Consider the following 72,089-nt stretch of genomic DNA (forward strand, 5'->3'; position numbering starts at 1 on the left):
TCCCACAAGAGGGGTAAGCATACTGGATGTGATAATCAGCAACATGTGTACTGGATGGCAAGATGAGAAGTGTACCCCTCACTGGTAAGACTGGACCATAGAGTAATCACACTGGATATACACACCCTGACCCCAGTCCCTGGCCAGAATACCACAGTGAAAAACATGTGTAAAGTATAGGTTGCAGCCCTCAAAACCGATGTTGAATCCAGAAAAGGCCCTGTGCCAGTGCAGAATATGGGACACACCACAGAACATGTTATACAGGCATTCCATGAACACAACCAGGAATGCTTGGAGTATGCAATCACAAATAACAACAACACACAATGCCATACACGCAGGCATCTGGCATGCTGGCCTCCAGCCATTACCAAATCATGCAAGAGAATGAAGAAGTTACCACATGATAGAGCAAACATAAAAAGGGAAGTAATCACTGACCAGTAGTATGGCAACAACATATGTCCACACATGCAATCCACTAAGTCCAGCCACAACAAGTATAATCTATGAATCCAGAGGCAATGTGATGCCAGTACCAAGTACACAGACAACCACAACACCCCCCAATAAATACAAACATATGTGATAGATGCATCCATGTATCCAAACCAGAGGTTGAGCTCCAACAACTCAGTACTGTCAACACTAGTCAGGAGGAGAAGGTAACCACATACACCACAAACCCAGTCCCACATAGACCTACCACAACTGTAAACCAAACACATAAACACAGACAAATATTCCCGGAGGCCTTAATTACAAACACACCACACCAACAGAAGCCTCCAAAGTAGATCACAAGCAACCACAACCTTCAAACATAGCACATGCAACGAATAGTACGCAAAGCTGGTGTGCCAAACAGTCACAGGCCCGAAGGAGAAACAACATGCCTGATACAGTCGTAATAGGTGTCTGTATAGGCAGACACACAGCTGTCCCACTCACCAGACTGAACAAGGGAAAGGGTAGAGTAAGCTGCTTGTAGGTTGCCACAAAGTGCCACTTAACACAAGTACGCAGGTCACCCCAAAGCAAGCAGAAATATGATGCACTCAATGTCCATGCTGGTGTGAATTACCTGAGATGTACCTCCCTGGTCAACATCAAATGAGATATGGATGGTCCCTCCAAGTATGTACCCCAGGGCGGGATGACACTGGCTGTGTGCAGCATCCAACCCTCACCAAGAATGATGCCACAGTACAAACACAGAATGCTCATGTTTAACAGCTGGCACAGTCACAGCTGTCAGTCCAAGAGGGTGTGTCTGCTTGAGATGTCAAGCATGACAAGCCATGCTGCTGTTACAGGGATGGCTGTCAGCTGTTACCCGTGTGCGTCTGGATACTGGATAAGGCCTTTGCCGCCTCCATAGAGCCGTATGTAGGTGAGGCCAAAAAGACTACCCACCACCCTAGAAAACATAAGTGGTAGGAAACATAAGGGTAATGCTGTCCAATGCCAGATGTGTAAACTGCAATATGCATGCCCCTGAGGCACTTCCCATTATGGAGAACATTGATGCCTGTCCAGTGACAGAAGCCTGCTGCAGGCCTAGTGATAGCACACCAGCACTACTAGGTTATACCACATACCATGTGTTATGGCCCCAACACCTGCACCAAGACATCAAAGGAGGGGGGGTATCCATATGCAGCACAGACACCCATATAGCCAGGTAACTGACAATGCACAAAGCAGCGGACACCACCCATGTGCACATAACTGTAGTCAAAACTGCTGTACAGTCTGTAGCATGCGACAGACCACACTCTCACATACAAGAACCCCACCCAGACATCCGAAGACACTGGACAGTATGAATGTCCCACCAAATACCAGACAAGGTACACAAAGTACCACATAGGTGTCAAACCATTATGTATGCAAGGAGTCATCAGGGACCTAGGGACACGGGTCAACATTAATCTGTCATGTGACAGCCACAATGCCAATGTGGCTATGAAGACTGTTGATACTGGACACCGTATCATGAAAGGATTCACATCAACATCAACAGAGGTCACTGTGCCGCTGTACTGTTCCCTTATCAGACCCATAATCTAGTACAATGACTCATATGGGATGTACCATACGTGACACCTACAGCGGTTTGGAAGACCTCATAGTTACCCCACCAACAGGATAAAGGGTGTGAAATATATGTCATATGCTGCCTGGCTGTAGACACCCCAGCTGACTGCAGTCACACACTGCCTACACAGAGGCATTGTATGTCTGTTGTACCAGGCCATGTCCAACACAGGAGTAATGGACATGCTACACCACAGGAAATCAAAGCCATTGGAGCTGTGAGAGTCACAGATGTCAACCTCAACACATAATGAAATAAGATGTGCTGGAGGGACAGATACATAACCCATAGGCTCCCCACACCCAGAAACAGGATTCCAATCCATGGTAGGCAGAGCCCCTCACTGACACGCCTCAACAGGAATATTGCCAAGTGGATGGATGACCGTACATGTATACTGGGGGTCCCCACTGTATCACAACCAGACAGAGGCACAGTGAAGAACCTCATAAATGGCCATAATTGAACATAGCAAGGGGTGGCGAAAGACACACACACTCTAGCTAGGCTTACTAATGGCCTAGGGTGTCTAGCCTACTATGAACCCATGAACCTATGAAGATACAAAATGTACAGGACACTAAGGATAATCACAAGGCATACCCAACTGATGGTAGGAACCATGTTGGGTATCCACAGATATGCTCCAAATCACACAGATATTACAAACAGCATACCAAACACACAAACATATTGCTAACATACAACCTGTCAGGTGCAGTGTAAACACCCCCCCCCCCCGAGTGCAAAATACCTATCCCAGCAGATGGTCCCCTGACATTGCAGATGCTGAGGTAACAGCCATCATCTGCAAAGCAGAACACACAGCAGCAAAGGTATGTGATGGTGCCCTGTGCTGAGGCCAACATGGACCCCAAGAGTAATGGAATGCAAAATCACACTACTGGCCAATGTCAGCCTTACCACAGGATATGTACCCAAAGAGCAGTGTACAACAACAGTGGTCCATCACAACAAAGGTGTTGCCTGAATGGATACTCCAAACTACCACCCCAGGATCCTGACAAGCTTGTTCTGCACAGCTATGGAAAGGATCAGTATGTACCGCAGACAGAAGGCTAATGTGGACCTACTGATACTGGACCCTACATACTGTGGCTGTTGTAACTGCAGAACCAGCCCCTAAACATGTCTGACCCATTTGAAGCAGTCATTAAGGTCAATGATGAGGGCTACGTTGTCCACACAGCGTAGCTGGACCGTGCACATGCTTCTAGACAATACCATATGTGTTCAGTATGGATATGTTCACCAGCTTAAATATACACCCCTATGTCAGTAGAAGGATTGCAAAGCAGACCAAGGACAGAACTGACATGGTCAGACATGCCGCATCCATGTCAAACTACAATGTGGATATGAGTGGCATCCCACAAGGCCTGGTCTTGCCCCCCCCACCCCCATTCTGTATACATGTCCCATAGGTATAGGCCAACATGGAAGGACTGTGACTGAGCATGTATGCAGAGGAGTACAAACAGCCCACCATATCCGCCCCCAGCTGACACAAGCAACCCACAAAAGGGCCACCTACAAACAGACAACTGTAGCCATAGCCATGTCAGCAAGCTAATCGCAGAACTGTGTATAGACAACCACCGTGGATATACTGTAAGTGCCCACAAATTACCACACAGGTGTTAACTCATGAGGTACCTAACATGTAATGTGAGACCTGGGTACAAAAGGTGATAAATATCCTGCACTGGACAAACATGTGTCTGTAGTGTTCAGAAACATGTACCATATACCCACCCAAACATGAAGGCTGGCAGATGTAGATAAGGGGAACTCACTCTGGCTCTGCAGCCATCCTCCATCAGCATCACAACTGACTACAATAGCCCCTGTGGGATATACCGCAGCAGACACCTCCATCAACTGTAAAGTCCACAACAGTACCCCACCAGGGTAGCAAAGACATGAACAGATGCCATGTGTTGCCTGAGTAAACAAACTGCAGCCCCACACACCGCCATCCTTCCCAGCTACAGGAAAGCTGTGCCTGATGTATGAAGCCATGTCCAACCTGGAATGAATGAACATGTTGCACCTTGTACAATCTGAATGGCAGTGAGCTATGCACATGAGAGACCTGAACCCCAGCACTGACAGACATAGGACAAGCTGTACAGAATGATTCATAACACAGAAGGCACCCTCACACTTCAGTAAACTCCTGGTACAGGTCAGCCAGAGTGCCACATATCGACACCCCTCAAGAGGCATCCTGATGAGTGTATGGGAGATGGTAGGCTACCCTGGGTATCACTGTTATGTCAGAGGTAGACAGAGGCACAGAATACCAACCATGACATATGTAATGGCAAACTCCAGTTACAATGTGTGTCGAAGGACAAACACACCCTGTGACTACCATCAGAAATGGCCTAGGGAACATCGCTAGTGTTTGCCAATATCCACCCATGTTGTGGAATACACTAGCAATGTTGGACGAGCCTGGTGTAGGTAGTCCATATCTGAACATATTGCAACATGGTCATATGTGCACAACTGGCCCCTACACAGTCTGTTGTGCTCACTATGAAGATGTCAAGCAGTGATAGGACTAAAGCCCAGGATACTGTCCACCACAGTGAAAGTACCAAACCAGTACACTATACGGTACTACAGTGTTAGGTCATTATGAAAGTATGTTGAGAACTGTCTGCAAAGTATCCCATGCAATTCCTGCAGGCACAGTATAATCCCTGTTGTGGCAGACACGAAGCAGTTGGCCAGTTAGTACACAACATGACACCCAACACACAATCATAAACGTGCGATAATATGTGGTGGACTTCAGAGTGCAACATATGGAAAGCTCACACTGGGCATGCTCGCACACTTTGATAAATGAGGCATATGCCAGACAACATGCCATGGAAAGGCTAAACTGGGCATGCTCACACACTTAGGCCATATCTCCGTGTAGCAGTTGGCCACACATATCTGGTATTTGTACGTGTCAGTCCAGGAACCAACCACAACACAGCAATCAGCCCAGTGCACACAGTAAATGACCACAGAGACATAAGTGATATAGTGGATCACCATCATATGCAAACATCTGCCACAGATACACAAGTTGGTCATAGGAACAGGGAATGCTATGGCAATAAAGACTTGCAAACAGTAGAACAGCACAACAAATATTGTGCATCTGACAATTGAACATATGGGTGTAGAGGTCAATACTAGGCTTCTTGCCCCAGGGAATGACAGCTCAGCCAGAGTGTGCTTGGCATCTGCATCCCCAGGATAGTAGGCTACCGTGCCACTGTAAAGTAGGTCACAGAAGGCAACATGTGAGGCTAGTGAGCTGTGCCTCTGTCAAGCAGGTGCACCGTGGAGGTCTCAGGGATTGAATGTGCTAAGCCACAGCCATGTTGTCGGTGTGTGCTGTGAGAGGGTTGCTGAGGATCTCTGACAGTAGGTGTCCGTCAATAACAGACTGAGGGGAGCCCTATCTGCATTCTCTGGACAATTCCACTGTCAACACTGTGTTGTAATGAGTATGTGTGAATGAAGTGCCGTGCTGGAACTGTCCACAGATGTCCTCCCTCTGCGGGCTACAGCTCTGCAATGTATTAGGTCACTCTGTCTGTTGAACGGCGCATATATGGCCGGTGTACAGCTGACAGGTGCCTCCTTGTGGAGCAGTCATGGCTATATGTGGGATAGCATGACCAATGCAAACTGTATACATGCTCATAGGATGCAATTGTCAAGGATTATGCTGAGTGGCCAGTATAGTCCTCCAGCATGGGTCCTCTGAAGTCATCCACCCAAGTCTACACAAGTGTAGAGTCTGCTTGTGCTAAACACAGTTTGTGTGCAGTGACAACCTTGCCTGGGGGTGGAGATGAGATATGGATGTCCAGGGAAAGGTGGGTATGGTCAGATATCAACAATGGTGGTCTACCTCTGGTGTGGAACAGTGAGTACCCACGTTGCAGATGGACAGGTGCTATATGTATTCACCCATGTGGCTGTGGTGTGTGGTTCTGCCATAGCACATGGTCCCACAAATTGTAGTGGCTGTAGGGTAAAGTGGTAGAGGCCTGAGTAGTTCTTACACACAATATGCCTGTACCTGATGTTAACAACTGGAATGGTGTATGTGAATACCTGCATATCCTGGCACTGTTCCCAGGGAAGCTAAGTGTGTATCCTGGATGTGGGTGTGGTGTTCTGGACTGGTTGTGTTGTGTGTTACAGGTCCTGTGGTCCCAAAGCATGGTATAGAACATAACCTGCCAGTGCAATGTGCATATCTGACCCTGACGTAGGTGGCTGCAAATGCATATATATGCTATCCCCCACCTGACAGGTAGTACTACATCTACATACCTCTGTAGAAATAAAGATGTCAGCACCCTAGAAATACTACAGGTGCAAAACAGATGCCCAGTAATTCGGATAGTGCGCTCTGCTAATGCGTCTCCCTCAAGTGTCATAATGTAGTTAGGTAGGGGTTCGAATACTGCAAATGCTCAGTGTGTGTGTGTGTGTGGATGAGTGGTGTTTGTGTGTGTGAGAGGGAAATGTCCCTTTTGGCAACTGGGAGAACACACTACAGGATGCACACTCCCCTTTCTAAACACAGATGATGTCAGCACCCAATAAGTACAGCAGGAGATGGGAAGCTTCCCAGTAATGCGAATAGCGCACTCTGCTAGTGCATTTGTCTCGAGTGTCATAACATAGCTGGGTAGTGGTTTGAATCCTCCAAATGGCAAGTGTATGTGTTTGGATGAGGGGGGTTACTGTGTGTGTGCAAATTTGTGAGGGAAATGTCCCTTTTGGCAACTGGGAGAACACACTACAGGATGCACACTCCCCTTTCTAAACACAGATGATGTCAGCACCCTATAAGTACAGCAGGAGAAGAAAAGCTTCCCAGTAATGCAAATAGCGCGCTCTGCTAATGTGTCCATCTCGAGTGTCGTAACATAGTTAAGTAGTGGTTTGAATCCTACAAATAACAAGTGTGTGTGTTTGGGTGAGAGTGGTTACTGTCTGTGTGCAAATTGGTGTGAGGGAAATGTCCCTTTTGGCAACTGGGAGAACACACTACAGGATGCAAACTCCCCTTTCTAAACACAGATGATGTCAGCACCCTATAAGTAAAGCAGGAGAAGGGAAGCCTCCCAGTAATGCGAATAACATGCTCTACTAATGCGTCCATCTCGCGTGTCATAACATAGTTAAGTAGTGGTTTGAATCCTGCAAATGGCAAGCGTGTGTGTTTGGATGAGGGGGATGAGGGAAATGCCCCTTTTGGCAACTGGGAGAACACACTACAGGATGCACACTCCCCTTTCTAAACACAGATGATGTCAGCACCCTATAAGTACAGCAGGAGAAGAAAAGCCTCCCAGTAATGCAAATAGCACGCTCTGCTAATGTGTCCATCTCGAGTGTCGTAACATAGTTAGGTAGTGGTTTGAATCCTACAAATGACAAGTGCGTGTGTTTGGGTGAGAGTGGTTACTGTCTGTGTGCAAATTGGTGTGAGGGAAATGTCCCTTTTGGCAACTGGGAGAACACACTACAGGATGCAAACTCCCCTTTCTAAACACAGATGATGTCAGCACCCTATAAGTAAAGCAGGAGAAGGGAAGCCTCCCAGTAATGCGAATAACACGCTCTACTAATGCGTCCATCTCGCGTGTCATAACATAGTTAGGTAGTGGTTTGAATCCTGCAAATGGCAAGCGTGTGTGTTTGGATGAGGGGGATTAGGGTGTGTGAGGGAAATGCCCCTTTTGGCAACTGGGAGAACACACTACAGGATGCACACTCCCCTTTCTAAACACAGATGATGTCAGCACCCTATAAGTGGAGCAGGAGAAGAGAAGCCTCCCAGTAACGCAAATAGCGTGCTCTGTTAATGCGTCTGTCTCGAGTGTCATAACATAGTTAGGCAGTGGTTTGAATCCTGCAAGGGTGTGTGTTTGGATGAAGGTGGTTAGTGTGTGTGAGGAAAATGTCCCTTTTGGCAACTGGGAGAACACACTACAGGATGCACACTCCCCTTTCTAAACACAGATGATGTCAGCACCTTATAAGTACAGCAGGAGAAGAGTAGCTTTCCAGTAATGTGAATAGCGCACTCTGCTAATGCGTTTCTCCCGAGTATCGTAATGTAATTAGGTAGGAGTTTGAAACCTATAAATGGCATATGTGTGTGTTTAGATGTGGGGAGTTTGTGTGTGTGCATTTCCGTATGAAAAACATGTTAGTTTTGGCAATCAGGAGATCACACTACCTGATGCACATTACCCTTTCAAAATACTGATGTTGTCAGCACCCTATAAGTACAGCCAGAGAAGAGGAACTATCGAGTAAACCGAATAGTGCGCTTTGCTAATGTGTCTCTTTCATGTGTCATAACTTTGTTAGGTAGGGGAATGAATCCGGCAAGTGTGCATGTGTGTGGGGGTAGTAGGGTGTGTGTAAATGCAAGTGTGAGCAAAGAGATACTTTTGGCAAATACTACAATACACCAGATGCTGCATACTCCCCCAGTAAACACAGGGGATGTCACCACACTATCAGCACAGCCAAACAGGGCTAGTTGGCTAGTAATGTCAATAGTGTGCTCTGCTACTGTGTCTATTACCATTATCAGAGTACAGATAGGTATGTTTTGGTAACCCACAACTGTCACGTGTGGTTGTCACACAGTATGATCTTGTGTGGGTGTTTGTACATAACAATGCATGCCATTGCCTAAACCAGCAATGGCATTGCACACATGATGTATGTGTGTGACACATACACATAAATACCTGTGACCTGCAGTAGTTACCATGTCTGACACATGCTTCGAGTGGATAAATGGTATTTGCAATGTATACCAATATGACTGTGTCTTACTGTGCAGGGTCCGCACGTGGTATGTCTCTATACAGTGTGGGTGTCTATGGTGAAAGACCTACAGCAGGGGATACACATCTGGTCTGGGCCATATAGTGTACATGTAGTCGATGTACAGGTGCTGCATGTTCCCACCTGTTGTGGTAGTGGTAACATGTCATTCCACTGCAATTCGGTGACCACATGCTGTGAACCCTTCAACTACTGTGTTGTAGCTACAGTAATGCTCACACACAATGTTTGGCTGGATGCAGTCCAGCCATATAAGCACAGTTCTTGAGACTGTCATATTGCCAGTGTTGTTATGGAGGATAGGTGGTCTTCCTGTGTATGGGAGGGTTGTATGTGCCAGGCTATGAACCAGATGGCAGTCCGACACACTGTTAGCTGCACATGAGTAGGCCCTGATGGTTTGTGCTGTGCCAACAACCTGGAGGTGTGTGTATCTGTGTTACCTTGGGATACCACCCCCCTATCCACGTGTGTTACATGTGTAGGGGACGACAGGCATGGTATGGGGCATAACCTGTCAGTGATGGGTAACACCTGTGAGCCATGAATCATGAATCTGGTACTGCACAGACATTGCAGTTCACCGTGCTGAGGGCAGTGTCTGGTGCATGCATCTTCCGGTGTACACTGCTGTTGTTGTGTAGCAGCACTGTTAGTGTCCTAACCTTTGTGATACCCACGGAGGTAGCTATGTAAACCATGTCCTGCAGCATAAGGCAGTATGTGTGTACCAAGGATCTTTGCCATTATACATCGGGCCATGGGTGTCACATGCAAGATGACCCTTGCACATCATTGTGGCTTCCCTAGCATGTAAGCACACGTTGATAGCCAGTGGATACCCTATGAATGACAGTGGAGACTGAGCATAATGTAGACATACAACACCCTTCCCACATATAGTGGTAGAATACCTGGTGAGGGTATGTTGGCAACCAACATCAGGCTCATACTGGCCTATGTTCCCTATCATGTAGTCCAGTGAGGTATGTCTCAGGCAGCCATACTGGCATGGTCAATGAGTGAGTCATATCTGTCCATGCCTCTGACTGACCTGTATGCATGTGTGCTGTGGTGGACCATAGTGCCCCTGAGGCATATCACTGTGACCTTCACCAGATACAGCCTGTTGAGCGTGACCCCAGTGCAGCACACAAGACAGGTACCTGACACGTCTGTAGCAGGTGTGTTGTGTAGCCCTACAGGCTGTGAGTGTGTGGCACAGGGGATGTGCGTGCCATGTGTGGCATGTGCTGTGTTCCGACGGAACATATGCCTGTGTGCCAGCTGCGGAGGTGTGTGATGCCCAGGCAGGCTGCTATTCTGAGTCCCCACATATGCCCCAGTGTGTTCAGCATGCTGTCAGTGCGTGTCAATGTCTGACTGGTATTGTAGTCAATGTAATATATTTTATTGATTTATTTATTTATCCTACATTTGTTGACTGGGATACTCCGACTGGATGCATGTCCATTTCCAGGGGAGGCCCGTGGAGACAAGCTACGAGGGTAGCAGATGCAGCATTACATAATACTAGCATTACATATTAGAAACAGATTATTTACAGAAATTACATAAGTAAGCAAGTCAAACATGTTCCACAGGTTAATGTTAGACCTGAGCACAAGTCAGGATTAAATTAAAATTACACAGTAAAGTGGTTCACAGATTTTACACATTCGAGTTAGCCAGGCTTGATACATTGACATAGCCAGTTAAGTGACAAATGTTGTTTGAGTCTACTGTTAAATTGACCTAAGGTGGACAGTAGGGTAATATCAGCTGGAAGTGAGTTCCAGGATCTACTTACAGGGTTTGCAAAGAGAGAATCACCGGCTGTGTTATTAAACTTGCTAGTCTGAAGTAGTAATTTGTTAGAGGATCGAAGCGGTCTAGGATTGTTATAGGGGGTGATAATATTTGAAGTGCAGGAGTATTGTCTGGATTATAGAGGATTTTATAGGCCATAATCAGTTGGTTATACTGTATTAGGCTGGGTATTGCAAGCCAACCAAGCTGATTTATAGATTGATGCAATGATGTGTCCTAAAAGGCAGCCCAGTGGCAAACCTGGCAATGTGGTTGTAGCAAATTGAGTGTTTGTTAAGGACAGTCTTGTTCATATTCGAGAGTAGAGGGGATGCATACCGAAGGGTTGAAACAAGGTGTGAGCGAGCTATAGCACTTTTAACTGGAGGGGCTAGGAAGGCTTTAATTCTGTAAAGTGACCCTAGTTTTCTATTGATGGCTTTCATAATCTGGTTAACATGTAGGTCACATTTGAGATTATTGTCTATGATGACACCTAATAGTTTCGGAGATGGGTCAGGGGAGATTATTGTGCCATCAGTTGATGTTATGGTAACGGTGAAAGTGGTAGACCTATGTGTTGGTGAAATAACAGCAGTTTAGTTTAATTGGGATTTAGGATCAGACAATGTTCAGAAAGCCAGTTTTGTATTGTATTAAAGGTGGTCTGGGTAGCTGACCATAACTCTACTGGAGATGTGGCTGAGCAGATCAGAGTAGAGTCTTCAGCATATTGGATACAGCTGACTTTTGGGATGACAGTATAAAGGTCGTTAATGAAGATGGAGAACAGCAAGGGCCCTAGTATATAGCCTTGTGGTACTCTGAGGGTGTTAGGTAGAAAGTCAGAGAGTTTGTTCTGCCAGAGGCCAGCCTGCTGTCGACCATGCAGGTAGGATTGAAACCATTGGAAGGCTCCAGTATCTAGACAGTCTTTGCAGGGTGTGGAGTACAAGTTGTTGATCAACCATATCGTATGCCTTGGAAATATCCAAAAAGAGGGCTGCAGATATTATAATTATTGTTGCAAGTATGGCTTATGGTGTTAGTAAAGGCTAGGAGGTCTGAAGTAGTGCTGTGATGAGGACGTAAGCCATGCTGAGTGTCTGCCATAATGCGTGTTTGGATTAGGTGGTGCATGAATTGTCTATGACGAAAGTTTCCATAATCTTTGCAAGTGGAGAGAGTATAGCTATTGGCCTATAACTGGAGACTTCAGTAGAGCTGCCTCCTTTGTGAAGTGGGATTACATATGACATTTTCCAGATGGTGGGAAAGTTAGATTCTAACATGGTTCCTTTGATTACCTTTGAGACGGGGTAAGCAATAGCATCATCTGGTTTTGATAGGTACTCAGCAGGGAGTTGATCAGCAGAAAGTGCAGTAGGTTTCACTGTTTCAATCAAGGTACGGAGAAGTGAAGTGGCGACTGGTTGGCAGCTGGACGCTAGTAGTTTTCTAGGGGTGCTACTTTCAGGACCAGGGGAGCTAGGAGGTAGATGGCTAGCTAGGGCCTGAAATGTCTCAGTAAAGAACTGGTCAAAACTATCAGGAACATCTTCAGGGGTATTATCAATAGTAGCAGCAGGGATTGGGGTTGACGTTTGTCCAGGATGTAGTATATATGACATGCCACCTGACAGGGAATGGCATTACTGGGTTCAGAGAGACCAGTCCCCAGATTGGCTGTGTGGTGGCATCCCACACATGTGTTGTACGTTCCTGGCCAAGGGTGATGGCTGACTGCATACATGTGGCAGATGTGACAGTGACACATGACTCACATAAACCACAACTGGACCATAGAGGCGATTCACAGGTTACCTTTGCACATGCTACCCTAGTAGTGTGATTGCCATGGTGAGTACCAACACATAGGGCCAATGGGGAACAACATACTGAAGGTGTGTATGTGTGGGTGTACCGCTACTGTTTCATAGCACTGACATATATGACTGCACATGTGGGTAAATGCCAGGTAAGACATGTGCAATGTGTCACAGGCAACGTACATGCGTACAGGACAGACAGTGACGTTCTGTCATGTGTAAAGTTGACATACGTATCATACGCTATGCAGATGTCACTAGAAGTCTACAGAAGCACTGTAACTCTGCATTGCAGGTGTAAGCAGTGTTCCAGGGAACCCCAAGCGAACATGCATGCAAACAAAGCTACAGTAAACAGGGCTGGAAGTAGTGCATTATACAACAAAGAAGGGGGTAACAATAACACTAAGTAACAATGCAGATTATGTAGGCACTATCAACATGTACCCAGGAATACGCAGCGCAGATGCCCATGGTAGAACTGATATTATGTCATACTTATTTGTGATTTGGATTACATTGGTACTGCACACATATCTACATTCACCAACATCCACATGGCTTAGTCATTGTGGGTAACCTGACACCATTACTGTACATGTCCACCATTGCATATCACTACTTGAGTTAGCTTCCCCCTGTGCTACCCATGTATGCGGCTATCTGTTGACAACTTTACCACCGGCATGCAATTATGTGCGGCTGTTATACTTTGGTATGTACTATGGGTGCAGATAACAATTCAGGACATTCATACAGTTACTGCAGCAGGCATGCTGGGATAAACTCACAGTCATAGCAGCACACTGTACTGTTACCAACATGATACTACTAATACACTTCTATGTAGTCACCCTGTGCATCAGCAACATGTATACCTGTTCCCGCAATGATGTTGGAGATTGCAGGAGGTGGCACAGTGTCATCATATGCACATGGTGTGGATTAGGTATGCCTGAGTCAGCCACTGATACCACCAATTGACATGTGTGTGTATGTGTGTTGGTGAGGGCCAGCAGTACAGGTTAGGGCAGTGTTGGTGCAGTGTGTGTGCATGTATGTGGTTGCCCTAGGTGTTAACATTTTGCATGTGTGTATGCACGCACACAGTTTCACTTCATGGCTGCCATATACAGGGGTTTGTGGACAGCCACACACTGCACCTGGCAGGCCATACAGATCAGTGTCTGTGTGCACGGACACGGTACCTGTGCCTGGCAGGGGTGCTATGGACCGTATCCAGTACAAAGCCAGACTGGGTACTGTCATCAGAAGCGGGAGTGTGTTGACTGGACACAAGTCCCTGTTGGGACTGTCCAGAGCCACGTGCACGTGGTCTCCTGGGGCGTTCCGATGACAGCACAGACCCAGCATTGCTGTGGCTGCTGCTGGCACTATGGGGGCGTGTGCGAGCCTGTTGTCATCCGCGCCGACTGCCAGCTGCTGCTGCTGCCGGCATACAGCCACGCCGATGCCACAAACGCCCACCATTGCCCTGGCTCATGGACATCTGGTTGTGGAACTGCTGTAATATGTCCCCACAACGTCTGTCTATGACATTGGTGAAGTTACGGATAGCATCTGCAATGTCACGCATACTGTCTGTCATGGCTGTGCAACATGTTCTCAGCTCCCTCAGACCCTGTCTGGTGTACCTTTCCATATGTGACTGTGCCTGCATGACAGTCCAAAACATAGCTGAGGTTGACAGACCTCTTTGGGCACGTCGGCCAGAGGCAGTATGCCCACGGATGCTCCCACGAGTACCCATGGGCAACTGTCTGTGTGGTACCATCAGAGGACCCTGCCCATGGCTGCTGTGTGGGGACGCATGTGCCACAGGTACCACATTACCCTGGTCTATGCCCACTGTATCCTGTCCATCACCTAGGGACAATGGTGACAAAGGATGTACAGGCAGGATGACTGTGCGCAATGATGGGGTTGACAGCTGTGTACTGTCAATTGGCTGACCAATGGCAGACCCTGACACACCTTCCTGTACCATTACACAAATATCATTACCAGTAGCCATGGCACAGGATTCAGGTTCCCTGCTGCAGGTCACCAGAGCAGCCCCAGAACCTGTGGGAGGAAGACAGGAAACACAGTTTACAGTCTCCAGACATTGTTACCAGTGATGCACTTATACACACATGCACACATGGACACATGCACATATGCACACATGGACACAGGCACACATGCACACATGGACACAGGCACACATGCAGACATGCACACGTGGACACATGCACACAGCCACACATACACACATGCAGACATGCACACAGGCACACATGCACACATGCAGACATGCACACATGGACACATGCACACATGCACACGTGGACACATGCACACATGGACACATGCACACATGCACATGTGGTCACATGCACACATGGGCACATGCACACATGCACACATGCACACATACACACATGCACACGTGGACACAGGCACACATGCACAGATGCACACGTGGACACAGGCACACCTGCACACATGCACACATGCGCACATGCACACATGGGCACAGGCACACCTGCACACATGCACACATGCACACCCCGCAGTATACACACAGAGCACTACTGAGTTACACTACTGTTATTAGCATTATCAGGACTATTATAGGTTATGTTAAACACACTCACCAGCATGGATGGCCTGTCTTGCTGTAACCCTGGAGGGACCTGCAGAAATGATGAGAATAATGTCAGTGGGCACAACTGTGCCATTGATATTGCATATGATATAGTGTACAGAACAGTCAAGTGTACATATGGCATATTACCTGCATGCTCCATGTCGTGCTGCTGTGTGGAACCAGCCTCCATCATAATGCAGGTGTACTGCTGTTGGTGTTCCTGGGCTGGAGCCACAACACTTAGGAGTAGCCCCTCCAGTCTGGTGAGGGGGGGATGTGTGGCCACCCCACCTCCTGTGGCGACCTGTTGCCTGTGGATATCTGATGCACGCTGCCAGACACTTCTGATTAAATCACTGCAGTGATGTCGTACCTGCTCATATGTCCTGTTATGCGTGCCAATATCATTTACCCAATGGACAAGGTCTTGCCACAGTGCGGCCCTCTCCTGCTGATTCTGACTGGTGCGGGAAAACAGGATGTCATACTCCCACACCAGGCTCTGGTGGACCTCCTCATCTTCCGCCAAAGAGTAGGCAGTGTTACGCTGTCGCACCATCTCCCTGGAAGAGAACACAAACAGGATATCAGCAGACCATGTCAGCAATATATGGCACACATACTATGCATGATACTCATGTGTAGTGATATACTACTACTCCCATATGTTGCACGTGTGTGTGTCGTGGTGGATACACAGGTACATGGCCAGATATCAGTGCTAAGCCAACACCTGTGCAACAATACCTGCCACATTCCACACAACATAGTAGCATGCCCCATCGGTCAGCACACACTGACAGGTGCAATGCACAACCTCACTCTGGGAGTTCATCCCATGGTACTGTATGCGGGACACCGTCCACTACTGTGATGTGGACAGAAGTTACTCGGACTGGATATACATATCCCACCACCACCACCAGCACAGTAGACTACTTTGATATGTATGTGATTAGACAGTTATTCACTTGCTGGGACTGAGATGGTATCCATGCAGCACACTGGGCCAGTGGAAGCCACAAGCCACACTGCTGACCCCTTTGCAAATGCTTACCACGGACATGCCACAGATTGCATGGAACTTGCACACACATTTCTAACCCAGACCCTATGCACAAAGGTTAGGCATCCTGTCCGGTGGACCCCAGACAGAGGCAGATTGTATAACAATAGCAGGAGGCTACTGCAGGACAGAGCACATTCACATTAAGGGACTGCATCTGTGGTCAGCACTGGTACTACGCTACGGTCCATCATTACAGTGGCCACGGCCTACTCTGGGAGGGAAATGGAAACAAACACTATGGATGACCACAAGGCCTTCTTCAGTTATGTTACACATATGGACCACATGCCTCAGATATGCTCTGTGTTAATACACACCTACTTAACATTCAATAAACACACGGATATTGACAACCATCTTGCAGACATGTTCGGTGCACGTATCCCCCCTCCTTCTCCCCCACCAGTTGAAATATTTATCACAGCTGGATGTAACCTCCCTATCATCTCACATGTCCAGGTGAGGGCCGCCCTCAGCAGAGAAGAACACACAGCATCACTGTGACCTCGTGGTATCCCTGGATGTGTGCTACTGGCACTATGAGAGGACATACAACTGCATATAACACTGATAGTTTATCTTGGCCGTACTACAGGATATGTACCTGGACAGTGGCATACAGCAACAGTGGTCCCACACCACTAAGGGGGCACCTCGACTGACCCTGGGAATTACCACATCATATGCATAATGGGCCTGGTCTGCTAAGCTATGGAATTATGCAGTATGGAATGCATACGCAGTGACATTGGGTACCTGCAGACACTTGTTCCCAGCCAGTGTGCCTTTGGGATGGGCTCATCCTGACTTTTGAACCTGGCTGACCTTTCAAAGCAGTCACTACAGCCATTGCTGGGCCAACACACAGACAACTGCTGTCAGGATCATGGCCTAAGACTGATTGACATGTAATGTATGGTCATCCCCTTTTGGTGGAACTACATACACACAACATATCACATGGACATACCTATGGATACAGACCTATGACACATTTGGAGGGTTCACAGTATGCACACTATTAACCTGCTACTTTGCATTACCTCTGTTTGTCACAGTTGGTTGCGTTACCACAGCTTCTGCTTGCTGCTGCTACTGTCAGTGCTGACAGCTTCGGGTGACAGAGTCACAGTGTCTAATTTTTTTTTTTTTGCTCTCTCTCTCTCTCTCTCTCTCTTCTCTCTCCCTCTGTCTGCTTACAGACAATGCAATGAATGTATTGCATGTGGGGAGTGTTAGCACTGGATGCTTTTGTAGGTATCTGCATAGGTCCATGTGATGGCCTCTGCACCAATTGTAAGCCAGCATTTGTTAATTGCATACAGCCAGTTGTGTACTGATTGCAGTTCTCACTGTGATTTCAGGTCAGTGCTATAAAAGGGTATGTGGGATAGGCGTTGCCCTTTCAGATTGTGAGGGCGGGGACCATGCTGGTATGCTGTGGACAGTGTTCTGTGAGTGTAAAGGTTAGTATCTCTCTTATGATTCAGGCTGTGTTGTATATTCACATTTGTCCATTCCTCTCTCATGTTCCCTGTAGCAAGTGTGTATGCACATTGACTCCTACAACTATATATAGATATATATTTATATATATATATATATATATATGTACATATACATACATTTATATATGTACTTTAACTGACCTTATTATCTACAAGCTGCCAACTAGCATGGCTGTTTCTGTTTACACACTACTATTATGGAAATCCAGTAGTTTTGACAGTAATTTTAAATGACATGCTTTGTGTACTACACATCCTATATTCCCTTTGCATTCATCCCTACTATTACATGTTATATTTATTTTAGCACAATGTTTTTGTATAACAGTCGTGGCTTAGTGGTAGGTCGTACAGACTAGTGTTTCCTAGGTTCAGGACTGACAGTGGGAATTTATTTTGCTTTTGAACTGAGTACAGGACCTGTCAATCAAAGTGACTAAGGCACTTTTAAGCAGTTGTAACCGGGTTAGCGCTGGTTTGCACGGAGCTCACGCATGCGCACTGGCGGTTAGCTCCGCACACACAAGCGCACACCCGCTTACAACCGCTTAACGGTGCTTACTCTGGCGCACACCCGCGCTATTTTCTTTGAAAGAAAAGAAAATGGGAAGACAGGAAAGTGGTGAAAAAGGGGTCACAAAAAGGGTAAGACAGTAGGGAAACAAGCTTGGGATGTGCAGGAGGGATGTAGGTAAGGCCCATAGCTGCCCATTTCTTCATCAGCAACAGCTGTGCATATGTATGTAATTTGGTGTGACATTTGAAACCTTCCACCCCTGAGAGAGGTGTCAGGACAACAATAATACTTGTTGTACAGCCAATTGCAATTGATAGGTTCCATGTCCAGCAGACATGTGTGTGGAATGGGCAGCTATGTATGGTGCGTAATTTTTTTGTGGGTACAGAGTGCCCTTTTTTTTTTTTTTCAAGTGAGAGTGGTATGTCAGGTGAAGGAAGTCGGTACAGCTGGGGAGGTAGGTTGGGTAGGTAAACAGACAAGACAAACAAGACGCATACAGGGGCTGTGTATGACACATGTGGGGGGGTTACACAATTGACGGGGATGGAGGTTTGGATATCCAGAGCCCATGAGCCCACAGATGGCAACAGTGGAACTGATATCCCCACCCATAGGCAGTTGCCACTGTTCCTTCACTGCCCAGGACGGGGCTGTGCTGGGGGCTGTGTAGGCGGGGCAACAGGCATGCCCGTTAGTTGTGCCACCCGTGCCTCGAGCTGGCGTAGGGGCTCGAGAACAGAGTCCCGAATCTCCCTATGCACCACATTCCGGATGCTACGGAGGGTGAGTGGTGGTTCTCCTCCGGCCACACTTGCAGAGGGGGGGCGAGCCCCATCCCCTGCAGCACTTCCACCCACAGGTGGCACAGGGCCATTGGAGGAGGGTCCGGACTCGGCACTAGTGCCAGGTGCACTCGCCAGCTGAGGTGGGAGAGGTGGGTCCGCTGGAACCCGCCTTCCCTGTCGTCCTATGTTTTGAATTATGTCATGACAGTTTGGGTTAGTGACATATAATACCATTCACAATTAGTTGTAACAGCATGCATTAGTATTCCCATTAACCAAACACCCAGATATTCACACCATTGAACAGCGTGCATAACACATGCATAATTTGAACAGAAATACACAGTCCAACAACATGCAGGGTTAATTGATGGCAACAGGCCATCAGGTGTGGATGTATGAACAGGGCAGATGCATCAACGGACATGCAAATATATATGACCCAACAGGACAAACGTCCAGGGGTGTTAATTGTGATTGCACATACCATTTTCACGTGGAATGGGTTATATGTGGTTATAGGGTGGAGTAAAGAAAGTAATATTAACACCTTCGAATAACAATACATATGCTGTACATTTCTAATAGCTACAGTTATATACACACTACTGTTCTAACTCCAGTTTCCTATATGATAACTATTTCAACTTGGTGATAGGACTGTTACTGCAACATCAATATACATTTTATTGTTCTTCATACACATTCATATCTAGCTTTGTTCAGCTACATCATCCTGCTACATTTGCTTTATATAGCTGTAGACAAGTGTGGATGTTTGGTATATCAGACAATCATCCTATCTGCATATTGCAGACTGAGAGCAACATATCCAGATTTTGGGATACACATTCCAGATGCAGCAACACTTTGAACAGATTTCGTTGTTTGATTTTGAATCTCACATGCATTTCATTCTGTCTTGACTGCAGTATACTTTATTCAGGGGTTATTACTACTGTATTGCTGGATTCATGACACTTTCTCACACTCTCTCACTTGCTTTCATTTTACTATTCAGGATGGTACTTACTCCTAGGCTTTATTGACATGTTTTACCTGTAGTTATTACAATCCTTTCCAGCAGTCTCACTTCTGTCATGTTTCAGTATTTCCACAGGGATATATTTCACACGTGATTTCATCATCTTCTACAGCTATACTTTTCAGCCTGCTGCAGGTTGTGTACTATTTTCTTTCAGGTAGGGCATTTTTATTTCAGAATATATGTCAGACAGTTTCATTTTTCGTTTAACTTACAAGCTGAAACACACTTTTGTAATCAAGCAATACTTGCAGACACTTTCACACTGTTACTTGCACATTTTATTCCTTACTGACTACACTGCACTCTTTTGCTGACTGTCATACTTTTATATTTCTTTACAGTTACTGGTAGTGGATTACTGACCTGCCTGGTGGCGCAACCGCACCAGCCTATCACCATAGGCTCTGCGGTTCACAGAACGGACACCTGCAGCTGTAATATAAATGAAGTAATATTGGAATACACATCTCCATAATATCAGCTAGTTTAATTTCTTACATACATAATTAAATGTTACTTACTCAGTAGTGGGGCGTTGGGTGTTTGCCGGGCCTCCTGGATCCAAAGGTTCAGTTGGTCCTGCTTGCATCTCTTCAGGTCCGCATGGTGGTGACGGGCCTGCTCACCAGTCCTTGGAATCCCTGTGGCACTGGTGAGATCATGAGCCAACCGGTCCCACGCCTCGGCCCTGTATGCTCCCCAGAGGACCTGGCCCTGCATGAGTTGGGCCTCATGATTTTGGACTAGGAGCCAGACCATGTACCTGGACTCCTCAACACCCCACCTCTGTGCTCGAAAGCAACTACCCTCTCCTACTGCTGTCATTCTGCCTGCTGGTCAGTTCTACAATCGTTTATGTTGTGTATTCCCGCCTATAGGGCTTATATAGTCCATTTTTCTCGCACATATCTGTGATTAGCCATTTTGGAATTGTATCAACTTCAGTAAACCTGCATTGTCATGCTCTAGTTTGTATTCATTCCTATATATTAGCTATTATTGCATTTCTAGGTACTGCTGTCATGGCTAAGTGGTTCTGTACCTTGACTATGGTGTATAGTATCCTGGGTTCGAACCTGGCCACTGCTTTCTATTTTTCATGGCTGCCTAGACATGCTGAGGAGTGTGTCTGTGTAAAGGCAGTTTTGATACGGTTTGCTCAACGTTGCCCGTCGGTTAGCTTGTTTGCGCGGTGCGCAGCTCGGCGCAAACGGGGTACGCTGCTTTAAGCCTCATTTGGCTATCGGCACGAATATTACACTCAGCTCAGTTAGGGGCACATAGATTTAGCATGTTAGACCACTGCTCAGCTACGGGCACTCATTTTGCACCAGTTAAACCACTGCTCATCTACGGGCAGATGCACTCACTCTGTTAAACTGTAGCTCATCTATGAGCACATCTGGCATTTTTTATTCTTTTGTTACCTCACATTTCTTCAATATAAATGGGCTATTTCATTACATTTTACATAAATTGTGGTTTTATGTGTACATATTTGTCAGGGACTTGTTTCCTGCTTATTTTGCTAAAAAAAAAATTGGTGTTGTGGGGGCTCGAACCATGAATGGCTGCTTTTCAGCCAACATTTCTACTGCTACGCTATTGCTTCCTGGCTTATTTTGTATATTTAGTTCTTATATGCTTTCCCACTGACTGCTAACTGTAGCTGCGCTATGGGCACGCCCGCGCAAACAACCATGCATTATGAGGATAGTACTTACAGTATTTACAAAGACAACAGGTGTGACAGAGAAAGAAGTATTAAGTAATCAGTGGATGGGACATGAGAAGTATTAAATTAACTATTAGAGAATAGATGAATTGTTTAGAGTGAGTATGGAGGATGTCTGTCTATTTGTCTGTGTATCAGGGGAATGATGGGGAAGCAGATAAGAGCATAGCTCAGTGTTAAAAGTATTGTAGTTATGGGGGGGTGGCGGATGGATGGCATGTAGTTTGTTGGTTATGGGCACTTGTTTGTGGGGAACATTGTCACAGTTGCAGTGTGATAAGTTTAGCAAAAAGCTTTAAGACTGAATTTAAAATAATGGTGGGACTATTTTAATGTTTTTCTGTTATATCCAATCATTGTGTAATAATGTCTGTAAAATATACTTTCTGTAGGTAAAATAAATGGCTATTCACTGAATACAAGAATGATTGTTAGGTAAATATGTATACCCTGTTTTAAATGGGTAGTGCTTTACTAGAGTGAATTTGCATCTTAATTATTTTACTACTATAATAAATTATTTAAATATTATGATGTTATTAAAGGATCTGTGCAGCTGCATAACACAGGGAAAATTTGATTAATGTGTGCTTCTAGCCCAGAAAATTATTTTAGCAGGAAATATACTGGGAGATTTCAATGAAATGCTATTATACTTAATAATAATTAATTTTGTTCATTTGCATGTGAAACAAACTATGATGGACTAGAGCAAAAGCTAAGATGTTAACTTGCTAGGCTGTTAGCCGATTAACTATACATACTTGATTTGATATAATTAAATGTGCTTATAAACATGGATGCATGATAATACTGCTATTATTTTATTTGTTGATGGTAAATGAACACTATACAAGTTGCTAAAACGTCTGTTAACATACATGAGATTGAAATACATGTGCATATAACGTATATTTTGCTAAAATGATTTGTTACTTTTTTCTGAAAATGCACCTAATAAAAATATTTTTTTTACAAGATGCCTGTTACCTAAAATTTAATTCACTAACACATGACTGTCACATTTAAAACTTCATGTGATCCCATTGGCAGGCTCCATGACAGTGATGGAGTACAGAATCCAGTTGACTTATGTTCATTGAGGCTAGGCTAATAAAGCAGTGCATCTGGATCTTGTCTCCTCTGAACCACTATTTTATAGTCAAGTACGCCTGTTCCATTTAAGGTACTTTTAAGAACATCATTTTGTCTTAAATTACATAGATGCTGCATCATATTTAGAGAGAATATATGGCTCAGAAAATCCAGTTAAAAGACTTTCTTAGGAATTTTATAGTTTCTGTTGTTTCATGAATACAGATCTCTGTACCGCAAGCTGTAACATCATATGCGAGAACTATTACATTATCAGCGTGCGTGATGGAGTAGCAGCTATAACGTTGCCTACATTATCACTTTTGTATCAGACATTCCACAGCTTTCTTACCTTTCATTATGAAGGTGTGCAGCAGTTATTTATGTTGAAATGGAATTGCTTCTTAAGAACTGTTCTACCTTCTGACCTATAAATTCAGAAAAATAAATTGCTGGTTTTCTCTTATCAGAGCACCAAATGTTTGCTTGTTATGAAAGGTACAGGACAACATTTCCGAGAAGATTAATGCAGCAAAGTTGAATCTGAGCAGAGAGCAAAAATGCAAGAGCTTATTTTAAAATAACACTTTGACATGTAAAAAGCAGAGTCCACACATGTCACGCTTACATCCCGGCCTATGAGCACTATGCTACTTTGTGTCCAAGAAGCATGTGATTGAAATATGACTAAGAATGAAGATATGGTAACAGGTCAGCTCTTGTGTTTCAAACTGATTGTTATAAGCATCTGATTGCCAGTACAGCTCTACCTAGAATTCTTCACAGTTCTACGTCAAGATACAGACTCAGTATAATACAGTGCACTAAAGCAAGGTCTTCCAACCAAAATGTATTAGCAGCACATAGCCTTACTTCTTATAACTAGACCTTCAAATAAGAGTTATACTCACTCAGCAGGAAAGATACTCCAAGAAATGCTCCATGAAGTAAAAACAAAATTTAACATTAGAGTTGTTCTCCTATTTCAGTTAACTTTGAAATTAGGCACAGTACGTACTGACAACAGGTATTTTTCTGTTTCACAAATTTCACACAGTTTGTGAATCTTGGTAACTGCATTTTTTTCCAGTTGTCTTCAGTTTTAATAGTTTCAGTCATCCTGGCTTTGTGCAAAGAGGGATAAAGCTCTAACTGCAATCTTGATGACCTAAGTTAGAAAGGTAGCTTAGTTGCTGTAAAAGCAAGGTGGTGCAGGATGGGAGTATGTGGCTGCTGCCAGATTGCCCATTTTGACTGGCTGGAGTGGTACTATCAAATGGCTGATTGCTACCATGCAATCAAAGACTTGTACAGCACTAAAAAGGCCAGCACCAAGGAAATGGGCTTGGCAATTTGACTTGCTGATGGAATCTCTCATATGACTGGAAGCAGGCAAATACACATGCACAGTGGGCATACAACACCCCCTCAGTGATGTACCTACTTATGTCAGCCATTAGGGTGGGGTCAATGTTTAACAAAAAATCCACTTGTTGCTAGAATACCAGTATGAGGACAACACACCTCTTTTGCTGTCAGGATTATGGCCCCCGTATGGCTGACATATCTGTGCTGTAATATCCCAGTACAGATGACTAAATATGATCATGAATAAAGGTATGGTAATCGGAAGGTACAGAGTTAAAAACCATGGAAAAAAAAAGTGTCAATAGCTTCAGCCAAGAATGCAGGAGGCAGTTGTTTTGCATTGTCTCATTTAATAGGTAAAGAACCTTCCTTCCTATAAATTCTTCTGATCCTGGGATAAATAAAGTTTTTCAGTGTATCAGCCCCTCGCCCCACACCACACATCTACCACTTCAACTCCAAACTGGAAGAATGAGCAATGGCAGCTCCCAGGTTCTGAGAGAAAACAGAGTGCTGCAATGATGCTATGGGCCAGCCAAGCCAATGGCCAACAGGGCATGCAAAAGGCTGCAAAGCCAAAAATTATGATGTGAGTTGTGGATTTATGTTCAAGATGTAGCTATACCACTGTCGTGGATGGAGTATCCGGCCACGGAACATCATTGCAATGTTTACAAGGTCCACTTCATAGCCTAACATTTTATTTTGATAACTAAACATGTGACAGTATATATATATATATATATATATATATATATATATATATATATATATATATATATATGTATATATATATATATATATATATATATATATATATATATATATATATATATATATATATCTGTATCTGCCTGAATAAAGATCTCTTTCTTGAAGTTTGGTGTGAGTACTGCAGCATGTGTACAAAAGGCTGATTTAAAAAAAATCAGAGTCCTACCTGCCTCTTTAGTCCTTATCACAAGATCAGGATACAGGAATCCCTATCAGATCACTCAAAGGGCAGACAGGGTGAGAAAATGGAGTAGATTATTAGTCCCAAGAATGATTGTACTTGCATCTTGGTCATTGGCTGAAGAGAGGCTTATATGGCCTTCATTTGCTTTCCACTAGGGGCTTAATAAGGTCACTGTCTAAAGATAATCATGGAATCAGTCATGTTCTGTATAAGGCCAACAAGACAGGCTTCCTTAGGAAGTTGAATATTGCCTGTACCTTGAGCAGATGTGATACACTGCTCAGTCTGTAAAGGACTATGTCCTCCAGAGAAGCAGCTACAATATGGGTATGTGGCTATAGGAGCTCATCTGCCAACTGCTGGAATACTGCAAGGGCTCTATGTAGCAGCACACTAGAAGGCAATATTTTAGAAAGTTCATCCATCATAGAGAAAGGCAATATTCCTTTTTACTTCTAAAGCAAATGAGCTCATCATTACCTCATTGTTGGGTCAAGCGTGTGTTCAGGTTTATTTTAAATGTTTCTTTAAATGCTTACACCTAAACACATTTTATTTAAAGACTTGCATCTAAACAATATAAACAGAAATTTCTCTGGAAATTCATTAATGTGCCTATAATGAGCCATATAGCTCATGCTGAAAAAACCCTTATTTCACAACATGATCATTTACAGCTGAGAGACAAGTTAGCTGTGAGGAGGTTAAGCTCTCATGATCAGCTAATTTGCATGTTTCTGAATCACATTTGCTTCTACAATATACAAATAATTTATGATCTGTACATCATGGTAGTAAGCAGCTGCACATGTAGACACTACTATTCCCCAGTCACTCTCTCACACAAACAAGTGCGCACAGAATGAACACACACATGCATACACACAGACACAGACACACACCACAGTGCCAGTACCTGTCCTAACCCTATCTGCCATTCTCTAGTCCCCCCACATTACCAGAAGTGCCATTACAGCATGTATCTATTAGATCCTGGTGGTCTAGTGTATCCCCCACCTGTCAGTCCCCGAGCTGCTGTTGGTGCTGGGTCAATCATGCTGATCTACATGATTGAGCAATTTAGATTTCTTGTATCATTCAGCCATGTAGATGCCTTCCTGGAGGTGGCTTGGGGCAGAGAGCTTATGGCTAATTAGTACATGCCTCTCCCCCAGAATGTCTAATTAGCATTTAGCATGGCTATGGAGCCATCTCTTCATGTTTCTGCAAGTTCTTCATGGTAGAGGACCTTGCAGCACCATGTTAGGGTGGCTGCTGAATTGCAAAAATGTACTGCAATGTATATCAGGAGGTGTACACATCATGGCACCTTAATGAATTCCCCTCTACATGTCAGAAAGCAAAGAGTAACAAGTGCTATTAGATTCATAGGTTCATAAGTTCATACTAGGCTATCTGCCCTAGGGCATTTATAAGTCTAGCCAGAGTGTGTTTGGCTTTCGCCACCCATTTTAAATTAATTTTGCTATGCCCTTTTTCGAGGTTAGTATACTGTGCCTCTGTCCAACAGTGACACAGAAGTAATACCCGGGGTAAACCTATGATCTCCCATCCACTCATCAAGATTCCTCTTGAAGAGAGTCAATGAGGGACTCTGCCTAACCTGGACTGGGATTTTATTCCAGAGTGAAGGGAGCCTCTGGGTTATGAATCTGTCCCTCCAGCATGTCCTATTTATTTCAGTGCTGAGGTTCAAGTCTCTCGAGCGCGTAGCTCAATGGGATTTGGATTTTCTGAGGTGCAGCATGTCCATTAATTCCAGGTTGGACATGGCTTTATACATCAGGCACAGATCGCCTCTGAGCAGGTGGTATGCCACTGAGTAGAGCTGGAGTTTCTTTAACCGGGCAGCATATGGCATCTGTTTGAGCCCCTTGATCCTCTTGGTGAGGTACTTTTGGGGTCTTTCCAGTTGCTGCAGGTGTCTGGTAAGGTACATCCCAAAAGGGGCATTGTACTCAATTATGGGCTTGATGAGGGATGAGTAAAGAGGCACGATGACCTCCCCTGATCTAAATGTGAATCTCTTCATGATTAGGTGGGCTATATAAAATGTTCTTCTAACCACTTTGGCCATGTGGTTGTCAAATGAGAGATTGCTATCAACTTGGGTCCCCAGGTCCCTAATTACTTCTTCTGTACTTAATGGATTACCACCTATGTGGTAATTTGTGGGCACTTTGTTTTTGCCAATGGGGATGACTATACACTTTTTGGCGTTTAGCTTGAGGCCATGTCTCTGGCACCAGTTGTCTGTTTCTATGAGGCCCTTTTGGAGGATGCTTGTGTCGGCTGGAGAGTTGATTATGGTGCCCAGTTTGCAGTCATCTGCGAACTTGCTCAGCCACAGTCCTTCCATGTTGGCCTGTACCTCCGAGAAATATAAACCGAACAAGAGAGGTCCCAGGACTGAGCCTTGTGGGACGCCACTTGTAACTGGTTTGGATTCTGACATGGCTCCAGCAATTCTAACCATGTGGGTTCTGTCCTTGAGCCAGTTTGCAACCCATCTAGTGACATAGGGGTTTATATTTAAGCAGGTGAGCTTATCTATAATGCCCGAGTGGGGGTATTGTATCGAAGGCTTTTGCGAGGTCCAGGTAGGCTGTGTGGACCACCTTCCCCTCGTCAATGGCCTTGGTGACTGTTTCAAAGAAATCAACCAGGTTTAAGAGGCAGGATCTGCCCTTAACAAAGCTGAACTGGGTAGGTTCCCAATATCTTTATTTATGAGGTCCATGATGATCCTTTCCATAGCTTTGCAGACCAAACTAGTCAGGCTTATGGGGTGATAGTTTCCAGGATCCATTGAGGCACCACCTTTGTGGAGAGGGACCACTGTTGCTGTACGCCACTCTTTGGGTACATATCCTGTATTAAGGCTGAGTTTGAACAGTAGTTTTATGTTTGGGTTTAGCTCTTCTTGGAGTTCATGTAGGATGCAGCCCGGGACACCGTCTGGCCCCATTGATGCTGTGTTTTTTGCTTTGGAGAGGGCGGCTCTTACCTGAGCATCTGAGATGTCAGGGGGGCAGCACTCTGCTGGGATAGATATTTGCCCTTTGGTGGGAGTTTGCGCTGAACCTGTCAGCTAGGATGTTGGCAATGTCTGTGGGTTTGGTGTATTTTTTGTCATTTTGGACTAATTCTGAGCATATCTGGGAATTCCCACCCAGGTTCCTAACATAACTAAAGAAAGCCTTGTGATTATCCTTAGTGTCCTGTGCAATGTTTCTCTCAAAGCTGGCCTTAGACGATTTTATGAGTGCCTGTAGTTTTTTGCTAATACTGATCAGAGATGCCTTCCCTTTTTGGGATTTTGCTCTATCATGTAGTAGCTTCCTCCTTCTGTTGTATAGTTTGTTTATGGCTGGGGTCCACCAGACAGGACGTCTGCCTTTGGAGGATTGGGTCTTGGTTTTATTTGGGATTGCATGATCCATGCATTCTTGAAGGTGTTCATAGAATGTGTTTATAAAGGATTCTGCGGTCTGGGCTGCATTTTCCACAGGCCCGGGGGCTTTGAAGGATTCCACCTTGGTTTTGAGGTGTGTGAAATTTGCTTTAGAGAAGTTTTTCACTGTGGTTTTCTGGGCAGGAGGTGGGGTCGGGATGTGAATATCCAGTGAGATTAGTTTATGGTCTGATCTTACCAGTGAGGGATACACTTCTGGTCTGGAGCATAGAGTCTCCATGTTGGTGATGATCAGGTCCAGTATGTTTTCCCCTCTTGTGGGAGTGGTAACAAGTTGTTCCATGGCATTTGACTTTATAAATTCTAGGAACCTTTGGGCTAGGGTGTTGGAGCTAGAGTAATGCTCCCAGTCTATGTTTGTGTAGTTGAAGTCACCCAATATAATGGTGTTTGGAGAGACCTTCATATTTTCCAGTGTTCTCAGGAAGGCCGAGTGGGGTTCCTGGGTTTGGGAGGGTGGTCTGTAGCAGGCTATAAACTGGAAGGCAGTTTTACCCACTGTTAGTTGCACATGGATAGTCTCTGATGCTTCGTGCTGTGCCACCAACCTGGAGGTGTGGGTATCCTTGACAAATATTGATGCTCCCCCTCCTTTTGTGATTCGGTCCAAGTTTTGGGGCCAAAAAGCATGGTATGAGGTATAACCTGGTAGTGCTATTGTTGCAGTGCATTGGGAGTAATGTAACCATTTGTACTAGTGCTGAAAAGCTTATTAGAAATAAGCTGTAACTGGGCACTGAATCCAGTCCCATAACTCAAAGATAGAAGTAAAACCTGTCTTTGCTCCTGCACTACCCCAGGCTGAACGAGTCCTTTCCTGCTTCCTCTGCCGGCAGACTTTGACTATGTTTTGAGAGAAAAAATTAGTAAAATCTATTTCATAGACAAAGATCAAATATATTATTTGAGTGAGTTTAATGTCATTTCTATGAACTACAATTTCTGAATACTTTATCTATTGACAGTGTTATTTTTCATCATGTTATAGCTGTCCAAATATTTGCAATAGGTATGCAGAGGCTGATAATGAATAAGCTATTTTTTTTCTTAATTAATATGTCATTCTTCTGTATCAGGCTTTGTAATAACTTTATTTAACTGTAACTATATTATGTCAATGTGGAGCTTTTCTCCCTGAGCCTCCACTGAAAATGGGATATTATCCCAGTCGGACTTTCCGTAAACAAATGTCAACTAAACAAATATCAAATAAAGTGATACTGGGAATACACTGAAGATACTCCAGCATATATTATAATGCCAGATTTTCAACTAGCAGAAGCAAACATAATCTAGCGTGTGGAAGCTAATTTAATATAATTTGCAATGGCAGACAGCTGCTGCCATCTATAACATGGAACAAGGTCTTGAGGTACCTGCCAGGGGCTAGTCTTTCAGTAACTGTCCTCAGCAATGGCATAAATTAGGCAACAAAATGAGAAACAGAGTTGTATAGTCCAAGTTATTTTAAAAGCTTATGGATCCACCTCACCTGGACACTAGCACAATGAAAGCAATCATTTCAGTCTAGGAAACGACAGTCACCCCAAATGTAGCATCATTTTAGCAAGACAGCAACATTTTCATGACTATTGCCCAGAAAGACCTGTATCCCCTTTCTTTGTTTGTTCTGTCTTCTAATACACCATCTGTTCATGCTTTCAATAACTTCCAGATAGAGCTAATTTAGACACCCTTTCTATTTCTCATCTCAAAAATATAATATTGAAACAGTTGATACAAACGTAATACAAATATAAGTTGCATTTCCCTCACCACTATTGTTTATGAAAACTTTCCCTTATATAATGCAACTACTTTGTACTATGAGTTTCATTGAACCATGAAAACATTACAGCACAAGTTGTACCTACCTATGACAGACTTGCTTTGTTGTCCTAGGTATGCTTGTATTGTCTGCAGTTTATCATTTGGTTTGCTTATAATGTGCTTTGCTGCATGTGCAGTTTGTGCACAACAACCAGGGAAATCTATCCATTGGGATGAGCAAATTGCCATTATCATCAAATTAGATAACTAAATGCATAAATAAAATCATCCATCCATCCATCCATCCATCCATCCATCCATCCATCCATCCATCCATCCATCCATCCATTCATTCATTCATTCATCCATTCATTCATTCATTCATTCACTTTCTATCTTTGGTGAATAGACAGATTGTATTTCCTTTCCTAACTTTGCATTCAGAATCATGCACCATGACCTCCCTCACATTATGAACCAATATACTTTCCCAACCACACCAGGTCATTTAAATATTCACATCACATCCCTGGCATTGTTTTCATTTACCAAGTTTTGGCACCTTATTGTTCATTAGAACCATTCATCATTTTACTTAATTTGTCCTTGCCAAGTAGTCAGTAATTTACCCTGTGCATTTGTTGTAAGAACCCCCCCCCCCCCCAGTCTACAGGAAAAAACTCCCTGTACCAGCTTCTAGGAAGAAATTCCCTATACCTTATACTCCATTATAATTGTAACCTCAAATTTTCTTCAGCCTCTTCTGCATTTGGATCACATGTTCCATTACACTAAAGTGGGGCATTTATTCCTATTTTTGGGTTTCTTTTGCTATATTCCTGTGTATATGCTGTATGTTCTAATATCTTTAATCCTGTGTAAAACTGTATTTAACTTACACATGGAGGTTTACTCCCTGGTCTTTCACTGCTTATGGGTTCTTTCCCAATTGAACTTCCCTGGTAAACAGAAACAAAAAAAGTTTAATAAATAAATATTTATAATCTATAGGACTGAAGCTCATTTAATGGATGAAAGAGGGGCAACCAAATAAAAGACTGTGGTGCTTTCTGTTTGGCACAAGTCATATTTTCTACTTTCAGTCACTGATCATATGCAACTTCACCTTTAGAGCTTTAGTAACCTTTTCTGCTAGATATTCTGTCTGAAGATAGTATGCAAAAATTATTATTGACTTGTAACAACAGGCTGCCATGGCCCAAGATATGCAAAGTGATCATTAATTCATTAGAAGCTCCTTGAATTGCCCAGTCAAGTTACAAAGCTGCATTAGCTTTTTGGCAGTTGTCTTAGCACGTGGCCATCAGCAAAGTGATGTCCCTTTGTATCTATTGGCATAATCTAAGATAAGTAATATGCAGTGATGTACCCTGCATGACCTACACAAAGGTCCTATGATGTCTATAGCTATATTTCAGATGGGATTTCTGTCATTGCATAGATATAGATGGTGGTCTTCTAGGTTTCTTTGAAGAAGCATGCTAGTAGTAAATAGTATGATACACCACCCATGTTCTAACATAGAGACCTCTGGCCAAAATAATTTATGTCTCTTCTTTTATTTTACCTATGGCATCATCAAAAAGTAATACATAACTGTGATCTGCTTTTAGTGCCAGGTTCCTTTATTTCCAGGATATCAAAAGCTGTTTCACAATCACTTACCTTCTTTTAGTTATATATAAAGTTGTAACATACTTAAGAATGTGAGAAACTGGAAGCATTAACTAGCCCCCAGGGCATTTTTTCAGTAATCTGTATTTTTATGATTTTCCACAAGTGAAGCACCCACCCACTCAGCCACTCATAAATTGGCATGCGTGATCTGAAGTTCACTGAGTACAGAATCTCCCTTCCCCATGTTGCCAACATGACTGGGTTCAGATTCATCTCCTAGGCAACTTTTGGGTAGCAACCAAAGTCAGCCCCATCTCCTAGGTAATTTTCATTCAAGAACCAAGGTCAGTCCCATTCCCTAGGCAACTTTCTACTGGCAATGAATTTTGTATTCTTTTCTTTTATGGGTTCACATTATGCGAGAATCAGGACATTTTCTCCATGTCCATCCCATGCCTCCTGTTTATTCATAATAAATTATTTCCTATTATTCCTTCATGCACCTAAATGATTAGAATCTCCACACCGTATATGACCTCTCCATAATTAGTATTAAACATATGCCTGAAGTAAGATAGTAATGTTTTCATTGTATACATACATTTTACTCAGTTTATTTCAGTATATGAGTTGGTTCTTGATAACTAACTTTCTGGAGACTGATACCATAATATTTCTAGAGCCTCTCCAGCTACTCCATTTGCAGCCATGTTAGAATTCTGTACTGATATTAGTTCCACAGTGACTTGTATAATGCTACATTCTGTAGTGCAAACTGGTTTTCTTTCATTTGGAGTATCCCCAACATACATGATTGCAAATGTTCACCAGGAATATATGGAGAAAGTCTACTTAATGAGGGCAGTGCTAGTTTCCCATGGAACTGAACACAAAAGAATTTAATATTACCCAGTTTTCCATCTTCCAGACAAAACACAAAATGAGAACTATTTCCAAATTGTATAAAAGATAACATAGGAAATGCTATGGGGAGTAAAACATGATTGACAACACAGATATTCCTGTGTATTGGCTTTCTTTCACAATCAAGAAAGTATGTTTTAATGGCACCCTTCTTCCTCTGCTTCACAGACTTCCTTTCATGAGCTGAACTCTTCCACAGTTTCAATGTAGTAGATAAAATAAACATGAATTTTCATTTGAAGCCAACAAGTAATTTTTTTTTTACCAAGTAAATTAGGGCAATATCCCTTACTACCAAACCAGCTATTTAAAGAACCTTTCAAGTTTGTGAGACCTATACTGCCTAATATTAAGTGGAAATGCATTCCAGATTATTCCAGACTTGTAGTAATAACTGTCTTTTTGAGATTATCATAAAATCTGACATTACTATCTATTACTTATTATTTATGGTATCAAAGAGAGCAACATAAATTTTACACCAAAAGTAGCCACCAGAACTTAATTTTTAGAACATGTGTAAATAAATAGTATGATTACCCTTCATCAATCTATATCTTACTGAAAATAGTAAAAGCTGTTTTAGTCTTTCATTATATAATAGGGTGGCCATGGTGGTGCAGTGGTTAGCATTTTCTCCCCAATCCCCTGCTGAAAAAGGGCCTTTTCGGCTCAGTCAGACACCCCCGGTTAACAAATGTAAAATAAATAATAAATAAATGTCCCCCCTGTGGTTGCGTGGGTTTCCTCCGGGTGCTCTGGTTTCCTCCCACATCCCAAAGACATGCTGTAGGTGGATTGGACACTCTAAATTGGCCCTAGGTGTGAGTGTGTGTGTGTATGTGCCTTCTGTGGAAGGTTAGGCAGCGTGCTGGCAACTCGACACCGTAAAACTCTACTGCCAATCATGAGCGGACAGGTGATCCACTGTGGTGACCTCTAACTGGGAAAGCCGAAAGAAGAAGAAGTCTTTCATTATATAATACATGTTTCATATTATTTATCTGACTGCTGAAGAATAACTGATTTTTTCAGATTCTTAATTTTAGAAATATAAATACATGCTAAGGCATATAATATTCAATATATGGTCTCAACAGTGAGTTAAAAAAGAGGGACCAAAACTCTCTCCAGGATTCACGAAGCCTCTGTGTAAGAGTTATAACTCTTACACAGAGGCTGCAGTTAAACGGAGTGATGTCAGCATGCTTTGCATGTTCATGAGAGCATGCTGAATCACACCTAAGTCTAACATGGTCCATGTAAGACAGTAGGGGGCGTGTCCGTAGGCTGAGCCCTGCAAGCGGACACGCACCCAGAAGTGTAAAAGTGCCCAAAGTAAACACCCACAACAGAGTCCACGGAAATGTGAATAAACACAACACAACACATGCCCCCACAGACTATGAACATAAAATATATATAAATTAACATGTTATATATTTTTTTTTAAATTATAAAGATGTTTAACCGTGAGTGCGCTCATTTGCGCGGGCGTGCCCGTAGCGCAGCTACAGTTAGCAGTCAGTGGGGAAAGCATATAAGAATTAAATATGCAAATGAAGCCAGAAAGCAATAGCGTAGCGGTAGAGATGTTGGCTGAAGAGCAGGCATTCATGGTTCGAGCCCCCACAACACCAATTTTTTTTTCAAAATAAGCAGGAAACAAGTCCCTGACAAATACGTACACATAAAACCCCAATATATGTAAAATGTAATGAAATAGCCCACTTATATTGAAGACGTGAGGTAACAAAAGAATAAAAAATGCCAGATGTGCCCATAGCTGAGCTACAGTTTAACAGGGTGAGTGCATCTGCCCGTAGATGAGCAGTGGTTTAACTGGTACAAAATTAGTGTCCGTAGCTGAGCAGTGGTTTAACATGCTAAATCTATGTGCCCCTAACTGAGCTGAGCATAATATGCGTGCCGATAGCCAAATGAGGCTTAAACCAGCGTACCCCGTTTGCGCGGAGTTGCGCACCGCGCAAACAAGCTAACCGACGGGCAATGTTGAGCAAGCCGTATCAAAACTGCCTTTGCACAGACAAACCCCTCAGCATGTCTAGACAGTCATGAAAAATAAAAAGCGCAGTGGCCAGGTTTGAACCCAGGATACTATACACCATAGTCAAGATACAGAACCACTAAGCCATGACAGCAGTACCTGCAAATGCAATAATAGCTAATATATAGGAATGAATACAAACTAGAGCATGACAATGCAGGTTTACTGAAGTTGATACAATTCCAAAATGGCCAATCACAGATATGTGCGGGAAAAACGGACTATATAAGCCCCAGAGGCAGGAATACACAGCATAAACGATTGTAGAACTGACCTACAGGCAGAATGACAGGAGTAGGAGAGGGTAGTCGCTTTCGAGCACAGAGGTGGGGTGTTGAGGAGTCCAGGTACATGGTCTGGCTCCTAGTCCATAATCATGAGGCCCCAACTCATGCAGGGCCAGGTCCTCTGGGGAGCATACAGGGCCGAGGCGTGGGACCGGTTGGCTCATGATCTCACCAGTGCCACAGGGATTCCAAGGACTGGTGAGCAGGTCCGTCACCACCATGCAGACCTGAAGAGATGCAAGCAGGACCAACTGAACCTTTGGATCCAGGAGGCCCGGCAAACACCCAACGCCCCACTACTGAGTAAGTAACATTTAATTATGTATGTAAGAAATTAAACTAGCTGATATTATGGAGATGTGTATTCCAATATTACTTCATTTATATTACATCTGCAGGTATCTGTTCTGTGAACCGCAGAGCCTATGGCAATAGGCTGGTGCGGTTGCGCCACCAGGCAGGTCAGTAATCCACTACCAGTAACTGTAAAGAAATATAAAAGTATGACAGTCAGCAAAAGAGTGGAGTGTAGTCAGTAAGGAATAAAATCTGCAAGTAACAGTGTGAAAGTGTATGCAAGTATTGCTTGATTACAAAAGTGTGTTTCAGCCTGTAAGTTTAACCTAAACATGAAACTGTCCAACATATATTCTGAAATAAAAATGCCCTGCCTGTAAGAAAATAGTACACAACCTGCAGCAGGCTGAAAAGTATAGCTGCAGAAGATGATGAAATCACATGTGTGAAATATATCCCTGTGGAAATACTGAAACATGACAGAAGTGAGACTGCTGGAAAGGATTGTAATAACTACTGGTAAAACATGTCAATAAAGCCTAGAAGTACCATCCTGAATAGTCAAATGAAAGCAAATGAGAGAGTGTGAGAAAGTGTCATGAATCCAGCAATACAGCAGTACTAACCCCTGAATAAAGTATACTGCAGTCAAGACAGAATGAAATGCATGTGAGATTCAAAACCAAACAGCAAAATCTGTTCAAAGTGTTGCTGCATCTGGAATGTGTATCCCAAAATCAGGATATGTTGCTCTCAGTCTGCAATATGCAGATAGGATGATTGTCTGATATACCAAACATCCACACTTGTCTACAGCTATATAAAGCAAATGTAGCAGGATGATGTTGCTGAACAAAGCTAGATATGAATGTGTATGAAGAACCATAAAATGTATATTGATGTTGCAGTAACAGTCCTATCACCAAGTTGAAATAGTTATCATATAGGAAACTGTAGTTAGAACAGTAGTGTGTATATAACTGTAGCTATTAAAAATGTACAGCATATGTATTGTTATTCGAAGGTGTTAATATTACTTTCTTCACCCCACCCTATAACCAAATATAACCCATTCCACGAGAAAATGGTATGTGCAATCACAATTAACACCCCTGGACGTTTGTCCTGTTGGGTCATATATATATTTGCATGTCTGTTGATGCATCTGCCCTGTTCATACATCCACACCTGATGGCCTGTTGCCATCAATTAACCCTGCATGTTGTTGGACTGTGTATTTCTGTTCAAATTATGCATGTGTTATGCACGCTGTCCAATGGTGTGAATATCTGGGTGTTTGGTTAATGGGAATACTAATGCATGCTGTTACAACTAATTGTGAATGGTATTATATGTCACTAACCCAAACTGTCATGACATAATGCAAAACATAGTACGACAGGGAAGGCGGGTTCCAGCGGACCCACCTCTCCCACCTCAGCTGGCAAGTGCACCTGGCACTAGTGCCGAGTCCGGACCCTCCTCCGGTGGCCCTGTGCCACCTGCGGGTGGAAGCGCTGCAGGGGATGGGGCTCGCCCCCCCTCTGCAAGTGTGGCCAGAGGAGAACCACCACTCACCCTCTGTAGCATCCGGACTGTGGTGCGTAGTGAGATTTGGGACTCTGTTCTCGAGCCCCTACGCCAGCTTGAGGCATGGGTGCTGCAACTAATGGGCATACCTGTTGCCCTGCCTACACAGCCCCCAGCACAGCCCCATCCTGGGCAGTGAAGGAACAGTGGCAACTGCCTATGGGTGGGGATATCAGTTCCACTGTTGCCATCTGTGGGCTCATGGGCTCTGGATATCCAAACCTCCGTCCCCGTCAATTGCGTAACCCCCCCACATGTCATACACCACCCCTGTATGCGTCTTGTTTGTCTTGTCTGTTTACCTACCCAACCTACCTCCCCAGCTGTACTGACTTCCTTCACCTGACATACCACTCTCACCTGAAAAAAAAAAAAAAAAAGGGCACTCTGTACCCACAAAAAAATAACGCCCCATACATAGCTGCCCATTCCGCACACATGTCTACTGGACATGGAACCTATCAGTTACAATTGGCTGTACAACAAGTATTATTGTTGTCCTGACACCTCTCTCTGGGGTGGAAGGTTTCAAATGTCACACCAAATTACATACATATGCACAGCTGTTGCTGATGAAGAAATGGGCAGCTATGGGCCTTACCTACATCCCTCCTGCACATCCCAAGCTTGTTTCCCTACTGTCTTACCCTCTTTGTGACCCCTGTTTCACCACTTTTCTGTCTCCCCATTTTCTTTTCTTTCAAAGAAAGTAGCGCGGGTGTGCGCAAGAGTAAGCACGTTTAAGCGGGTGTAAGCGGGTGTGCGCGGAGCTAACCGCCAGTGCGCATGCGTGAGCTCTGCGCAAACCAGCGCTAACCCGGTTGCAACTGCTTAAAAGTGCCTTAGTCACTTTGATTGACAGGTCCTGTACTCAGCTCAAAAGCAAAATAAAATCCCACTGTGAGTCCCGAACCCAGGAAACAGTAGTCTGCATGACTTACCACTAAGCCATGACTCTTACATAAGAAGATTGTGCTAAAATAAATATATCATGTAATAGTAGGAATGAATGTAAAGGGAATATAGATGTGCAGTACACAAAGCATGCCATTTAGAATTACTATCAAAACTAGTGGATTTACATAATAGTAGTGTGTGAACAGAAACAGCCATGCTAGTTGGAAGGTAGTAGGTAATAATGTCACTATAGCACCTTGCAAGCCACACACATACTCACAGCAGGATAAGCACTGCCCATACCCCACAACCTATTACAAGAACACATCTGGACCAAGTAATAAAATATGTGGAGCAAAGGCCCAAAACCAGGGACACATTACAAATAATGTTACAACAAACGCAGACAGTTCAGGGAGTAACAGGGTCTGCACTTTGTGGGATGTTTGGAAGGGTATGCAGTCTGAAACTTGAATGTTTGTCACCATATTCTGACTTGAGCCCAGAGTGACTTGCCAGAAGAAGGTGTGCATGAGATATTGACAAAATATGAGGCAGAAATGTGGGCAACCTGCAAATATCTGTACACATGACGGGTCTGACACCACCATATTTGAATAGTTAAGAGCCTAGACATAGCAACAGTGAATGACTTACAGGGATGCCCCACAGACCCCATGTGAAATGTACAAACAGTAGGCAGAAAGGTGTAACACATGCAATGGTAACTATGGAGTACTGAAAGTATTCATCACTTGCATGGCAGAAAAAGTGTAGTAATACATATGCTCATGCTAACCCACAGTCACAACTGCAGCATACCAGACATTTTAATGGGTGTACCCCACTGATATGTACCATTCCATGAGGCACATAACAGATGAACCTGAAAGTCTCTGGGGCCTGCTCAGCAGCATACTCAAATACCCTAATAGATGTCAAGGCCCACACCATGGCCAGAGCACACTGCATGCTGTAACACCCTAGCAGATATAGCAAGCATTCCAAGGTGTGAATGTACATGGAAAATAGGAAAGCTACAGCAGCACACTACAGTCAAGACACCTATTAGGCATACAGGTAGTGACTGTGAAGGGCAACTATTGAAGCCTTAGCAACAAAGTGCAAACAAAAGTGAAAGGAAAGCACACACGCACACATTAACAGTAGTAGTAGTTGTAGGTGTTAGTGTACATACACAGTTAGTACAGGAAACTGGAGAAATGAATGGAGGAATGTTAATCTACAACACACCTGGAAATATGAGAGAGATACCAACCTTTACACTCACAGAACATTGTCCGCAGCATAACAGCATGGTCCCTGCCCTTAAAATCTGAAAGGGCTACACCTATCTCACATACCTTTTTATAGCACTGTTCTGAAATCACAGTGAGAACTGCAATCAGTACACAACTGGCTGCATGCAATTAGCAAATGCTGGCTGACAATTGGTGCAGAGGCCATCACATGGGCATATGCAGATACCTACAAAAGTATGCTGTACTCCCAGTCCACACATGCAATACTTTCATTGCACCCTGAGAAGGACGTGAGAGAGAGAGAGAGAGACAGAGACAAAAAACTGCAATTAAGCAGACACAAACAAATTGTTCAGCAACAGCTACCTGAAAGCTGACAACTGGGAAGTGGAGCAGCAGGACAGAGAACCAGACGGCAACACAAGCAGCTGTGACAAACACAGGTAATGTAAAGTAATACTATAAAGGTCTACATACTGTGAACCCTCCATATGTGTCATTGGTCTGTATCCATATGTATATGAAGATGTGTAAAGGGCAGGGTCATACAGCAACTATCAGTGAAGGCTGTACATACATTTGTATGTGAGAGCATCTATGTGCACATATCAATGTTGATTGATTGTAGGTTGTAGTGCCATGTACAAAGTAGGTTTCACAGTTATGTATGTTTAGCAGTATGTTAGTGTGTGTATACAGTATGGTAGACAAATATGTTGATATACCTGTCTAACATATAGATACGTATGTATGTCAACATATGTATGTGTATGTATATATATATATATATATATATATATATATATATATATATATATATATATATATATATGATATGCATATATGTATACATACATAGAGAGATGTAGGAATACATAGACAGATGTAGATAGAATATTGTACAAACATATCTATGTAATGCACACATACAGATATAGATATATGTAGATACATATACATAGACAGACTGATCTGACTATCTACAGGTATGACTGTATATGACGACCTGCAACACAGCCTGTCCCACCCCCTCTGTCACTCACACCCCCTCTGTGCCCTCCACATCTATAGCAATATATGTACATCAATATATATATATATATATATATATATATATAGATATATATATATATATATATAGATATATATATATATATGTATATATGTGTACGTATATATATATATATATATATATATATATATATATATATATATATATATATATATATATATATATACATATAGATATATCTATATACATATATATATATATATATATATATAGAGAGAGAGAGAGAGATGTATATAAATTCTGAGTGAGGCACATGTGTACATATGTATTGCAACAGGTGCCAGGTGACAAAGGCATGGAGTGAACACCAGTGTCAAAACCGGAGTACCATACCACATTCCAGATCACCTACACCAGTAACCACCAGATATGTGATTGGCTGCCCACCACTGCATGTGTCAGGGGTGAACAGGGTCATAAATGTGTACAATAGTGGCCCCAATGATATTTACAGTGGCACACTATCCCTGGAATACCTGCACATGGTATGTGTCAGCGGACATGGTGTGTCAGCTATGGACATGTAGGTCGATGTACCCCTCCACACCACATAATGGATGCCATGGTATGGACCTCACATGACAGCTACAGATATGGAGAAGGACACAGTAACATGTACAACACTGTGACAATGCACTCAAACACATTACGAATGCACAGTGACTGACAACACCACAGAGTACACATATGGTACCCACATAGAGGTTACCACTCCCGGATTTGCATATGTAAGTCACACCCATGACAGATGTCCAACAACCATAGTAACACCTCACACCATCCACAACCTAAATGTCTGCTGTGTGTCGTCCGTGCCACTGCAATAGAGTGCACATGTGGAGGTAAGAGTTCCTACCCACAGATAAGACATACCCTGCAATAAACCACACAGTGTTAAGAAGCAAGACTCCCCATGAGTACATGTCACACATACCCCTGCTGAATGTTAGTCAGATAGGTAATATGCCATATGAGTCACCCTGTGTAACTGTGTGACAGCAGCAGGTACCATCACACCACATGTGTCACAATGGTCAGGGTAGCAGAACAGTACACTGCTGTAGTCCCAGGGGCAATAGCATATTGCATAGTATTGTATTGTAATGTAATGTATTGTGTTGTATTGTATTGGTATGTTGAGGTGCCTCCTTCGTGGAGTGGAACCACTGCTGCTGTGCGGCAGTGTACAGGTACATATCCTGTAGTCAGGCTAGTGGTACATAGCACTTCTATATGTGTGTTTAGCTCCTGTCAGAGTTTATGTAGCATGCAACTGGGGATACCATCAGGTCCCATTCATGTTGTGTATTCTGCTGTCCTGAGGGTGGCTCTCACCTGGACATCTGTGATGACAGGGAGGTTACAGTCAGCTGGGATAACTATGTCTTATTTTGGGGGAGAGGGCGGGGTGACACCTGCACTGAACCTGTCTGCCACAATGTTGTTGATATCTGTGGTGTCAGTGAAATATTTGTTGTTGTGTACTAGCTATGGGCATAGAGGATGGATCCTGACCAGGTTGCTAACATAACTGAAGAAGGCCTTCTGGTTATCTGTAGTGTCCCTCTTGATTTCCCTCTCAAAGTTGCCCATGGATTTTGTATGATTGAAAATAGATCCTTACTAGTGCTGCTCAGACATGCCTTCCCTTTATGGAATTATGCTCTGTCTTGCAGTAGCTTCCATCTTCTGTAATACAATCTGTCTATGGCTGGGGTCCACCAGACAGGATGCTGTCCCTTTGTGGAGAGTGTCTTGGCCATATATGGGAATGCATGATCCATGCATTCTCGGAGATGTCTGTAGAAAGCAATTGTGTAGGGGTCAGCATTGTGGGTTGTATCTGCCACTGGCCCAGTGGGCTGAAAGGATACCATGTCACTGTTACAAAGTGTAAAGTTTGTATCTGTAATGTTGTGCACTATAGTCGTTTGTGCTGGTGGTGGAGGTGGGATATGTATATCCAGGGCAATCAGTGTGTGGTCAGCTCACAGTAGTTGATGATGTACGCCATACAGTACCTAGATACAAACCCCCAGAGTGAGAAGGTGCTCTTGACCTGAATCAGTGTTCTGACTGCTGGGGTTTGGTAGTATGTCATATGGAGTGTGCCAGGTACTGTTGCACAGTTGCTGGCTGAGCACTGATATCTGGCCATCTACATGTGTATCCACCAATAGACAGACAGATGCTACATATGTGAGATATGTTGTATCATAACAGTCGAGTAGCATGTGTAGTATGTGTGCCAAATTCTGCTGACATATATTGCTGATACCAGGTTATTTTCTTTCTCAAGTACATGGCCCACCCGCGGAATCCCACCTACTCCACAGCTGAGGATGAGGAGATACACCAGAGCCTGGTGCGGGATTATGCAATTCTCTTTTCCTGCACCAGCCAGAATCAGCAGGAGAGGGCTGCACTGTGGCAAGACCTTGTCCGTTGGGTAAATGACATAGGCTCGCATAATAGGACATATGAGCAGGTACGACATCACTGCAGTGATTTAATCAGACATGTCCGTCAGCGTGCATCGGATATCCACAGGCAACAGGTCGCCACAGGTGGTGGGGTGGCTACACATCCCCCACTCACCAGACTGGAGGGACTACTCATGAGTGTAGTGGCTCCAGTCCACCAGCAACAACAACAGCAGCAGACATGCATTATGATGAAGGCTGGAGCCACGCAGCAGCAAGACAGTGAACGTGCAGGTAATATGCCATATGTATAGTTGACTGTTGTGTACACTGGTAGTTAATGCATGTGTGAGGTTTGTCTTTGGTTTGTAGCTGTCACCATAGTATTTAATGTGCAAGTGTGATATCCTCAATATTAGCAGCTGACCTGTGAAAGGCGACTGTTGTACTACTGACCTGTATCATACTCAGTAACAATGGCACAGTTGTGCCCACTGACATTAGTTTCTTCACATCTGCAGGACCCTCTGGTATAACAGCAATGCAGCCTATCCATGCTGGTGAGTGTGTATTAACAATTCCTGTAATAGTGTTGATAGTAATAGTACTATTTGGCTCACTTAGTAGTGCTCTTTGTATGCATGTAGGTGTGTCTGTGTCTGTGTGTTGATATCACGCATACTGAGTACTGTGCATGTGTGCATGTGTGCATGTGTGCATGTGTGCACCTGTGCATGTGTGCATGTGTGCACCTGTGCATGTGTACATGTGTGCATGTGTGCATGTGGGCACCTGTACATGTGTGCACCTGTGCATGTGTGCATGTGTGCATGTGTGCACCTGTGCATGTGTGCACGTGTGCATGTGTGCACGTGTGCACGTGTGCATGTGTGCATGTGTGCACCTGTGCATGTGTGCATCTGTGCATGTGTGCATGGGTGCACCTGTGCATGTGTGCATGTGTGCATGTGTGCATGTGTGCACCTGTGCATGTGTGCATGTGTGCATCACTGGTAATGTGTAGACATTGTAAACTGTGTTTCCTGTTTCCCTCCCACAGGTTCTGTTGCTGCTCTGGTGTCATGTAGCAGGGAACCTGAATCAGGTGCCGTGGGTACTGATAATGATGACATCTGTGTAATGGCACAGGAAAGTATGCCAGGGTCCACCATTGGTCAGCCAATTGACAGTACACAGCTGTCGACCCCATCAATGCACACAGTTATCCTGCCAATACACCCTTTGTCACCAATGCCCCTAGGTGATGGACAGCATACAGTGGGCATTGACCAGGATAATGTGGTATCTGTGGCACATGCCTCCCCACACAGCAGCCATGGGCATGGCCCAGAGATGGTACCACACAGACAGATGTCCAGGGGTTCTCGTGGGAGCATCCATGGGCGTACTGCCCCTGTCAGATGTGCCCACAGAGGTCTTACAACCTCAGCTATGTTTTGGGCTGTCATGCAGGCACAGTCACGTATGGAATGGTACACCAGACAGGGTCTGAGGGAGCTGACAGCATGTCGCACAGCCATGACTGACAGTATGCGTGACATTGTGGCTGTCATCCGTGATTTCACCGATGTCATAGACAGACGTTGTGGGGACATATTAGACCGGTTCCACAACTACATGTCCATGAGCCAGGATGATGGTGGGCGGTTAAGGCATCGACGTGGCTGTATGCCAGCAACAGCAGCAGCTGGCAGTTGTTGTGGATGACAGCAGGGTTGCGGCTGCCCCCGTAGTGCCAGCAGCAGCCCCAGCAATGCTGGGTCTGTGCTGTCATCAGACCGCCCCAGGGGACCACGTGCACGTGGCTCTGGCCAGGCCCGACAGGGATCTGTGTCCAGTCAATGAACACCTGCTTCTGATGACAGTACCCAGTCTGGGTTGGTACTGGATACGGTCCGTAGCACCCCTGCAAGGCACAGGTACCATGTCTGTGGCCATAGACACTGATCTGTATGACCTGGCAGGTACAGTCTGTGGCTGTCCACAAACACCAGTATATGGCAGCCATGAGGTGGAACTGTGTGCATCCACACACACATGTGAATTGACAACACCTAGGGCTACCACATACATGCACACACTGCATCAACATTGCCCCACCTTCTACTACTGTCCCTCACCAACACACATACACATACATGTCAATTGGTGGTATCGGTGGCTGACTCAGGCATACCAAGTTCACACCCTGTGCATATGATGAAACTGTGCCACCTCCTGCAATCTGTAACAACTGTGCAGGTACAGGTTAACATGTTGCTGATGCACAGGGTGACCACATAGATGTGTAGCAATAGTATCATGTTGTTAACAGTACTGTGTGCTGAATTAATTGTGGGTATATCACAGTATGCCTGATGCAGTAAGTGTGTGATTGTCATGTCCTGTTGTCTACACCCATGGTAAGTACCATAGTGTATCATCTGCACATGTTGGCATACTGGTGGTAATGATGTCAACAGAAGGCTACATATATATGTAGCACAGGGGATAAGGTAATGAATGTAGTAATACACAATGATGGACATGTAAATTGCAAGTGGCATGTTGCCCACACTGGACTCTGCAATGCAGATGTTTGAGGATGTTGATATGTGTGCAGTACTACATGACTGGTACAGGACACACAGGAGCACCCTAGCACTGCATGCTCACATCTCATACCATGCTAGACAGCCTCAACACACATAACTAACTGTCACAGGAGGGAGAGTCCCCATATATGTCAGGGATACTGTGGTGGCAGGCCAGGTAGCATACATCCTACTAAGTATGGAACCACTGAGTGAAGGCTCAGTGTCTGTTATTTGACATGTGTATTACTGCAGGTATGAGCACATGGGTTTCCATCCAGTTATTGTACATCCTGACAGTACATGGTATGTACACTTGTGTGCACTGAGACTGGACCCTAGCCATCTGACCCGTGTATTTCCATGTACATGTGCATAGTGCCTGCGAACTGGTCACCATAATCGACTCTCCAGCCGACACAAGCATCTTCCAAAGGGGCATCATAGAAACAGACAACTTGTGCCAGAGCCATGGCCTTCAGCTGAACAGTGTTTAGAAAGGGGAATGTGCATCCTGTAGTCTGTTCACCTAGTTGCCAAAAGGGACATTGTCCTCACACACACTAACCCCCCTCAGCCAAAAACACACACTTGCCAATTGCAGGATTCAAACCCCTATTTGACTATGTTATGAGACTCGAGATGGACAAATTAGCAGAGTGCTCTATTCGCATTACTGGGAAGATGTTCTTCATCCCACATTGCTGCAGTCCTAACACTTGGGTAGTCCGCTGTCCCAGTCGGCCCGAATACCAAAGTATAAGGCTGACGTCGGTCAAGGCGCATTAGTCTGACGTCAGGACATCAGGGTACAAATGCGCATGACCGACGTCATATCCTCAGTCTTTTTTGCCGCATGGTCCGATGCAGAAGCAGTATTGCGAGTGCAGGTTGGCGTTCTGAAATTTTCTGAAGTCGGAGTTTCAGACCGAATCAAAGTTGGCTAAGTACCCCGTTGGGATAAATTTTGGTTTTTCTTGCCTCAGTATTTAACCGGATGTCAGAAAAAGTGAATAACTGTATTTCTTGTGGGAAACAGATACCTCATAGGGATTACCATACCTTGTGTATACCTTGCTTAGGGCCTGAGCACGACGTTGTTGGATGTCGCTTTTGTGCTAGATTTAACAAACGCACTATAAAGAGAAGATTAGACTGTGCCAGGTTAGTTTTTGGGAAGCGTTGTAATTATAAAATGCCGCCGGATGCTCCGACGCCCGCTTCTAAAAGCGCAAGGACAAAGCAGCAAAGCCTAGGTTGGAAGAACCGCCTGTCCCGGACGTCGGTTCTTTAGAGGGCTCGGTGGAGCCGGAGGTTCTGCCAGAAGTTTCTTTGGAGTCTCAGGAGAGACTTTACTGTTACAAGATGTGTCCTCTCAGGAGGTAGGCCAGGCTGAGGGGCTTCTCAGGTAGCTGTTCTCCCTCCCTTCCTAAGGTGGTTAGGCCCTCCCTTCTGTTTCCAAGGCTTCTCCGTGAGGCAGGCCAGGTTTAACTTCAGTGGGTGTTTCTCCTAGTTCTTCAGGGTCTCTGCCTAAGCAACATATGCTTAAAATGGCAGAAGATTTGATTACTATGATTAGAGGTTCTATGCCCTCCTGATAAGAGGCCTAGGGTGGAACCTGAGCTTGAGAGTTTTGAGCAATGTTCGGAGGCTTCTGAGTCTTCGGCTGAAGACTTACAGGAGTATCCTCCTTATTCTGATTCTGATGTAGATGATTCTACTCCTTCGGCTTCTCCTCCTGAGGATTTTTCTTTATCACAGACTCTTCATACCATGGGGGAGCATTTAAAAGGGAAGGTCAAGATTTCTCTGATTCCAGGAAAAGGCTTAGGAATTTTGTTTTTACCCCAGCATAGGCCTTTGGCTATACCTCCTGTTCTGGATGTGGTGGAAGATGTTTTGCAGAGGCTTCCTGAACCCTGATTCTTTGCCTCCTGCCCCAGTTAAACCGGATAGGTATTATAGGGTGCCTGAAGCTCATAAGTATCTTTTTAAGTGTCCTAGGGCAGACCCAGAAACTGTTTCTCAGGGGCCTAAAGGTGTTAAGGCTTCTGTTGTTAAAAATCCTGTTCCTCCTGATAAAGAGGCAAGGGCTTTGGATAGATGGGGAAAGAAGGTGTATACTTCTTCCACTTTAGCCATGAGGGCTTTGAATTGCCAGTTCCACATGTTAAAATACCAAAATTATCTCCTTTCACAATTGAAGTCTAAGGTGGATGCTCTGGCGGAAGGTATTGAGTGTAAAGAGTTGCAGGATTTAGTTCATGTTTCTGAACAGGTGGGTAAGCATTCTTTGCAATGTTGTTTTGATGCTGTACAGGCCTCTTCGAGGGTGGCTGCCACTGGTTCTGTTCTTCGCAGGCACGCCTGGCTGAGGGATCAGAATTTGACTGAGCATGTTAAGACAAGGATTTTAGATGCTCCGTTACAATCTGATGTGTTGTTTGGTTCACCTGTGGAAGCAGTTTTAAAGAAAATGGAGGACAAGGCTAAGTCTATGCAGACTGTTAAAGATTTTTTGCAGGTTCAACCTCCGAAGTTTAGTAGAAATTGGCCTACTAAGGGGTGGACATATCCTTCTTATGATTCCCAGTCTAGGGGTAGGTCTAGACGTGGTAGGGGCAGAGCTCAAGGTTCTTTTAGGCCTAGAACAGGGAGTTCACCTGCTCAGTCTTCTGGTGAGGGCAGGGGTCAGTCCTTTCGTAAACAGACCCAATGACCTGCCTTTTCAGCTGCCAGAGTCTTCTCGTCTGGCAGCACCTTTGGGAGGAAGGCTGGCACTTTTCAAAGAAAATTGGAGTTTAATTACCCAAGACAGATGGGTATTAGATATCATTCACCACGGTTACAGGTTTTATTTCCATACCTTGCCTCCTTTCAAAGGCATGCCAGACATTCCTCCTCTACAAAGAAAAGAGGCTCACAAGCAAATTTCTCTGTTACTCCAAATAGGGGCCATTCAGCCGTTCCGTGCCGGAAAGGGGCCTAGGATTTTATTCTCGCCTGTTCCTAGTACCAAAAAGGGGAACACGTGGAGACCAATTTTGGATTTATCTATCCTCAACACTTATCTGGACATTCCCAAGTTCAAAATGTTGACGTTACAACAGCTTTTACCTCTGCTGGGAAAAGATCACTGGATGGTAACTTTAGATCTCAAGGAGGCTTACCTTCATGTGCCTATCAGACTAAGTTGCAGGAAGTATCTGCGTTTTCGAGCTGGGAATTCTCATTATCAGTTCTCTGCATTGCCCTTTGGCTTATCTACTGTGCCCAGAGTATTCACAAAAGTTCTGGCTCCAGTGATAGCTTACTTCAGGCTAAAAGGAATACAAATCTATCCTTACTTGGACGACTGCCTGATTCTGGCTCAAGAAAAGGAAGACCTTTTTCAACATTTGGAATATGTGATAGCAGTGCTAAGATGCCTGGGGTATTCTGTGAACGAAATAAAGTCCAGTCTAGTACCCTCTCAAGACATGTGCTTTCTGGGTGTGAGACTGAATACAGCAACCCAGATGGCCTTTTTAACCCCGGACAAACAAAAGAATCTGTCCCTTTACTTCCATCAACTATCTCTTCAGTCCGGGCTGACTGCAAGGACAGTCCTTCAAGACTTAGGGTTCATGGCATCTTGTATTCTGGTGCTTCCCAATGCCAAACTGCATATGAGGAAGCTGCAATGGTATCTCAAAAATGTATGGACACAGCACTGCCAGGATTTGGACACTGTCATTCAAATAATACCTTGCATTCAAAAGGAATTTTTGTGGTGGGCTCAGGAATGTCACCTAAACAAGGGACTCTCTGTGACCCGGCCAGAGGCGAGTCAAATTCTAACGACAGATGCCTCAGACATAGCTTGGGGAGCTCATCTGAATGGAAAGTGGATACAAGACAAGTGGCCTGCCAGACTACAGCATCTACATATCAACATGAAGGAGATGTTAGCAGTCCAGTTTGCATTAATGGCTTTCAAGGAGTTACTTCTTCCGGGGCAGGTGTTGATTCTAACAGACAACACAACTGTCATGTGGTACATCAACAAACAAGGGGAACACATTCTTATCCTCTATGCAGGCAAGCAATGATTTTGTGGGAGACTGCGCTCAGCTTGCAACTAAATCTTCAGGCAAGGTTTCTGCCGGGAGCACAGAACTCCTTAGCAGATGTGTTAAGCAGGCAAATCATGGATCCCCACGAGTGGAAACTGGATCTTCATGTATTTCAGAAATTGACAGTGTCATGGGGAACTCCAGACATAGATCTGTTCGCTTCTCCACTAAACCACCAGCTGCCAAAGTTTTGCACGAAAAGGTTTCATCACACAGCTTGGAAAGTGGATGCTTTTTCTTTCAGTTGGAAAAATCTTCATGTGTATGCCTTTCCACCTCTGCCTCTCCTCCCAAAGGTACTCCTAAAGGTCAGACAAGACAAGCCAAGGATGATTTTAATAGCTCCAGATTGGCCTCGGCAACACTGGTACCCATTACTGAGGAGTCTGGTAAGGAAGCCTCCATGGCCTTTACCTTTGATTCCACACCTATTGTCTCAGAGGGACGGTCATCTACTCAATGTCAAGCTTCACTCTCTTCATCTAACAGCCTGGCATATTCTGTTTTGAAACACAGCAGGTCTCAACTTCCTCAACAAGTTTTGAATGTGATTATGGAAGCCAGAAGACCTAGTACAAGGAAAGTGTACGCAGAAAAATGGAAGAGATTTTTATTTTGGAGTGCAGCAAAGGATTTGGAGGTTTCTGAGCCTAATTTGAGTGTGGCTCTTCAATATCTTACTGAGTTATTGGACAAAGGTTTGTCTTTCTCTTCCATTAAGATTCATGCTGCAGCAATTTCAGCTCACTATGATTGTGACCCACCATTGTTTTCTCATCCTTTGTTCAAGCAATTTCTTAGAGGGCAAAGAATATAAGACCCCACGAGAGCTCCTACTCCTGCTTGGGACCTCAATTTTGTGTTGGAGAAACTTACTCTACAACCTTTTGAGCCTGCGGCTACTGCTGAATTGAAATACTTGTCATGGAAGACTGCTTTTTTGTTGGCCATTACTTCTGCAAGAAGGGTTTCTGAATTGCAGGCCCTTATGGCGGTTGAGCCTTTTTTGATTTTCCATAAGGATAGGGTATCATTACGTACTAATCCTTCCTTTATGCCTAAGGTGGTCTCTAGTGTGGCTTTAAACCAAACTATTCATTTGCCTACTTTTTATGCAGATCCCCAAAATAAGGGGAAAAGATTTTGCACACTTTAGATGTACACAGGCAGTTGCGTTATTATTTAAGCAGGACTAAGGATTTTAGGCAGTCTCAGCAGTTGTTTGTTTCTTTTGCTTTGAGTTCTCAGGGCAAGCCTGTGTCAAAACAAACTATTTCTAAGTGGATTGGGTTTTGCATTGCATTTTGTTATTCCCATCATGGCAAGGAGATTCCAGCTGGGATTAGGCCTCATTCCACTAGGGCTACTGCCACTTCAACAGCATTTCTAAGGGGGGTGGCAACTAAGGATATTTTGGAGGCAGCTACTTGGAGTTCAGTGCATACTTTCTCTAAGCATTACCACCTGCCTCTCTATTCTAAATCTAGGGCTGGTTTTGCCACGGCTATTTTGCAGGGCATGTTGACAGCTCCAGCTTCTTTATGATTTGCCAGCCTCCCTTACCTCTGCTTTGGGATTCTACCCAAGTGTTAGGACTGCAGCAATGTGGGATGAAGAACATAGTACAGTTTTGTACCTACCATAAATGTAGATGTTCGAAGATCCACATTGCTGCAGTCCAATTTACCCTCCCTCCTTCCCCTCTGTGTTTAGGGGTGGTTGTGTGGGTGGGGTTGTACTTCTGTAAATTTGTATATATTGTACACATGTTTGGTACAGGAGTGTTTGGTGTTTTTTGGTTTTGGCCTTATCTTTTTAGGGTCTTCTGACATCTGGGGCAAGAAAAGACTGAGGATATGACGTCGGTCATGCGCATTTGTACCCTGACGTCCTGACGTCAGACTAATGCGCCTTGACCGACGTCAGCCTTATACTTTGGTATTCGGGCCGACTGGGACAGCGGACTACCCAAGTGTTAGGACTGCAGCAATGTGGATCTTCGAACATCTACATTTATGGTAGGTACAAAACTGTACTTTTCCCTTCTCTTGCTGTACTTATAGGGCGCTGACATCATCAGTGTTGAAAGGGAAATGTGCATCCTGTAGTCTGTTCTCCTAGTTGCCAAAAGGGACATTTCCCTCACACACAATTGCAGGATTCAAACCCCTACCTAATTACATTATGACATTTGAGACGGACGCATTAGCGGAGCATACTATTCACATTAGAGGTAGGTTTTTCTTCTCTTGCTGTACTTATAGGGTGCTGACATCATCAGTGTTTAGAAAGGGAAATGTGCATCCTGTAGTCTGTTCACCTAGTTGCCAAAAGGGACATTGTCCTCACATACACTAACCCCCCTCAGCCAAAAACACACACTTGCCATTCGCAGGATTCAAACCCCTACCTGAATATGTTATGACACTTGAGACAGACACATTAGCAGAGTGTGCTATTCACATTACTAGGAGGTTTCCTTTCTCTTGCTGTACTTATAGGGTGCTGACATCATCAGTGTTTAGAAAGGGGAACGTGCATCCTGTAGTCTGTTCTCCTAGTTGCCAAAAGGGACATTTCCCTCACACACACTACGCCTCCTTAGACAAACACATGCATTTACTACTCGCAGGATTCAAACCCCTACCTAACTATGTTATAACATGTGAGATGGACGCATTAGCAGAGCACGCTATTCGCATGACTGGGATGCTGCTTTTCTCCTGCTGTACTTATAGAGTGCTGACATCATCGGTGTTTAGAAAGGGGAATGTGCATCCTGTAGTGTGTTTTCTCAGTTGCCAAAAGGGACATCTCTCTCTCACAGACTTACACACACACCAACCCCACTCACTGAGCATTTGCAGGATTTAAACCCCTACCTAATTATGTTATGATCTTGTGACGGACGCATTAGCAGAGCACGCTATTCGCATTATTGAGAAGTTTCTTTTCTCCTGCTGTACTTATAGGGTGCTGACATCATCGGTGTTTAGAAAGGGGACTGTGCATCCTGTGGGGAGGCAGACACTAAGCACACTCTGGCTAAGCTGTCATTCCCTAGGGCAAACAGCCTAGTGTTGACCTCTACACCCATATGTTTAATTGTCAAATGCACATTATTTGTTGCTGATAGACTGTTTGCACATCTTTAATGACATAGCATTCCCTGTTTGTATGAACAACTTGTGCATCTGTGGAAGATGTTTGCATATGGGAGGGATCCACTATATCACGTATGTCTCTGTAGTCATTTAACTGTGTGCACTGGGCAGACTGCTGTAATGTGGTTGGTTCCTGGAATAACACATAAAAATACCAGATATGTGTGCACAACTGCTTAACTGAGATTTGGCCTAAGTGTGTGAGCATGCCCAGTTCAGCCTTCCCATGGCATGTTGTCTGACATATGTCTCCTTTATCAAAGTGTGTGAGCATGCCCAGTGTGAGCATTCCATATGTTGGACTCTGCAGCCCACCACATTTGTGGATGAGTGTGAACTTCAACAGATATCACCTGTTTATGGTTGTGTGTTGTGTGTCATGTTGTGTAGTTACTGTACAACTGCTTTGTGTGTGAACACAACAGGATTATACTGTGCCTGCAGTGTTTGCATGGGATACTTTGTATACAGTTGTCAACATCCTTTCACACTGACCTAACCCTGTAGTACTGTATAGTGCACTGGTAGTACTTTGACTGTGGTGGACAGTATCCTGGGCTTTAGTGCTATCACTGCTTTACATTTTGATAGTGGGCACAACAGCCTGGTTAGGGTCCAGTTGTGTACATCTGACCATGTTGCATTCTGTTCAGATATGAACTACTTAAACCAGGCTTGTCCAACATTGGTAGTGTATTCCACAACATAGATGTACATTTGCAAACACTAGCGATGTGCCCTAGTCCATGTCTAATGCTAGTTGGAGAGTGTGTTTGTCCTTCAACACACATTGGAAGTGGAGTTTGCCATGACATATGTCATGGTTAGTATACTGTGCCTCTGTCTACCTGTGACATGACAGTGATACCCAGGATAAAGCTACCATCTCCCATCCACTCATCAAGATTCCTATTGAGGAAGATTGATAAGTGACTCTATGGGTAGCCTGTACTGGGGGTTCACTCATGGGTGGGGGTGGCTTCTGTGTTATGGATCATGCAGTACAGCTTGTCCTATGTAAGTCAGTGCTGGGGTTCAGGTCTCTCATGTGCATAGCTCACTGCCATTCAGATTGTACAAGGTGCAGCATGTTTATTGATACCAGCAACACAGGCAACACATGGCATCTGTGCAAGCTCTTTGATACTCCTGGTGAGGTACTTTTGGGGACTTTACAGTTGATGGAGGTGTCTGCTGAGGTACATCCCACAGGGGCTAGTGTAGTCAATTGTACTGCTGATGAAGGATGACTGCAGAGCCACAATGACCTCCCCTTATCTAGATCTGACAACCTTCATGATTAGGTGGGTATATGGTATGTTTCTGTAAACACTACAGCACGTTTGTCCAATGCAGGATATCTATCACCTTGTGTCCCCAGGTCTCTCATTACATGTTAACTACATAATGGGTTAACACCTATGTGGTAATTGGTGGGCACTTACTGTATATCCACGGGGTTGACTATACACGTTTCTGCAATTAGCTTGCTGACATGGCTATGGCACCAGTTGTCTGTTTCTATGTGGCCCTTTTGTGGGATGCTTGTATCAGCTGGTGGATCATATGTGGTGAGCAGTTTGTAGTCCTCTGCAAACATGTTCGGACACAGTCCTTCCATGTTTGCCTGTACCTATGGGACATATATACCAGACGAGGGAGATCCCAGGACCAAGCCTTGTGGGATGCCAGTTATATCTGGTTTGTAGTCTGACATAGCTGCAGCATGTCTGACCATGTCTGTTCTGTCCTTGGTCTGGTTTGCAACCCCTCTACTGACATAGGGGTTTATATTTAAGCTGGTGAGCTTATCTATAATGAACACATAGGGTATTGTATAGAAGCCTTTGCAAGGTCCAGCTACGCTGTGTGGACCACATTGCCCTCATCAATGACCTTAATCACTGTTTCAATTGAGTCAAACATGTTTAGGGGCAGGATCTGCACTTAAGAAAGCCACACTGGGTAGGGTCTGGTGTCAGTAGGTCCCCAATATCTTTATGTCTGTGGTACATGCTGATCCTTTCCATAGCTGTGCAGACCGAGCTTCTCAGGATTCTGGGGTAGTAGTTTTCAGTATCCATTCAGGCAACACCTTTGTTGAGAAGGACCACTGTTGTTGTACACTGCTCTTTGGGTACATATTCTGTGGTAAGGCTGACATTGAGCAGTAGTGTGGTTTGGCATTCCATTCATTTTGGAGTCCATGTTGCACTAAGCCCAGGTCACCATCTCATACCATTGCTGCTGTGTGTTTTGCTTTGTAGATGTTGGCTGTTACCTCAGCATCTGCAATGTCAGGGGGCCAGCAGTCTGCTGGGATAGATATTCTGCATTCGGTGGGGGGTGGGGGGGTTGCACTACACCTGTCAGGATGTAGGTTGGCAATATGCGTGTGTGTTTGTGATATTTGTGTGATTCAGAGCATATCTGTGAATTCCCAACATGGCTCCTACCATCAGTTGTGAAAGCCTTGGGATTATCCTTAGTGTCCTGTACAATTTGTATCTTCATAGGTTCATAGTTTCATACTAGGCTATCCACCCTAGGGCATTTGTTAGCCTAGCCAGAGTGTGTGTGGCTTTTGCCACCCCTTGCTATGTGAATATTATGGCCATTTGTGATTTGCTTTGCTGTGCCTCTGTCTGGACATGACACAGTGAAGACCCCCAGTGTAACTCTACAATCATCCATCCAATTGGCAAGATTCCTGTTGAAGAGTGTCAGTGAGGGGCTCTGCCTAACATGGAGTGGGATTCTGGTCCAGGGTGTGGGGAGCCTCTGGATTATGTATCTGTCCCACCAGCACATCCTATTTCATTATTTGTTGAGGTTGACATCTCTCACTCTCACAGCTCCGATGGATTTGAGTTTTCTGGGGTGGAGCATGTCCATTACTCATGTGTTGGGCATGGCCTTCTACAACAGGCATGCAATGCCTCTGTGTAGGCAGTATGTGACTGCATTCAGCTGGGGTGTCTACAGCCAGGCAGCATATGACATATATTTGAGACCCTTTATCCTCTTGGTGAGGTACCTTTGAGGTCTTTCTAACTGCTGCAGGTGTCAAGTAAGGTACATCCCATATGAGGCATTGTACTAGATTATGGGTGTGATTAGAGAACAGTATAGGGGCACAATGACCTCTGTTGACGTAGATGTGAATCCTTTCCTGATACAGTGTCAAATGTAGACAGTCTTCCTAGCCACATTGGCAATGTGGGTGTCACATAACAGGTTGCTGTCCACTTGTGTCCCTAGGTCCCTGGTTACTCCTTCCATACATAATGGTTTACCACCTATGTGGTAATTTGTGGTACCTTGTTTGGTGTTTGGTGGGACATTCATACTGTCCAGTGACTTCAGGATGGCTGGGTGGGGTTCCTGTGTGTGAGAGTGTGGTCTGTAGCATGCTACAGACTGTACAGCAGTCTTGCCTACAGTTAGTTGCACATGGGTGGACTCCAGTGCCTTGTGCATTGTCAGTTACCTGGACATATGTGTGTCTGTGCTGAGTATGGATACTCACCCTCCTTTTATGTTTTGTTCCAGGTTTTGGGGCCATGACACATGATACGTGGTATAACCTGCTAGTGCTGGTGTGCTGTCAGGAGGCTTGCAGCAGGTTTCTGTCACTGCACAGACATCGATGTTCTCCATACTGGGGATGGCCTTGGGAGCATGCATATTGGGGTTTACACATCTAGCATTGGTCAGCATTACCCTTATGTTTCTTTCCACTTATGTTTTCTAGGGTGGTGGGGTCAGTCTTTTCAGCCTTGCCTACAAAAGGCTCTATGGAAGTGGCAAAGGCCTTATCCAATATTCAGACGCCCAGGGGTAACAGGTGCAAGCCATCCCAAGAACAGCTGTGTGGCTTGTCAAGCATGACATCCTAAGCAGACAGACATTGGATCCCCTTGGAATGACACCAGTAAGTGTGCCACTTGCTATGACTGATCATTCCGTGTTTGTACTGTGGCATTATTCTTGGTAAGGGTAGGATGCTGCAAACGGTGAGTGTCATACCGGCGTGGACTACATAATCAGAGAGCTCATCTATGTCTCTTTCCATGTAGTCTAGGGAGGTACATCTCGGGTCATTCACACCAGCATGGACTATGACTGCATCATATTTCTACTTGCTTTGGAGTGACCTGCATACTTCTGTTATGTGGCGTACTATGGCAGCCTACAGGCAGCTTACTGTACCCTTTCCCTTGTTCAGTCTGGTGTGCGGGACAGCAGTGTGTCTGACTATGGAGTCACCTATTACAACTGTATCAGACATGTTGTTTCTCCTTCTGGCCTGTGACTGTTTGGCACACCAGCTTTGTGTACTATGTGTTGCATGTGCTATGTTTGGAGGTCGTTTGATTGGGTGTCTGCTTTAGAGGCCTCTGTCGGTGTGCTGTGTTTGTAATTTGTGCCTCCGGGAATGTTTTTCTGTGTTTATGTGTTTGGTTTGCAGTTGTGATAGGTCTATGTGGGACTGTGTTTGTGGTGTGTGTGGTTACCTTCTCCTCCTGACTAGTTTTGGGAGTACTGAGTTGAGGGAGCTCAGCCTCCAGTTTGGATAGATGGTTGTATCTCTCACATATATTTGTATTTCTTGGGTGGAGTTGGGGGTTGTCTGTGTACTTGGGGCAGATGTAACATTGCCTCAGGATTCACAGATTCAACTTGTTGTGGCTTGCCTTAGTGGATTGTATGTGTGGACAGATTTTATTGCCATACTACTGATCAGTGATTACTTCATTGTTTATATTTGCTCTATCATGTAGTAGCTTCTTCATTCTCTTGCATGGTTTGGTTATGGCTGGTGTCCACCATGCCAGATTCCTGCGTGTATGGCATTGTGTCTTGTTTTAATTTAGGATTGCATAATCCAAGCATTCCTGGCAGTGTTCATGGAATGGCTGTATTACAGGTTCTGAGGTGTGGCCCATATTTTGCACCTGCACAGGACCTTTAATGGATTCCACATTAGTTTGGAGGAGTGCAAATATTGCTTAACACATGTTTTCCACTGTGGTTTTCTGGCCAGGGACTGTGGTCAGGATTTGTATATCCAGTGTGATTACTCTATGGTCTGGTTTTACCAGTGAGCAATACACTTCTCATCTTGCCATCCAGTACCCATGTTGCTGATTATCACATCCAGTATGCTCACCCCTCTTGTGGGAGTGGTACATTGTTCCTGGGCCTTTTTGTTTATGGATTCTATGAACTTTTGTCCTACAATGTTGGAGCTAGTATAATGCTCCCAGTCTATGTCTGGGTATTTTCAGTCACCCAATATAATGTGGTTTGGAGGACTTGATATATTCATGTATTCCAGCATAGGCCAGGTGCAGTTCCTGGTGTTGGGACAGTAGTCTGTAGCAGGCTATAAACTGGGGGGCAGTTTTAGCCACTGTTACTTGACCATGGCTAGTCCATGCTGCTTTTTGTTGTGGTACCAACATGGGGTGTGGTTATCCTTGACAATTCTTGCTAGTCACCCTCCTTTTGTAGCTTGTTCCATGTTTTGAGGCTGTACAGCACAGTATGAGGTGTAACCTGGTAGTGTTAGGGTGCTGTTGTGAGCCTTGGCTCAGTTTTCTGTTACAGCGCAGATATCAACATTCTCCATACTGGGTGAGTTTAGACTGCATGCATCTTGCTGTTTTGACTTATCCCTTATCTTATTCTTATCCCTTCTGATACCTATGGAGATAGGTTTGTGTTTTGAGCCTTACCTATTCAGGGCACACTGTGGGTAACAACAGCCATTGCCAGTATCCATACGGCCTGCACTGATAGGTGCACACCAGTCCTAGCAGGTGGTGCATCATGTCATGCTCAGCATGTCATCCCAGACTGACACACATTGGATCCCCTTTGACTAACTGCGATACTTCCGTCAATTATTGCACTTAATCATCTCATTGTCATGTTGTGGCATCATGCTTGGTGAGGGTAGGATGTTAGTCAGGGTCCTCAGGTGTGCATATAGTCCATGGTGTTGCATTACTTAACACATAGCATTCATAGCTCAGGTGGTGCTGCAGGGCTGCCTCTGTCGGATGCACATATTACACTTCCCTTTACATGTTTGAGAGCAGGTTGTGTCATGTTAGGCATCCCTGTTACTATATGAGTGAGTCAGAGAGGGGTATCATTCCCAGGGTTCCTACTAAGCCAGTGTATGTGCTATGCGTTGCCTCTTTGCCAAGGCCAGGGCATACTGGGCACACCTCCTTCTGCCTACTGGGGCAGGCTCAGGTTGTTCCTCCTCCGATTCACGCTCTGCCTGTGATGGCCTTGGCAATGGTGGGGGGCTGTTTGGCCCGGCCCTATGCTGGTCCTGCTGCAGCTGTTTTTGCAAGATCATATTATGTAACATAGCACATACCATGACAATTTGGGTACATGTAGTTGGTGTGTACTGCAAGGCTCCACCAGATGTGTCCAGACACCGAAACCATGACTTGAGCAGCCCAAACACACGCTCTATTACATTACGTGTTTGTGCGTGTGCCTCATTATGGCGTTCCTGTTCAGGTGTGTGTGCGTTTCTGATGGGTGTCATCAGCCACGGCTCCAGTGCATAACCTGCATCCCCCACTAGGTGTCCATGCGGGATGTCCCCATTGGCAAATGTCTGGTACAGCTGCGTCAAATGCCAGATGTGGGAATCATGGTAGCTCCCAGGACAGCCAGCACACACATTCATTATTATGCCCTGGGCATCACACACGACCTGGCAGTTGATGGAGGGGAAATCCTTGCGGTTGATGTATGTCCTACCCCGCTCACCGGCTGGTGCTTTGATGCGTATGTGCGTGCAGTCTATTGCACCCACTACCTCAGGGTATTCCGCTATTTGCTGGAAGAGACGCATATTGCTGGCCAATACCTCATGGGCATTGGGGAAATATACATGATCACCGACTTGTGCTGACATGGCATCCAGGAACTGGTACAGTACCCTGGAGGCTGATGCCTGTGATATCCCCATCATATCACCAGTTGGTCTCTGGAAGGTACCTGTTGCTAGTATTCTTAGGCCAACACATACCTTGGTTTCCACTGGGATGGGTTTCCCTCTGTTGGTTCTGTGTGTGAGGCGTGGCTTGCACAGCTCCACTATTTGCTGCAGGAGGTCTCTGTCCAGTCTATAGCGCTCTACTATCTCCAGCTCATGTAACCCGTGGTAGCTGACCCTGGGCCTGTACACTCTTCTCCGTCTCCTCACTGTGGGTTGTCTGGCACCATCTGCATTGTCACCACCCTCAGCAAGTCACCTATGTCTCATTATGACAGCTATGGCAGCCCCTAACATTTCTGCTCTGAGTTCAGCTTTTTCAGTTTTCACTTCTGATAACTTAACTCCTGTCTTGCAGTGTCTCTTGAGAGAAACATCCTGCACTGCTGTTTGCAGAGTTTTAAGTGCTGGGCTGGGCTACTATTCTGCCTGTGTAATTGCCTGCATCTAATTGTTTTCACCTGCTAGCTCCAGCAGTATTCCCTGCAAGCTTCCTACTAAATCTGTTGCTTCCTTTTTCCTTTCTGTTTCCTCAGGGTGGAGCCATGTGTAAACCAGCAGAAACACGCTCACAGTGGCTTACACGCGCGCACACATACTTACACGGTTCAGAATCTGCTTATTCGGATTAAAACGCGTGCACGCCTGCACAAACAGTGTTAAACATCTCCCAACACGCTCCCACATGCTCAGTCTGTCTTACACGTGCGCACACTGCCTTACTCACGCTTCATGGCACGCGCACGTGTGCATACACATCCAGCAAGAAACTTTGGTGTAGGCAACAGTGTACACCTTCCATTTCTTGACTTTCTCATGCTTAGTTAGTGGCACACCTCTTTCCATGATATCTGTCTGATATCTGTCATGTCACTCTGACCTCCAATGAACTGCATTTCTTTCTACCATTCCCCCTGTGATGTCACCTATCTCCTACTCTGTTCCTCCCCCTTCTGTAACTCTTACACTACTCAGACTGTGCTCATTTGCTATGTGACAGTGGGATTCAGTATCCTTACACTCATTTGCATCAGATTGTCTACTAATGCTTAGTTACATCTCTTAGACTCAGCTTCCCCCCATAGCAACCACTACACGGTGGCCATGTTGGTTTTGGTCTGCTGGTCCCTGCATTGACATTCCATGTATTGCATAAAACCTACATTTGTAGGTTTAAAACCTTCGTTTTTATGTTTTATACAGCGCAGCCCGTTTGCGCGGGGCTGCGCTGGGTTTAAACATCGGCAAGCGCCGAAAAAAAAATTATATTTTTAATATATTTGCATCAGGTTACTTTGCCAATGGCCACATATTTGGCCATTGGCATGCTGCCTGACACATATGCACCCTTTATTTGGAGCTGACATGGCTCCATTGCAGTTTTTGCAGAAAAATACTCAGTTGTCAACTGAGTACATTTCTGCAGCTAAAACGGCTCTTACACGGGCTGTTCTGGGCTTCCTGGATTGCTAATCATCCTCATTTGCATGCTATTCGGCTGCAAGTGAGGTGATTAGCTTACCCACGCCCACTCCGTGTAAGAGCCGTTTTAGCTTGTCTCTTACACGGACTTTGGGCTGTTCCTGGATCGCGAAGGCTGCATGGAGTCTTACACTACTCTTAGACTCCGTGCAAGCCTTCGTGAATCCAGCCCTCTGTCTATCCCTATTTGTCAGGCAACACAACAAATCCCTCATTGTGACATAATGATTTGTATTATATATTTACTTTGTTTGTTTGTTTATTAATTTATTTATTTATGTAATTCGATTTGTTGACCAGATAGGTGGGTTGGTCTACAGATCATTTTAGTCATGAACCAGGTTAACAGAGAATTAACTGAATAAATCAGTTGTGGGAAGAATACAGTAGAAAGTTATAATGTATAACTGAGCAGAAAATTTTACCAACTCATTACAGTGAACAATACAGTTTTATAAAATAATGTCATAACATTACAATGAGCAATACAGCTGAGCAGTTATATGGTAGAAAACAATGGGAAATCAAATAAAAGAGTAGTTAATGCAATGTAATTATTGCAGTTAAATTTGCCTTGAAATTTATACAGTTGTCAATATTCTCTGCAAATGTCCTATTATTTATTACTTATTTTAGAACCCTTGCAGTTTAATTGCTTCAGACGTTGATTAATTCTACAAATGTGTATTACTATTTTTATGCCTACTTTAATGTACTAGCTCTTTTTTCTGTGGACTAACTGTAGTGCTACTCTTTCCCGCATGTTTTGATATTTGTATGTGAGGTTCTGTCTTCTTGCTTATTGCTGCTATTGTCTCATTTTGTTTTGACTTGCACATTACAGTCTCAGAATTAAAAGTGATATTTTAATGTCACCTCTTTCTACTGTTTCAACCTCACTTTTCTGCTACATTATGCTGTAGTATTATAAAAGAGTGCCCAGACTCCAACGAAAAAACAATGACTGAAGTCTACTAGCTTGTGTATCATACTCATATTGTATCCCAGCATCCTCGGTGAACTTTACTGAGTATTATTACTACAGCAGCATGCCTGTACCACTCCCTTCACTTCAGAACTGTGATCGCTGTTTGAGCAGTAAGAACAAAATCTGATTGTGTGATCAATAAATGCCAAGGAGCAGTTTGCCTGAGATAGGCCTGTCCTCCCCAATTATATATTCTTGATATCTCCAATAAGAAGACCACTTGCAGCTTCTAACTCCATCCAACAGTCCAGCCTCCTCACAGAGCACCACCCCTCAGGAGTCATATATTATGTGACTTCAGTGCCTGCATTTCTGGTCTTCCTCCCTTATTGTGGTCAAAGTGACATTGTCACAGGTCCATGAGTTCAAAAGTTCAACTAGGAAAGTTTATAATCTAATAGATTTCAAGAAACTTGTCTGCAATACCTCATGTTGATATTTTCATTTGCCATATATGTATGCATGAAAAAGATTTTTGAAAAATGTTAATGAATGCCTTGTTCAGTTTGTGAGGCGAAGATTGTTTTACAAGCTTGGGAGGTGTGGTATAAATATACCTGTCAGTAATTCTCTATGACTGGTATTTATTTTTGCATTTGGCTCCCCAACTAGTGTTAGCAAACACAGAAGTACATTCCAGGCATAATCCATTAAGAATAATTGAACCTGCCAGTAAACTGTGGGTATACTGGAATGTAAAGTGAATTGCTGCTTTAAATCCCCAAAGGGTAACACACATCCCTTTTTTAAGACATTCATGGTTGAGTATTGGCCCACTGATGACATTCTGATGTTGTCAGGACTGGTGCAGATTTGTATATTATGCTACTTTACTGCATCCCACCTCTACTTTGCTTTGCTTTTCTCCCAATTATTTTATAACACAACTCCTTTAGCACTTTCAAGTTTCCATCTCTATGGATTCTATTGTTACAGTGTAACCTTTACTCCACCCTCAGGTATCTGTGTTACTGTTCATCACATTGCACATTTTTTCTGTGAATTGCATTTGCTGTTTTTGAATACATAAACAACTGTGCACTTGCACTCACATCCCTTGCTGGGGATGCTCACACACCATCACTGTTTGCCTCATCTGCTGGTATCTCAGTGTGTCCATGTCATGGTTTACCATGATCTAGCTGTGAGTCTGTGCTATGGCTGTGATGAGAGGAACCTTGTCAGGTACACCGGCCTGACCACATGTATATTTGGTCAAATTGCTGCATAACTTGCACATGCTGTAAACGGCACAATTGCAGATGTGGCATTTATAAATTTCTGGGGAACTATTATTTATTATTTATTTTATTTATTTATTTGCAGTTGGTTTACCAGGATAGTCCATTGGGCCAAAAGAACCCGTTTTCAATGGAGTCCTGGGGAGAAAAGCTCCAATACAGACAAAGACAGGTATATGCAAAAATTACAATAATACTTATACAGAGTAAAAGATAAAACATTTAACACATTTAGGCTCAAAAATTCAAGAAGCATTCAAAACAACACAATCTGATGTGGATTAAATGTCAGGGGAATAAGTTAAAAGAGTAATGTTTTATGCATTCAAAGAAGTTGTTCAGAAGAAGACATAGACTTGTATTGCAGGGTAGGTATTCTGAGGGAACATAAGCTTAGATAGGAAGAGTTATGTATCATATATGGGAAGGAGAATGGGATAACATAGAATTATGAGGGGAGGGAGCAGGAACAATCCCATTGGGATCTTAGATATGTATGAAGGGATTTTTTGAACATGTACTGGTTAGAGGTGGTACGAATGGATGGTGGAAGTGAGTTCCAGAGACGGGCAAGATTAAAAGATAATAGGTGTTTACCTGGGGGATGAGATGGTTTATGTACTTCTAGTACGTTTTGATTGTTAGACCTTAAGACTCTGTTAGGTAGGTGCATTTTGAAGGCGGAAGACAGGGAGGGACAGAGAGAGGGGCTAAGGATGAGCTTGTGAGCGAAAGTCAGCTGTATATATATGAGTTGATTAGGTAATTCGAGCCAGTTTAGTTTATGGAGAGAGGAACAGTGATGAGTAGTGGACCTATGGCTGTTGGCGAATTTGGCAATTTTGTTATAACAGGAGGAAAGCTGTTTTTTTAGAGAAGTCTGAAGATTGGTCAATAATGGAGCCCCATAGAAGGGAGGGATGAGAAAAGAGGAAGCAGTGTGATTTTGGAAGAGCTTGTAAGGTATTGGTTCTGTGATATAACATACCTAGTTTTGATGGGTTTTTAATATTTATTTGAAGATGGGAGTTGTAAGTAAGCGATTGTCAATCTGTACACCAAGTAGCTTAGTTTGGACACTAGTTCAAGGGTGAGTTATTTTGGCTGGTAATTGAGAAAGAGTTCATGTTGAAGGAAGTGGATTTTGAGGGGGTGAATACCATAAGTTTTGTTTTGGAGGCATTGAGTGCTAAGTGATTTGATTTCATCCAATGTTCAGTAATTGAAAAAGCCTCCTGAGTAAGTTTTTGGAGCAGAGAGGGGGAGGTGGCAGAGCAGATGATGGTTGAATCATCTGCATATTGGATGATGTTTGCAAATGGGATAGATTTGTGATAATCATTGATAAATATATTAAAGAGAAGGGGACCAAGAATAGATCCTTGAGGAACTCCAGTAAGGGTACTAAGGAATGGGGAAGTGGCCTTTTCCATATTACAGCTTGGTATCTATTTGATAGATAGCTGGAGAACCAGTTTATGGTAGAGGGAGAGAGGTTAAGTTCTGACAGTTTGGTTAAGAGCAAGTTATGTGAAATGGTGTCGAAGGCTTTGGAGAGGTCAAGTAGTAAGGTGGAGACAATGTGGCCGGAATCATGTGCTGTGTTAACAGTCTCAAGAAAGGACAACAGGGCTGTCATAGTGCTATGATTTGGCCTGAATCCGTGTTGTGTAGGGGTTAGCAGGTTGTTATCTAAGAGATGTGGCAGAAGTTGAAGGTGTATACACTTTTCCAGAAGTTTAGAAATGGGGGACAGAATAGCAATGGGACGAAAGTTGCTGATGTTGCAATTGTTGCCTCCTTTATGTAGGGGGATTATGAATGCTTGCTTCCACAATTGGGGTACAATGCCTTCATGGATGGAACGATTGATTAAGATGCTAATAGGATAAGCAATTGCATCTGCTGCTATACGTAGGAAGTAGGAGGGAATGTTGTCAGGGGCATTAGTACATGGCTTCAGTTTCTGAAGGAGTTTCTTTATAGTGGCAGTGGGTATAGGTTTTAGTGAGAATGGAGAAGGATAGGGAGATGGAGAATTAGAGGGGGGTACAGGTGGAGGGGGAGTTTGAATAGTGGTTAAGGTGGAAGATAGGCAGAGTGAAGTAGAATTGGGGATAGGGTTATTTGCTGTAGAGGGAAGGAGTGTCTTAGAAGGTAAGGTGGGGCCTGTAAAGGAGGAGGTGAGTTTGTTAATGGAGTCGATAAAAAAGGAGTTGAACTGTGTAGCTAAATCCAAGTCTGGGATATTTGGGTCTGGGGTTGGGGTATGAGGTTTGCTAGGGTTAAGAAGGGTGGAGATCCCCTTCCAGAATTTCTGGGGGTTAGTTTTGTTATTGTTTTGGAGTGAGAAGAAGTATTGTTGTTTATCAGAGATAATTAGCTTTTTAACTTTATTTCGAAGGGTTTTATATGCAATATGTTGTTCTGGGGTCTTATTTCTCAGGTAGAGTCCCCAGGCTTTGTCTCTAAAGTGCATAGCTGATAATGTGGTTTTGGTTAGCCAGGGGGCAGATTTTATTTTTATAATTAAAATGTTTTACAAAGAAGGATGCAGCATGTTTAAAATATAATAAATATTAATGGAAACAGGGAGACTGTATAATACTGGGGCCAACCAAGGACCTGTTATTTATTTATTTTTTCCTGTAGAGATAAAAGGTATTTAGTGCAGAACTGTAAAAAAATAACATGCAGGCAAAGTAAACAGAAGGGATATACAAAAAAACGTGAACCAACATGTGGGAAATGTAATGTCTTAGGACATTTTTGGTTTGATTGTGCTGTGCTACATAACAAAAGAATAACTGAAAGAAAACAATTAAAATAATATTGAAGCAGATGGAATACTCAATTCTATTGGAGAAAATATGGAAGAAGAACTGATAATAAATCAGGGTGAAATTTAAATGTTGGAAAATATTATATTATAAAGGAAGGGAACATGCACAAAGTACTGGAAGGTGACGAAGGAGAAGAGTGGAATATAAAGGCAGGAGAAGAACAAGATGAAAAAATGAAAAATCAATAGCAGGAAAACTAAGGTGAAGAAAAGAAAAATAGAATTTAAAAAAAGGGAAAAGATGATGAAAATATATTAAGTGTTAGTGTAAATAGTATTATAAATGAGATCAGGAGACTAATGGCAATTGAATGGGATTAGAAGGAGAAGGCATACCATTATTATGTCTAATGGATATGAGATATGAAAAAAGAGAAATAAATAAAAGTCGAGGCTTTGTGGGGAAATAATATTATATAATATAGGAAAGGAGAACTGTTCTGATACAGGGATTTTGGTAAAAAATGAAGAAATCAAAACAATAGATGTTATAATATTAATGCCAGGTAGGATGGTAAGAAGGGGAGAAAGGTGTGTAAGATTATTTGCAATTTATACACACATGAATATGATGGACAGGAAAAAATGATTGAGGCCTTAAACATATGTGCTAGTTAATATGTTTATAATTATAATATGAGAGTTTAACTGCAATTTAAGAAAAGAGGAAAGGAACATAACACAAAACGTGAAGATACTAAGGGACATAATAAAATGTAGAGTATTATGGATGGAGAAAAAGAGAACGGACTTATCAAAGAGGAATACTTAAAACCAGAGATAGATTATGGGGTGCATTCTAATGAAATGGAAATAGTACGAAGGGTGAGGACTGCTGTCATGGAGCTGAGTGGGCATGAATAGATAAGATAAAGAGATATTAGAAGAAGAAAAGGAATACTGGTTAAATGGTGAAGTTAGTAAGAATGAATAAATTAATCTGGATGGTGAGAAACTATGGGGATTGCATACAGCAATGAAGAAATGTTATGAAAATAAAGTAAAAAAAAATATGTTGCACAGGCAAGTGCCACTTTATTAAGGAAAAACAATTAGAATCAAAGAAGAAAGAATGGAAGCTATGTATGACAAGGAAGTTGATGTAAAATATAAACAAAGAGAGACTATGGAAGTAGCTGAAAGATTTGCAGAGAAAATGTATGAGAAGGAAGAATTTGGGGAACAAAAATGGCCTGTTAATATATCCGAAACTACTAAGGAAAAATTATATGGGGTGATTGCTATGGTAGAAATGCAAAATGTGATAAAAGGGAAGAGACAAGAATATGCATCAGTATTAGATTTTATAAGTGAATGAAAATAAAAAGACGTTTTTTTCAAAGTATTTAATGAATAGGTAAATAAAGAGATATTGTAATAATGTGTATGAAGAGGAACGAGAAAATTTATAAGGATAGAAGATAAAGGAAAGATATAAGAAATTAAAGACCTATAACATTAGAAAAACTGACTGTACAATGTTGATAGAAGCCATATAGTTAAAATAGAGGAATCCACCAATGGCAGCAGACCTGTAACCAGTGGTGTTACACAGGGATCAGCCCTGGGTCCTCTACTGTTTGGAATCTATTTCTCCGAAGTACAAGCAAAAACTAAAGGTCTGTGGCTGACAAAGTTTGCTGATGACTGCAAACTAGAGCAGTCATAAAATCTCCAAATGATGTCAACATCCTACAAGAGGATCTTACATAAACAAATAATTGGTGCTAAAGTCATGGCCATAAACTAAATGAAAAAAAAAAGTATTATCATTCCTTTTGGTAAGGACGATGTTCCAAATAACTACCACATCAACAGCAACACCTTAAGTATGATCTCAGTGGTGAGAGACCTGGGCACTCAGGTTGACAGCAACATTACCTTTGACCACCATGTCTCCATAGTGGTAAGAAGGGCATTATATAGTGCTCATCTGCTAAGTAAGGGCATTGCCTCCAGAAAAAAAAAAGAAGTTATAACCTCCCTGTACTCTTCTTTTATCAGGACAACAATTGAATACAACATCCCTTATGTACCATTCCAAGCACGTGCAGCAATTGGAGAGACCACAAAGGTTCTTCACAATGAAAATTCTAGGTCTTCGGTATCTGTCCTATGGGGATCATCTGAAATCACTATCACTTTATTCTGTTTCATACGGACTGGTCAGAGGTGATCTCTGCCTTGCATATAAGGCAATCTCTGACCCTGCCTTTTTGGAAATGCTGCATCTCCATAAGTCAAATAGTACACGGGTTACTTGCTCTAAAGACATTAACCTGATATGTGACATTAATAGAACCTGCTGGAAGGACAGATTTGTCTCCCAGAGGTTTCTACACATTTGGCACAAACTCCCACTTCATGTCAAACAGCGTACCTCATTGGCCCTCTTCAAACCCAGTCTGGACGACTGGATGGGTAACCATAAATTCACCCCAATGTTTCAAACTGTGTCCTTCTTGGACAGGGGCAATAGGTGCTGATCATGGAAATAAGGGTAGAACTTGGCTAGGTGTGTAAGATCCCTAGGGTCATTGGCCTAGTAACTTCCTATGAGCCTATGAGAATAATTTAAAAGAGGATATGAATGGTATTGAATTAAGTAATAAGAGGATTGGGTGTTTGATGCTAAAGAAAGAGAAGTACGGGAAACAATAATAGTAAAAGAAATAATACGTATGCTTTTGTTATAAAAAAGTGGCAAGATTGGTAACGTAGTGTAGAGAATGTGTTTCATTGAATAAGTCATACTGCTATGTGGGAAATTTTGAAAGCATATGAGAAAGGTAAAAAAAGTAGGGGAAAACAAAAAAATATGTTATGAATATTAATAAGTGAAACCAATGGTGAATGCATGGATGGGGAAATGCAGGTGTAAGAAGGGGAGTTACACAGAAGCATCCTTCAAGTATGTGCAATTTTGTTTTTAGTAATGAATGCAATTGTTCAAACTTTTACGTCAGAAATGAATAAAGTATGTTGGAAGACAGGAAAAGAAACTGTGATGCTACTATGTTTATCCTATGCAGATGACTGGATATTGTAGCAAAAATAGAGCGTGGATGAATGAAAGTATGAAGACAACTAAAAAGCTATTGACAACTTAAGCTTTGGACTGAATAGAGGACAAAGCAATCGGTTTGTTGTAATAAGGAATGTGAATGGTATTTATTATAAGAATAGGAACGAAACTGGTATATAAGTGTTAAGGTTGGATAATATGAAAATATAATGACTCAGTAGAAAGTAAAAGTAGAAGAAATAAAAAATATTATCATGGTGGAAAAGTTTTAATTTATCCTATAACAAAAAGGTTTATGTTCATAGGTTCATAGGTAAGTACTAGGCTATCTGCCCAAGGGAATTTATAAGCCTAGCCAGAATGTGTTGGCTTTCGCAACTCCCTTAGATTAGTTCCCTGTGCCCCTGTCCAGTAGAGCCATTAGTTCCCTGTGCCACTGTCCAGCAGAGCCACTGCAGTGATCCCCGGAGTAAATTTTCTGTTTCCCATCCACCCGTCAAGGTTTCTCTTGAAAAGTGTTAGTGAGGGGGCTCTGCTTGATATATATTGGAATCCTGTTCCAAAGCATGGGGAGTCACTGGGACATGAATCTATCCCTCCAGCATGTCCTATTTATCATCGTGGTGAAGTTTATATCTCTAGAGCGTGTGGCTCTCTGGGATTTTTTTTTTTTTTAGGTGGAGCATGTGCATCAGTTCTGGGTTGGACATGGCCTTGTATGTCAGGCAGAGATCACCTCTAAGTAAGTGGTATGCAACCGAGTACAGCTGGAGTTTCTTGAGTCAGGCTGCATAGGGCATCTGTTTGAGGCCAGTAATCCTCTTGGTGAGGTACTTTTGTGGTCTTTCCAGCTGCTGCAGGTGTCTTGTAAGGTACATCCCAAATAGGGCGTTGTATTCTATGATGGGTCTACTGAGTGATGAGTAGAGAGGCACAGCAACCTCTTTTGTTCTAGATGCACACCCTTTTGTGATTAGGTGGGCCACATAGAAGGATTTTCTAACCACCTTGGCAATATGATTATCAAAGGAGAGATTACTATCTACTTGGGTCCCCAGATCCCTTGTTACATTTTCTGTATTTAGGGGACTACCACCTATGTGGTAGTTCATGGGTACTTTGTTTTTTTCCAAATGGGATGACTATGCACTTTTTGGCATTTAATTTGAGGCCATGATTTTGACACCAGGTATCCGTCTCAGTGAAACCCTTCTGAAGGGTGTCTGTATCAGCTGGGGAATCAATTATGGCCCCTAGTTTGTAGTCGTCTGCAAACTTGGTCAGCCATAGTCCTTCTATGCTTGCCTGTACCTCTGAGAAGTATATACCAAACAGGAGGGGTCCTAGGACTGAGCCCTGGGGGATGCCACTTGTAACCGGTTAGAGTCGGACATAGAGCCTGCAACTATCACCATGTGGGTTCTATCCATGACCAGTTGGCAACCCATCTCATGACGTAGGGGTTTATGTTCAAGCTGGTGAGCTTGTCTATAATACTAGAATGGGGAATGGTGTTGAAAGCCTTTGTGAGGTCTAGGTAGGCTATGTGGACCTCCTTTCCCTCATCTAATGCCTTCGTAACTGTCTCAAAGAAGTCCACCAGGTTTAGGAGGCATGATCTGCCCTTAACAAAGCCAAAATGGGTAGGGTCCAAGGTTTGGAGGTCCCCAATGTCTCTGTTAATGAATTCCATGATAATGTGCTCCATAGCGTTGCAGACCAGGCTAGTCAGGCTTATAGGGCGATAGTTCCTGGGGTCCATTGTGGCTTCTGTGGGTACATAGCCTGTAGAGAGGCTGAGTTTGAACAGTGTGTTTAGGTGAGGGGTTAGTTCATTTTGGAGCTCTTGTAAGACACAGCCTGGGACACTGTCCGGTCCCATTAAAGCTGTGGTTTTGGCTTTGGATAGGGCTGTTTTAACCTGTTTGTCAGTGATTGATGGGGCCCTATATTCTTCTGGTATGGTTATTGGCCCTTTAGGGTTTGAGAGGGGGGTGAAGTTTGCACTAAACCTGTCTGCCAGAATGTTGGCAATATCAGTCGGTTCAGTGTATTTTGTGCCATTCTGCACTAACTCAGAGCAGATCTGAGAGTTTCCACTTAGGTTCTTGACATAACTAAAGAATGCTTTGTGGTTATCTTTGAAGTCATTGGCAATTTTTCTTTCAAAACTAGCCTTGATGATTTAATGAGGGATCATAGTTTCTTTCTGATACTGATCAGGGATGTCTTTCCTTCTTGGGATTTTACTCTTTTCTGTACTAGTTTCCTCCTTCTGTTGTATAGCTTGTTTATGGCAGGGGTCCACCAAACTGGTTTCCTTTTCTTGGAAGAGGGATTCTTGGTTTTACTTGGGATAGCATGATCCATGCATTCCTGCAGATGCTCATAGAGTGCCTTTGTAAAGGTTTCAGCAGCTTGGACAGCATTGTCCTTTAGCATGGGGGCTGTGAACCTTTCCACCTCGGTCTTAAGTAATGTGAAG

This window comes from Protopterus annectens, chromosome 2.part1, assembly GCF_019279795.1.
Source record: "Protopterus annectens isolate FY-2018-M chromosome 2.part1, PAN1.0, whole genome shotgun sequence".
In the NCBI taxonomy this organism is placed as follows: Eukaryota; Metazoa; Chordata; order Ceratodontiformes; family Protopteridae; genus Protopterus; species Protopterus annectens.